Below are 72,089 nucleotides of genomic sequence, written 5' to 3'. Positions count from 1 at the left end.
GGCAGACTAGCTGGAACAGGCTGCTGCAGTGACTTCAGTAACATACTCCCCTCTCAAGTGGGATTGGTGGGGAGCACTTGACCTGGGTGATGCTGAGGACTAAGACCCAATAGGCTAGCCCAAACCAGGTCCCAGTGCCTGGCAGTGCACCATATGCAGTGAAGCCTTCAGCAGGTTGACTGACCTGGAGGGGCAGGTCCAGCATAGGCTGCTCCCGTCTGTGTCTCCCTAGTACACTGCAGTGGGCAGCAACACCTAGCCAGCACAATTCAAACTGTAACCAACAAAGAAAGAAAGTGAGCCTCCTATATACGCTTGTATGGAAGAAACCAAAAGTATGGGAACAGGGAGCAACAAGAAAGGGTCCTCAGTCCCCAATCCTGAGGACACTGATCCACGGAAGGTAAATGCAAAGGAGAATGAGAACAGAAAACATGCAATATCAGGCATGGCACCAATAGACATAAAGCAGTATCTCTGGGACCTGGTAGACAAGTTCAAAAGTGAAGTATTTAACCAAGTAAAGCAAAATATAAGTAGAATAGTTAAAGAAATGCTAAGTACCTCCCAAGAAAAAACAGATGGTGGGATGGAAGAACAGAAAAAGGGGAGAATTGTTTGAGGGAGAAAATAGAGAAAACGTAGAATACATGAAGCAGGTTCAAAGAGATTACCAGGAAACCAAAAATTCTATTGAAAGCTGGCATAACAGCTTGAAAGAAACTAAGGATAGATTATCTGAACTGGAGGACAGATTTGTAACATGGGAGCATGAAAGGAAAAACTTCCTAAAAATAACAAGGAAACAAGCAGTAACAATACAAAGGCTAGAAGATGATAAGAGGATCTATAACTTAAGAATTAAGAATGTAAAGGAAGAATCAGGCATACAAACAAATGAACTGCAAAGGCTAGTCACAAAAATAATCAAGGAGAACTTCCCTAGTATGGGAAAAGGTAAAGATAATCAGATCTATGAGGCATACAGGACCCCAGCCACCTACAACCCAAACAGAACTACACCCAGGCATATAATAATTAAAATTCCAGAAATCCAGTATAAGAACAGAATATTAAAATCTGTCAGAGACAACAAACAGATCACTTAGAAGGGAACACCCATCATAATTATAGCAGACTTTTTGGCACAAATCATCAAATCACCAAGAGGATGGGGTGAAATAATTCAAGCTTTGAAAGACAATAACCTCCAGCCAAGATTGATATATCCTGCACAGCTGTCTGTAGAAATTAATGGAGAAACAAGGTGCTTCCAGGATAAAGAGGAACTAGGGGAATTTGCGACCACCAATTCAACTCTACAGAGAATACTGCAGGACATTCTAAAAGTGAAAAATACCAAGATTCCAGAAATAGAGGTAGAGAGGCCACAATGAATGGAGCAGAAAGGAAATGAAGAAGTCAAACTGACAACTAATGACAGAAAAAGATCTCAACAGAAATGAGGCAGAGAAAGTTGGATGGTATGGACAGCTATTTTGGAGAAAACAAGACATCATAATAGCTAGTGCTGATTTAATATCATCTTGTTTTGAAGTCCCATCAAGCTTTTGTTCTTTTGTCTCCATCGGTCTTAACAGGTGGTATCTTATTGGATTTTATTATATGTGATAATATAAACAAATTTTATAGACCAGGAGATTATACAGAAACCATTGTTCATTTTCTGTTAGTTGGTTCTAAATACCCTGTAATACTGTCATTCTCTTGAATGGTTTTACATTGTCTTGATATCTTTGATGCTACAGTATATGAAGTTATACTCAAAGATTTCAAGGAAAGAGAAACTATGGTAACTACTTTTATGTCAGGATATCTTGTGGTGAAACACTATTATGCTTATATGGTTATGTTCTGAGCTGTGCTGTTTTGTTGTTATGTCCTCATTTATCTCAATCTCCTTTTTTATTATTTATTTTTTTATTTTTATCTTTTTAATTAAGGGAAAAAATAAATAAAAAATAGCAGGATATATTAAAGTAACCCACTTTGATTTCCTATTAACTTGATTTGAAACCCTGTATTGCTCTCACCATCTTTTGACTGATTTTACTCTATTCTATTTTGCTTGATAGTACCAAATTTGAGAGTATAGGCAACAACTGTGAAGACAATAAGATTCACTAGGATGACCATTCTAGTTTGACTATTATCTTCTTTTGCAGTCCTGTAATGTAGCCAATGTTTTGTTGTTATTGGTTTTGTTCTTTACTGTTTTGTTCAATTTTATTATAACTGATGATATAGGCAATTCTTTTTAAGATAGCAAGAGGCACTATGGTAACCATTGTTGATCACCTTGTATTCTGTTTTTACATTATGTACTATGTCCATCCTTTTGATTTGACTGACTCTGTTTTGTTATGTCACATTTGGTTTTATTTGCTTCAAAAAAAGTGTTAAGAACTGTGGGAGTAATAAAACCCAAAATGTGTAATTGTCACTGTAAAAAGAGGAAAAGAAAGAGCTCTGAAGGATATAAGTGCATGTATATTTAAACATATAAGATAGATAGCCATATTACTGAGTTTTTGTTGGATCGTTGAACAGAATTGTTTGCAGTCTGACTGAATGTCCAATTTATATGCTTTAATTTTGTAACTTGAACAACAGTTGCTAAGAGGACAATATGTAATCTATTAACTAGTGATTTCTTACTGTTTATTTTTTTGAAATTCTGTATAACTTGAACCCTTTTTCTGTTTTTTTCTTTTTCTCCTTAAATAAAATTTTTTAAAAAGTAGATGGCCATAATATGTGCCCCACTAAGGGCCCTGTGAATATGGTGGCTAAACTGATTGGCAGCTGAAACCTTCCATATGTTTTTACAATCCTTATATATCCCTGTACAGAACTACAATCTAGAATAAAGCTTCTCTGGACTCATGCTTCAGGGTCAGAGCCATGGCAATGGCTAATATAATCCCCACAAGCCCTGGATTGTACTTTCATGTCAGCATTGGTGGCCACAAAGTTGGCTGCATAAAGATAGAAATGTTTAAAGATGTCATGCTGAAGACAGCCAAGAACTTCAGGAGTTCTGCACTGGAGAATTCACAAAAGGTGGAACTCCAATGGGGTATAAGGAAAGTACCTTCCACAGGGGCATAAAGGATTTCATGATTCGGGGTGAAGATTTTGTTAAAGGAGATGGTACTGGAGTTGCCAGTATTTACCAGAACCCATTTGCACACTAAAACCTGAGACTCAGACCCTCAGCTCCTGGGCTACTTTCCATGGCAAACAGTGGTCCCAGTAAAAATGGTTGACAGCTCTTTATCACCAGCTCCAAGTGGGACTGCTGGATGGGAAGCATGAAGTGTGGGAAAATCCTTGATGGTCTTCCAGTGATGAGGAAGACTGAGGATTTTCCTACAGGCTCCAGCAGTAAGGACCAACTACCTGTGATTTCAGTGTGGGGAAATGTGTCCATAATACAAGGCTGAGTCATAACTCGAAACAGTCACGTCAATCCTTGTCCTGGGGAAGTGTGCTCTTGTCAGCCTGAAATGCAAACAGAACAAATTCCCCAGGTGGCCTTTCCACATTCCAGAGACCAACTACACCAAGACTTTCTAATAAACTGTCATTTTAGAATATTGGAATTGTTCGTTATGTGCACTGTCCAATATGATTACTGCTGGCTCCCTGTGACATTTCAGCACTGCATATGGTTTGGGGAGGCTGAAGGAGAAATGTATGACTGAGGAACGTGATGTTTACTATGTTTAAATTTTAATTTGAAGAGTTCCTTGAGGCTGCTCTACCAGAGAGTGAGCTGTAAACTCAGGTTTCATCCAATTCAGTCTCCTAATGCTGACTTGCTCAAGATACTGTACTTCATAGCTAATACTTAGGGTCACCACAGTGAAAGCAGTTATTTCTCTCTCTCTCTCTCTCTGTCTCTCTGTGTCTCTCTCTCTGTCTCTCTGTCTCTCTCTCTCTCTCTCTCTCTCTCTCTCTCTCTCTCTCTCTCTCTCTCTCTCTTTTGGTACCTGGGTTTCAACTCACTATCTTGTGCTTACCAGGCAGGTACTTATGCCACTGAGCTAAATCCCCAAAAGGCTGCAGTGATGTTTTATGCAAAAAAAAAAATAAATAAAAATTCCCTTACATAGATTAAGTCACTTGCATACACTCAATCAAGAACAGTTACTGGTAGGTGTTTAATGGTCCTGGGACATCTACCAGGAGTGGTGATATCACTTAATCTAACAGAACCTTGACCTCACCCTCTGATGGTACATATTTGACAGCACCTAGACAGTCACCTTGTACACAGAACTAAAGAACTGATTGGCCCATTAGTCCTCCTATAGCTTCTCTAGTAATGCTCACTGCCAGTGTGGCTGTCTCCTCTGCTGTCCTCGCTCCCATCATCCACACAGCTCACTTTATAGGTAATTGGAGAAAAACAAATGACAGACCAGGCTTAAAAGATAAAGCATGCAATATACACCAAGCATCAAACACAAATGAGTCATCTAGGGGCCATGGTCCTTTAGATGGGAGATATCAAATTAAAAGTGTAGTGACAGTAAGGCCTTCAGTGTCACTGTGTGGTTACTGGATTTTACATAACTCCCCTATCCCATCTATAATTGGTCTGGCCACCTCTGAAAACATACTAAATACTGACCTCACAGTCCCATTTATGCATTCTTTGTCTTTTTGTTTTTCGTCTTTTGTTTCATTCTGGGCCACACCCCCCCATGCAGGTAGCTGAGGGTCTTGGGCAGGGCCCTGGCACAATTCCAGTTTGGGCAAGCTCTTTCCAAAATTCCCTCATGGGAACACAAGGCCTCATGCCACAACCACTGTACTGGTGTCTCTTTCCTAGTCTCTTCTGCGGACCACAGTGCCCTGCAAGCTCCTTACAGCTGTGCCTTCTGCATTCAGCACAAAGACAACAACACAGTGTGTCAATTTAATGTTTTTGGAGACTGGGTCTCCCTGTATGGCTCAGGCTGGCCTTGAACTCACAGCAGTAATTTTGTCTTTCTATCTTGGACAAGAGAATTGTGTATGAGTGCCGCCACACAAGCTTTGAAAATGTTTCCAGAAGTACATCCTTCGTGAGTAAAAATACACTCATTTATGGAAAACAATATTTTTGACAGTGGAGATGCATTGTTCGGGGTACATTTCCTTTCTCTAGTAATGCTAGAAAAACGAGTAGCCTGTAGGATGGTGGTTTGTAGCTATGAAAGGAAATACCTGGACCTAGGAACTGAGCTAGGCCTGAGGAGGCTGAAGCCGCTGCCCCTCTTCTTGCGGCCTCCCAGGGTGATGCTTCCTGCTATGCCACTCAGGTCACCTTTTCCTGGAGGAGGGTGGTGCTCAGAGACCCAAGCTGTGGGGCTGCACTAGAAGGATACTGAGGTGAAGCCTCTAAAGGGGGATTTTCACCTCAGCCTGCTCCTAGAGTGCTCTGGTACATGTAGTCCACTAGGGTGCGCAGCGCCCTCTGGAATTGTAGTCCAGTAATTGGGAGCCCAGTGGCCTGGGACTTAGAGTGGGAGGGGATACACCTGGCTACTTTGGGCTAAGAAGAAATTCAGTAGGATTTTGAAATGCAGTAAATAAGTGACTCATCTCATGCGGAGGAAAAGCCAGAGTAATAACTAAGTTCTCATCACTGAGGATGGCAATCAAAAGACTACAGAATATATAAATACTAAAAGTACAGTAAATAGACGGCCAATCAAATTTTCTCTATGTAGCCAAAGTATCCATTCACAAATGAAGGAGAAGTCAAGACACTGCTAGTGAAACAAACCTTGAGGGATTTCATTATCAGCTTACTTGCCTGCCTTGGAATATGTTACAGAAGGAACTCTGCAGGATTAAATGAATCACATTAAACAGTGACTGTGAAGCACTAAAGAAATAACACTGGGTCATTTCTTTTGTTTTCCACCCTATAATATCCCATGTGCAGCTGAGAAGAGTATATATTCTGAAGTGGTTGGAACACTCTGTAAGCATCCACTAAGTCCATTTGCTCACAGGGTTTGAAATACTTCATTCCAAGCTTGTCTTGACCTGAAGGTTTGTGCTAAAAAATCTGCTCTGATTCTAATGGGCTCTCCTTAATAGGGGTAGAAGGCTGGTGCTGAGGACTGATAACAGGGCCTTGCACATGTTGAACATTGCCCAGGTCTTATTCATAGGCTTTTTATGGACAGTATTTAAATCAGAGCAGAAAAGGTAAAATTATAAATATAGACTTCCGGGAGAACATGGCGGACAGATAACAGCAACTACCGGAGGCTCTCTGAAAGACTCGGCTCAGAAGCCAGGAATGGTGCGGACTAAGGAGACATAAGCAGGTGGAGATATGCTCTGCTGACTCAGGAACGAACTGGGCTGAGAGAAACCAACTTGGAAAGCAGTCCTGGTGCTAAAACAGGAACAGAAAAGCCTCGGTGTGGAGGCTGGAACCGCGCCATTGTAAGCCGCGATTGGGGTTTCCCGCTGCGCGGCGGCTGGCTGCCTTTACAGTGGCTCAGCAAGGAGAGAGACACGCAGAAGCTCTGAGAACAGCAATCTGCGAACGGCAGGGAGGCGTGCACTGACTTGTGGTGAGGTGAGTGAGAGAAACTGACACTCTACCACAGTTTGACTCCAGCGGAGGACTTTCTGGGCCCGAGCAGTCCTGCGGGAGCAGGGCGTGGTGGCGACTCCAGCCACACAACCCCCTCTTGGGCGGGATTGGTGAAAAGTGCCTGGCCTGCGTGACGCTGCCGGCGGACCTGGTAGGCTGTCCCAACCCAGATCCCAGAGCCTGACGGTGGCCCAGAGGGGCGACTCCCGCATAGGCTGCCTGGTCCGTAACTCCCTGGTGCGCAGCGGTGAGCGGGAACACCTAATTGGCGCAATTCGATCAGGCTGTGGCTGACTGGGAGAGAAGCTGGGCCTCTTATATAAGCTTGCATATATAAGGAACAGAGAAGAAGAGGCAGCATGGGAAGAGGCAGCAACAAGAAAGGCTCCTCGGCCCCCAATTCTGAGAAACAGGCAATAGCAGACACCGCACCAATATACATAAGGCACCATATAGAGAGCCTCATAGACCAATTCAGGAATGAAGTTATCAACGACCTGAAGCTAGAAGTATGCAGAATAGTTAGAGAAATGCTAAGTACCACCCAAGAAAAAACAGGCGGTGGAATGGAAGAACAGAAAAAAAGGGGAGAATTGTTTGATGGAGAAAACAGAGAAACCATAGAATACGTGAAGCAGGTTCAAAGGGACTACCAAGATACCAAGAAGTCTATAGAAGACTGGCATAACAGCTTGAAAGAAACTAAGGACAGACTATCTGAACTGGAGGGCAGACTTGTAATATGGGAGAATGAAATGAAAAACTTCTTAAAAATAACAAAGAAACAAACAGCAATAATACAAAGACAAGAAGATGATAAGAGGATCCATAACTTAAGGATTAAGAACATAAAAGAAGAAGTAGGGACACAAACAAGTGAACTACAAAAGCTACTCACAGAAATAATCCAGGAGAATTTTCCTAATTTAGCAAAAGGTAAAGATACTCAGATGTATGAGGCATACAGGACCCCAGCTACCTACAACCCAAACAGACCAACACCCAGGCATATAATAATAAAAATTCCAGAAATTCAATACAAGAACAGAATATTAAAAGCTGTCAGAGACAAGAAACAGACCACTTACAAGGGAACACCCATCAGAATTACAGCAGATTTCTCGGCACAAACCATCAAATCACGAAGAGCATGGGGGGAAATAATTCAAGCTTTGAAAGATAATAATCTCCAGCCAAGATTGAGATATCCTGCACAACTGTCCCTGGAAATTGATGGAAAAACAAGGTGCTTCCAGGATAAAGAGGAACTGGGGGAATTTGCAACCACCAATTCAACTCTACAGAGAGTATTGCAGGATATTCTAAAAAAAGAAAAATACAAAGAATCCAGAAATAATGGCAGGGAGGCCACAACGAATGGAGCAGAGAACAAAATGAAGAAGACAAACTGACAGCTACTGACAGAAAAAGAGCTCAACAGAAATGAGGCAGAGAAGATTGGATGATAGGAATAGCTATTTTGGAGAAAATGACATCTTAATAGGTAATACTGATTTAGTATCATCTTGTTTTGAAGTCTCATCTAGCTTTTGTCCTTCTGTCTCCAATGGTCTAAATAGGTTGTATCTTACTGGATTTTATTATGTACGATAGTATAAGCAAAAACCTTGTAAAGACAAGGAGATTATACAGAAACCATTATTCATTTTCTGTTAGTCAATTCTAAATACTCTGTAATGCTGTCATTCTCTTGAATGGTTTTACATCGTTTTGATATACTTAATGCTACAGTATACGAAGTTGTACTCAAGGATTTCAAAAAAAGACAATATAGTAACTACTTTTAGGTTAGAATTATCTGGTGGTGAAACACTATTCTGCTTAAATGGTTATGTTTTGATCTGCGCTGTTTCGTTGTTATGCCCTCTTTTATCTCAATCTCCACTCCATTATTTACTTTTTTATCTTTATCCTTTTAATTAAAGGAAAAAAATAGCAGGATATATTATAGTAACCCACTTTGACTTTTCATTACTTTGATTTGGGGCCCTGTATTGCTCTCACCATCTGGTTTTTGGCTGATGTTCCCCTGTTCTGTTTTGCTGGATAGTATCAGGTTCGAAAGTTTGGGCATCAGCTGTGAGGATAGTGAGATTCATTATGACGCCCATTCTTGTTGACTTTTATCTACTTTTGAAGACCTACAATGTCTCCAATGTTTTGGTTTTGTTGGTTTTATTCTTTACTGTTTTGTTCAATTGTATTATAACTAACGATATAGGCAATTCTATTAGAGATAGCGGGAGGCATTATAGTAACCATTGTTGATCTCCTTGTATTATGTTTTTACATTATCTATTATGTCCACCCTTTTGACTTGACCGATTCTGTTCTGTTATGTCACATTTGGTTTTACTCTCTTCCAAAAAAGTAATAAGAACCGTGGGAGCAATGAAACCCAAAATGTGTAATAGTCATGGTACAAAAGAGAGGAAAAGAAAGTGCTCCAAACTATATAACTGCATGTATATTTAAGTGTATAAGATAGAAAATGATATCACAGAGTTTTATTGGATCAATGAACAGAACTGTTTGCAGTATCGTTGATGGAATGTCCACTTTACAAGCTTTAATTTTGTGACTTGAACAATTATTTCTAAGATGACAATATGTAATCCATTAACTAGTGATTTCCTACTGTTCATTTTTTTTTCTGTAAATCTGTATAACTTGTAAAAAAAAATTATAAATATAAAACTATATACAAAGGAAACTGCCAATAATGTGATCTCTCTAGTACTATACAATGGAACTTTTTTCAATAATGGTAACATTCTGTATCTATAATGTCCAGTACATAGCCTCTAGCCAAATATGGGTATTGTATATTTGTACTATGTTATGATAGAAAATGACTTTCAAATATTTAATTCTAATTATTTTAATTTAAATAGATGTAGTTTATGGCTGCTATTTTAGATGGCACAACTATGCATTTCTTCCCTTTTGGTGCTAGGACTCAAACTCAGGGCTTTTATATGCTAGGCAAGTGTTCTATGATCCTGAGTCTCACAATTCTGCATTTCTGAAACTATGTAGCGATTGAACTGTAAAACAATGGACCTAAATTTTTTAAAATTTCTTTTTGAAGGAACTGGGGCGGGGTGATTAAGTGGCACAGCACATATTTAGCAAGTGTGAGGCCCTTCCTGGGTTTAATCCCCCCCCCCCTCTGTGACAGAAAGAAAAAGATTAGGGAGAGGGAGAGAGGGAAGGAAGAAAAAAGGGAGGGAAGAAAGGAAGGAAAAAAGTATTTTAATGACTGGAAAAAAATCCTATATTTTGTTCAGTAGGTTATGTTTATTTCAGTAAAACTGCTCCAAATTTAAAGGAAAAGATTTATGCTATCTTCAAATAACTTTCATCTTTATATTTTAGAGGAAAAAATAGACTTATTTTACCATAGAATTTTTAATGTGTAATAGTGCTTATGAAAAAAATAGCCTTGGATTTTGAACTCTGAGTGTTAAACAACGTCAAGTTGTATGAGTATTGTTTAGTACTTAGGCATCAATCTGCTTTAGTTTGCTCAGTTGGGAAGACATGCTTTAATTTTGTTTACTAGTATACTACTGACTAAAACCTTAACAGAACATAGAAAAAAAGTGAATGTATTTTATAAACAATTTTAATAGTCATGATCATTGGGAACCTCATTTGCTAACAATTATTTACCCTTTGTTATCTAGTGTTTCAGAAGCAAAAAATGAGCCACTTTAAAAGAATTTTATGTAAGCATTTCACATAGTACATAAGACAGAAGGGCCAGAGATATAGCTCAGTGGCACAGTGCTTGCCTTGACAAGAGTCAAATCCTGAGTTTGATTCCCAGTACCAATAAATAAATAAATAAATAAATAAATAAATGAAAATAAATGAAAGAAAAAGAAAAAAAAAAAAAGAAGCCTACTATCTCAGTTTAGAGCAAACATAAAAATAAATTATATTGGGCCTGGGGATACAGCTAAGTGGTAACCTGAGTTCAATCTCCAGCACCAAAAATAGATAAATATAAAAATTTAAATTTTATTATAAAACATTAATAGAGGTCCACCAGTAAGGGCGTCATAATGAATCCCACTATCTTCGCAGCTATTGCCTAGACTTTCGAACCTGGTACTATCGGGCGAAGCAGAGTAGAGGAATATCGGTCAAAGCAGGATGGTGAGAGCAATACAGGGCTTCAAATCAAGTTAATAGAGTATCAAAGTGGGTTACTCTGTAATGTCTCCAATGTTTTGGTTTTGTTGGTTTCGTTCTTTACTGTTTTGTTCAATTTTATTATAACTGACGATATGGGCAATTCTATTTGAGATAGTGGGAGGCATTATGGTAACCATTGTTGACCACCCTGAATTATGTTTTTACATTATCTATTATGTCCACCCTTTTGATTTAACCGATTCTGTTGTTAAGTCACATTTGGTTTTACTCTCTTCCAAAAAAAGCAATAAGAACTGTGGGAGCAATAAAACCCAAAATGTGTAATAGTCATTGTACAAAAGAGAGGAAAAGTGGAAAGTGCTCTAAATGGTATAACTGCATGTAAATTTAAGTGTATATGATAAACAATGATATTACTGAGTTTTGTTGGATCATTGAACAGAACTGTTTGTAGTCTCATTGTTTGAATGTCCACTTTCTATGCTTTAATCTTGTAACTTGAACAAATATTTCTAAGATGACAATATGTAATCCATTAACTAGTGATTTCCTACTGTTTATTTTTTTCTGAAACACTGTATAACTTGTACCCTTTTCCTGCTTTTTTTCCTTTTTCTCCTTAAATAAAAAAATAATAAAAAGAACATTAAAAAAAAAAAAAAAAAAAAAAAAAAAAAAAAAACAGAAATAACACTGGGCAAGGTTACAACTGAAGAAAATATAAAAAGTCAGCACTATAGAGTTTTTGGTTTGCTTTTGCTCATTTGTATCCCTATACAATTAAAAACAAATACATAAAGTTGTACTTCTCTGTTAATGTGTGTAACATATTCAGGGGTAATATGGATCAATAGCAATATACTGATACACCAACGGAAATGGTTAAGAACAGCTGAATTTGTAAACAATAAACACAAATTATTATTTTTTTATTTAAAGAGAAGTAAACAAAAAATACCTGGAGATAAAAAGGGTAGAAATAATACAGAATTACAGAAAAATAAATGATAAGAAATCACCAGTTGATAAGTTACATATTGTCATCTTAGAAATAGCTGTTCAGGTTACAATATTAAAGTATGTAAAATGACATTCAAATAGTGACACTTCCAACAGTCCTGCTCAATGATCTAACAAAACTCAGTAATATGGTTATCAGTCCTACACACTTGTTTTATATCTTAAAGAGGGTAAGATTAAACATATCAAAACAGAGCAAAACAGTTTAAAATAAACAATTTAAAGAAATACAGATTTCAAAGCAAGTCCACTGGAGATCTTTACTTTCTATCTAATTGTCTCTAGTTTCTTCCAAATAGTTGTCCCCATCTTCACACACATTAAATACATACTGCATATTATAGAACTAATCAGATCATTACAGGATGATGAAGGCTTTTTAGGTCTTCAAGATCTGACATTGGGGAAGACAATAATAACTACCATCGCATCTCTCATTCTCTTTGTAGTAGCTTCCTTATCTTTACATATGCTGATATTGAACTTAAGAGACTAGACTAATATCACTCTGATCAGTGAATAATAGTATTGCTAGATTTTATATCATAATGCTACAAAATTAGCATTGGGTTTCTTAGTGTCTCTTCTTCTTCAGAGTATCTGTTCATTTCATATTGCATTATATAACTTATTCCTGTAAGTAGTTTTTTAAAAGAATCTTCTCATGTGTGAATTTCTACATGTATATCTATCCTCTCTGTATTATAGGGGAAAACAAATAATAACAAGACAGCAAAACAAATTCCTAGAAAAACATGCAGTGAAAAAGATACATAAGGCCACAATATTAGGTGATCTACTATAGTTACTATGCTTTCTCTTGTTATTTTCCAGAGTCTTGTCCACATCATCAGGCTTAATACAGTTTAACATAGTATTACTTAGCTATTTTTATAATAACACAACTTTGAAAACATTGTGGGACTTGAGAGCTGTTAATAATTAATACTGGTATGGATATGTTTTACATCATGTCATCCTGAGAGTAGTTGCCTCTACTTTTAGGGTTGATACTATCAAGCATATCAAATTCAAATAAAATCAGCCAAGGCAAAACCACATTCTTATGAATTGGATTCAAATAAGATCATTCATAGTAAGACAATATAAGTAGTACAGGATTTCAGCTCAAGTTAATAGGAAATTAAGGATAGTTACCATGGTATAACCTGCTATGTTTGGGTCAGATGTCTGTGACCTCAAATCCAATACGGGTGGACAGACCGGAACAAATTAAATTCAAACTAAACAGGGCGATAAGACTACTGTGACTTTTAAATCCTGATACACTACTAACATTGACCTCTGCCTCTTTTTGTAGCGTATCAAAGCTATCTATACTAAAGCCTATAGCTTACCGTCTCTGCCTCATGTCTGCTATTCCACTTTACTGCTATAATTTGTCCACGTTACTCCCTCTTTCCACTGTCTGCCCCATTCATTGAGGCCTCTCTGCCACTGTTGCTGGAATCCTGGAATCCCTTCCTCTCTTTCTCTGTAATGTCCTTCAGCACTCTCTGTAGGGTTGGGTTGGTGGCCACGAACTCCCACAGTTCCTCCTTGTCTTGGAAGCATCTTATTTCTCCATTAATTTTGAGAGAGAGTTTTAATGGGTATATGAGTCTTGGTTGCATATTATTTTCTTTCAGGACTTGGAATATTTCTCCCTACTCCCTTCTTGACTTAAGAGTTTGTGTTGATAAGTCTGCTGTTATTTTGATAATTTTCCCGTTGTAGGTAATCTGCTATTTTTCTCTGGCTGCTTTTAATATTCTGTTCTTTTGGTGGATTTCTGGAATCTTGATTATTATATGTCTAGGCATAGATCTGTTTTGGTTGTAGGTAGCTGGTGTTCTGTATGCCTCTTTTATCTGGATATCATTTCTGTTTGCTATACATGGGAAATTTTGCTTTAATATATCTGTGAATATTCTTTGTATTTCATTTTTGTTGCTCCTGCTTCCTCACTCACGTCCTTTATTCTTAAGTTATGTATCCTTTTGTCATCTTATAGCCTTTGAATTGTCTCTTTCTGGTTCCTTGTTATTTTTAAGAGGTCTTTTCTTTCACGATCATATATGTTAAATCTCTCTTCAAGTTTCAAAAGGCTGACTTTAGTTTCTGTCAAGGCATTTTGCCAGTGTTCAATGGAGTTTTTAGTTTCCTGGTAATCTCTCTGGATCTGTTTCATGTATTCTAAGTTATGTTTGAACTCTTCTTCAGAAGTATCTCTTTCTTTTCTGATTTCCTCAGTTCTTCCATCTGTGTTCTCTTGGGCAGGGCTTGTCATTTCTTTAATTAATCTCTTTATATCTTGCCTCACTTGGATCAGGAGTACAGCTTTAAATTCATCTATGAGGTCATGGAGGTATTATTTTGTTTTGGCTGATGCTGTGTCCAGTATTGGATGGTTAGTGTGCTTGTTCTCTTCAGTGTTTACTTCTCCTGGACTTATTTTTCTCATGTTGGGTAGCTGGAGATTTTTTAAAATTTCTATCTCTTGTCATGTTTCTGGTTTCTTTCAGACTGGAGTGTTCTGGGGATCTGTGGCCCTCTCCGTATCTGTGGCCCACTTCTGAAAGTGCCCACTTCTGAAAGGCCTTTCAGAAGTGCCTTGACTTGAGTTTTTGCTGTCCTCCCCAATTTGCTGTTATCTGGGGTAGGCAGGGATGCAGGGACAGTGCGGGCTAGCCTCCAGCCCCTGTGCCAATCAGTCTGCAAATTAGACTGTATTTCGTGGGTGTCACAGAATCGTGACTATTTTGTATCTGCTTTTTGGGTCCCAACCAGAGGCTTGGTTCAGCCCCAGCAGGTCCTGACAGTTCTCTTTGTGCCAGAAGCAGCTGGCTAATGTCACTGTGGCACAGGGCTCTGCCCAAATTCTAGCTGTCCTCTTGCAGACCTCTCTGTGCCAGGAGCGACTGCGGGTCTGCCTAATTCCAAGATGTCCTCCACTAGTTCTCTCTATGTTACTGATGCCGATATGGCATCAGGCTCTGCCCACTTTGAAGATGTCCTCCACCAGATCTCTCTATGCCAAGGGGCAACTGTCTGATGTCACTGAGCCGCGTGCTCTGCCCAACTCCAAGATGTCTTCCACCAGACTCTCTGTGTTATTGATGTCGCTGTGGTGGCTGGCTCTGCCCAACTTCAAGATGTCTCTCAGCCAGCCACAGCAGCCACAGGACCCAGTCCCCAGTACTCACCAGGACTCAGTGCAGGTCTTCCTTTTTAGTCTACTGCACACTATGCTGCTTGCCTTCACTGTGTTCCTGACACAGTGCGGAATGGTCAGAATACTGCGCGGTGTCCAGCTCCGGAACTCCGGAGCTTCTCACAATCTCCTCCGGTGCAGCTGGGTAGCCCTGGCTACTTCATGGGGTCCTGGGTGTCAATTTTCAGTAGTCACCAAAAGCCAATATAGCTATTACTCTTGGGTCCACTGGTCAGTTTGTCCCATTAAAGGCAAGGGATTTGCAGACTACCATTATCAGCCATCACAGTCTCAGCACGACCTTAAATCCTCCAGCCATGTTGTCTTGGTTAAAAAGAATTATTATCCATTCATCTGGCCCTCTCCATGTTGTCATATTCTAGCATCTAATATGATTTCTCTGGAGAGACTCTCCACCCAATCCCTTAGCAAGCCACCATTTTTGAAACTCCTAAAATACAAATTATTAGAATCCAGCTCACACAACAGTAATCACAGGACACAAAGAATAGGATCTGAAGTGCAAGTGTAGCCATGTGAAAATGAAACTGCAAAAACAATCCCACTTCAAATAGCATCAAAAAGAATGAAATTAGGCAAGTAAGGAATCCAAGGATATACACAGTGAAAACTAAAACACTGCTGAAAGAAGTTAATGAAAATGCCCATAAAGATTTTTGGAGTTAAAATGAAGAAATTAAAGAAGATTGAACCCATGAAACAATTTTATATTGTTCATGGAATGGGATAAAGTATTCCTTGCGTTGCACAGAATCCAAAGTGATCTACACATTGAATACAACGCCCATCAACATCCAAACACTATTTTTTGAAGAAATGGAAGCATGATTCCTAAACTCCTTATGGAACCTCAGAGCACCCCTGTGTTGGTTACTTTTCTCTTATTGTTGAAACAAAATAACCAGTGCCCAAAATGAAGGCAGGAAAGGTTTACACAATTAGGGGAAGTTTCAGCCCATATGTGGCTGGCTCCAAGGCAGGCTGGCATGGCAGAGGGCAACAGTTTGTGGCAGTGGAAAACAGCAAAAGTGGCAGGGCAAAGAGCAGGAAGCATGGAGAGATGATTCTTTCTGTCCCTTATACTGTATGTAGGCTAGGCATACATGGAAATGTACTGGAATCCTGGAGAGTTAATTCTAATCTACAGAGTCCAGTGCAGCTCACAGTGAGAACAAAGACACTAAAACATATTTATAGTTAATGGAATCTAAGAAATCCTGAGTCCAGTTGAAATCTGGGTTCAGGGAACAAAGGTGACTGCCAAAATCCTAATGTAAACTTTATTAATTCGTGAAGGGAGTGGCTAAGGTTGAGTGAGGGTGAGAAAGGTGGGCATCGTTTCAGTACTGTGAGCTGAGCTAGCCAGGGGGCCAGAAAACACCTCTGCAGTATGCAGACAAGAGGCCATGGAGAGAGACCAGTCTGCATAACACAATCGAGGTAGCAATGAATGTTTAGGAGGCTGCTGTTTAATTTTCTGATATGTAAACTTTCGTGCTCTGGGAGGTCATTGCGTCTTATCTTGAGACTCAACCCAGATCACAGGCCTCCAGTGTTGGCTCTGCCATTCTGCTGGACTCAATCATAGAAGTAGACACTGAGATGGTAACACAGTTGACTGTCCCTTGGCTTCTAAGATTACACACAATACCTCACCTAGAGCTATTAACATTGCTTACAGCCAATTGAAGGGAAAAGTAAAGAGCTAAGTCATCTCTGTACACAACAGCATATAGAGAAAGGGTCAGATTTAGCCAGGGGGAGGTAATTGCTCTGTATTCCAAGAGAGCCATCCAGGTGGTCAACCAGGTGTTTAAATGAGGAACAGGCCACCTCCACATTGATGGTGTCACAAGAGTTTAATAGAGCTGAAAACTTCCTAGTACTATACTACTCCTGTGTTAGGGTAGTGATTACTATTCAGCACAGAAACAAGTTGGACACTGGGTATGACCCACATCTACAACCCTAGCATTTTGAAGTAGTGTCTCACAATAAGAGATTAAAAATTACTGGAGGTATAGAAACACGAGAAGGCTGTGAGATCAATTCATAATAGAAATGAAATGAGAGGATTGGGGGTTTAGTTTAGAGGTGCAAGCATCTCCCTGTCAAGCACAAGGTCATGACTTCTATCTCCAGTACCAAAACAACAACAAACAAACAAAAATGAAATCAGAAGACAGAAGAGGAAGAGGGAAACGTGGGAGGAGGGAAAGGTGCAGTAGGAGGATGAGCTATAGGGAAAGGATCAGGGACAGAGAAGAAGAGGAGGAAGAAAGGGAGGTCCTGTAAGAGTTTGTACCTTAGGAGAACAGACAACCTTCCAGCAGAGGTGTGAGTAGGCTATACTGTCTAGGTTTGTATAACTCGATTCTAGGGTTTCATGGAACAAAGGAGTCTTCTAACAACGCTCTTCTCACACTCTGTGCTTCACAGGATGCAACCCATGATTGTATAGGGCCAAATGATTTTCAGGAAATTTGGTAAAATCATTCTACTGGGAAAGGAAAACCTTGTGAGAAAACTTTGTTGAGAAATAGGATTCCACATGCACAGGTATAATCAGTGAACCTTAGAAAACAGCATGCTGAAAATGGATCAAGGCCCTGACTCTATGAATTCAAACTATAAAACTGTTAGCAAAAAACATGGGACAAAATCTACACTAGGATTGGCTATGTTGTGCTGGCTACGACATAAACAGTACAAAGCAAGAAAGACAAATTGGACTTCATAGTATTAAAACCTACGGTGCCTCCAATGTCACTATGGTCTACAGCCATATCATACTGAATGTGCTTGATCTCATCTGAAGTCACTATCAACAGAGGAAACAGGCTGTTATGGTTTGTCTATGGATGCCCCCCAAGTCTCACGTGGTAATGAGGATCAGTCTTTGGAGAGCTGGCTGAATCATTAGTGATTGGTTCACTGTCCTGGGTTATGGGTATGAAAGCTATACTTACTCTAGGGTGGGTAGCTCCTACAATAGAAGGGAGGAGAAGAAGCTAACCCAACCCTCGCTCTTGCTATTTTATGCCACCATGAACTTGTTGTACATCTGCTATGCCACCCTGACTTGGTGCCACAGCATTATGGACTGAAACTACCACATACTGTGAGCTAAAGAAACTTTTCCTCTTTAACACTGGGTATGATGTTTTTGTCTCAGCAGTGAGAGAAAAGGTAACTAAGTTATACACAGCTGACAGGAGAGAATTTGGGACATTGCTATGAGAATGCCTGGCTATGAGGCTCAGGACATGTGGGGAATGGCTTGTAGGAAGAAATTTGAAAGGGTCAGAAATCTTGTTTGAAAAAGAGCTGAAACATCTTTTTTTTTAAATTTTATTTAAGAGGAAAAAGAGAAAAACACAGAACAAAACAAAGTGGTGTAAGGTTACACATAATACAGAACTACAAAAAAAACATAACAGTAAGAAATCACCTATTAATAGATTACATATTATCATCTTGGAAATAGTTGCTCACATCACAGTATCAAAGAATACAAAGTAGACATTCAAACAGAGACTGCAAACAGCTGTGTTCAATGATCCAAAAACATTAATATAGTCAGCTATTTAACACCGCTAAACACACTTGCTGTTATATCCGTTAGAGCTCTTTTTTTTTCCTCCCTCTCTTTTTTACAACAAAATTTACACATTTTGGATTTTATTACGCCTTAGTTCTTATTACTTTTTGGGGGGGAGAGAATAAAGTCAAATATGGCAAAACAAAGCTGTCAGTCAAAACCAAGGATAAACATAGCACATGATGTAGAACAGAGTACAAGGTTATTAACAATGGTTATCAACGTTGTCTCTTGTTTCCTTAAAAAGAATTGTCTATCTCATTAGATATTATAAAGTTGGACAAAACAGTAGAGAACAAGACCAATAAAACTTAGGCATTGTAAACATTACAGGACTTCCAAAGGAGACAATAGTCAAACCAGAATGGGCATCTTAGTGAATCTTATTGCCTTCAAAGTAGTTGCCTATACACTCAAACTTGATACTATCGCACAGAATGGAACAGAGTCTAATCAGTCAAAACAAGATCGTGGGAGTATTACAGGACTTCAAAACAAGTTAATAGGAAATCAAAAAGAGTTACTATTATATATCCTAATTTTTTAAATTTTTCCCTTAATTAAAATAAACATAAGAAATAACTAAATAATTTTTTTAAAGAATAGTAGTTACCATGGTGTCTGTCTTTTTCCTTGAAATATTTGGATAAAACTTCCTATACTATAGCTTCAAATATTTCCATATCAAGAAGCCCAGAATAAAGTCTTTCTAATTAATAAGTGAAAATTTTATAAGGCTTCAAGGCTACATAATGGGGAATCATGATTGCCACATATTTTTATATATTTGAATCATTACTTACATTAGGGAAACTATTTGGTATTCATACATGCGAGATTGATTTATTTCACTTATGAGTATGGTCTCAAGCTGCGCCCATTTATTGATAAATATCTCAATGTGATCCTTCTTTATAGCTGAATAATACTCCATTGTATAGAAATACCACAACTTTTTTATCCATTCCTCAGTTGATGGACACTTGGGTTGTTTCCAAGATCTGGCGATTACAAATTGTGCTGCTATAAACATAGGTGCACATATATCACTGTGGTATGATGCTTTCAGTTCTTCTGGGAATATGCCTAGAAGTGGAATAGCTGGAATAAATGGGATTTCCAATCCCAACTTTTTGAGAAATCTCCAGACAGACCTCCACAAAGGCTGTACCAGTCTACACTCCCACCAACAGTGCAGGAGAGTTCCTTTTTCCCCACAGCCTCTCCAGCATTTGTTGTTGTTGGTTTTCTTGATCCTGGCCATTCTTTCAGGAGTGAGATGGTATCTCAGTGTGGTTTTAATTTGCATTTCTCTAATGACCAATGATGATGAGCATTTTTTCATGTATTTATTTTCCATTTGCATTTCTTCATCTGAGAATTGCGTATTCATCTCAGATGCCCATTTTTGGATTGGATCTTTGAATTTTGGAGGTCTGAGTTTTTTTAATTCTTTATATGTTTTAGACAAGAGTTTCTTGTCTGAGAGAGAGTTCACTAAAATCTTTTCCCAGTTTGTGGGTTTTCTTTTCACTATGCTGGAGATTTCTTTTGACATGCAGAAACTTTTTAATAAGAAGTGGTCCCAGTTATTGATTCTGGGAAGTATTTCCTGTGCGGTTTGAGTCCTGTTCATGAATTCTCTACCTACTCCTATGTCTCCAAGGTTTCTACCCAATTTGTCTTCCAATAGATTTAGTGTTTCTGTTTTAATATTCAGATCTTTGACCCATTTAGATTTTAATTTAGTACATGGTGATAGACATGGGTCTAGCTTTAGTTTTCGGCAAATGGAGAGCCAGTTTTTCCAGCACCATTTATTAAAGAGACTGTCGTTCTTCCAGTGAACCTGCTTGGCTCCTTTATCAAAGATAAGGTGGTTGAGTGTGTTTGTAGTTAAGCTGTTCTGTAAGGAAATTTTGGGCAAAGCTCCAAAGACAAGAAGGATGATAGAAATCCTGCTGGTAAAGACTAGGCTCAGAAAGTTTCTGCTGGGAAGAATTACATTGGTTGTTTGATTCCAGACCATGTGTGTTATGGCTTGGGAAAAAGTCTGTCTGCATTTTGCTCATGTCCAGAGACTTTGCCTGAGACTGACACTATGAGGACATGACTAATTAATGTGGCAGAATAAATTTCAAGGGAGTCTAAGTTTGAGGTGGTAGTGTGGCTACACTGGGGCTTTTAGCCAGATTTATGTTGAGCATAAGAAACAAAGAATCCAGCAGAATGATAGAAAATGCTGTGAGTTTTGTCTAACGGAAGCGCCACTAGAGCTGTGAACTGCAAAGATACAGTAGAGATCTCGAATGCTGAGAAGAAACAGCAGAATATAAAAGATGGCCTGAGGGCATGATAGAAAGCAGAAAGTCCCACCCTTTGCAGCCTCAAAACTGTAAAACATAAAGACTTTGTTTTCAGAGGAAACCCATGGAACAGTTCTCTAGAGAATTTTTCCCTCAGAATAGTGCTTAGCTATCTAGGCACTCAAACCCTACAGCCAAGAGTGAAGGAAGCCTGACTACTGCTTCAGCTGTGCACAGATATGATGAACAAAGAAACATGTGCACAGATTAACAGTCCAGACAAACAAATGTCTTACAAAATCAGAGTTCATTCAAATATACTTTTGACCAAATTAAATTATACTAACTTTTTACAATTTTAGAAGTTATAACAATAAATAGATTCATCAGATTGTTTTGTAGATTGATTAACAGCAATCTCTTGCATGACTAATTTGGAAGGAATAAAACTTCTTGTATATAACATATATTAATGTTTTTTATTTTGTCCAAAGAATACTAATAAGTTTGGTATCCCTTTCTTTCATGTAGCTTTTTGCTCAGTTACCTGTTTACACTCAGTCACTTCCTCTGATCTTTGATTCCTAGTATTGATTACAATGTCCCACGCATTCTGGGTCCATTCCTTTAATGGGCCCCAGGTGGGGTCTAGCTCCATCCTTGTCTATCAGCTGTGGTGTGGTCTATCAGTCCTCACTGTCATATGACTGAGCACCTGTTGCTTGAGAGATGGAATCAACTACTTCTCTAAGTCTGGGTCCGTGATATAATCAGACAGCATGCTTTGCTATTGACACAGACCATTCAGCATTGTCTGGAACATCACAAACATAGCCTTGACCCAAGAATAGCACTGAGCTGTGTACCTCCCACTTTCCAGTATGATGATCTTTCCAAAAAATCCTTCTTAGTTTTGTTTTACCTGATTGAATTGTGTTTCTGCCATTGTATTTTCATCTTTTGTAGGATTTAAAAAGTTAGTAGTATATACTACCAAGTGAAACTTACTAGGAGATATAAATTGTGTAAGAAATTGCCGCTTTTCTTTTTGTCATAGAAATTGAGCATATTGTGAGCATGTTTAACAATGTGTAGTGTATTGAATAGCATTTGAACATTGGGAGTCATATAAGCAGGAAATTGACTATGTGTATAAGGCTGGACATGGCCATCCCAAGGACAAGAAGCACCCAAGGCAATCCATGTAAAGAAGCGGCTTCATCCCAGAGAACACTTAGCCCCAAGACCTTCTCAACAGTGAGTTGCTAGGAAAACAGAATGTCATACAACATGAAGATGCTAAAAGTATAAATGCCCCTAAGTGAAGGCACAGTTTCTTTCCTCCCATCACGAAAGTAAGGGCTTCATCTTTTCTTTATTTTCTCATCCTCTCATGGTCCTTCACCCCATGAACATCAACAACTCTGCAGGTCACAGAATGTGAGGAAGTAAAAGTGACAGTGGCTAGCAATGTGTTTATTGCAGCATATCCCCTAAGTCAGGAGCCTTGGAAATTGGGAATGAGAATGTAAAGGACTAATTAAACAGGAAACATGAGGTGACTGTGTGACACACTGGAGGCTGTGAGATACATGAAAAAGATATTCCTGGTTGGTATGAATGGTGGTAGTTTTAATGTGGCACATCAAAACTGGATGTGCCAAAAGTGGATGAAAGATCCTCTGAAGACTGTGTTACACATTGCAATTTTGTCTTTTGTGCAGAAAAATCCCACATCCTGTATTTGGGAGCCTGGGTCTCCTGGTCTTTGCTCCTTTCTCCAGTTGAAGCTCCTGCCTCACATCCAGGGATGTGGGTGAGCTCCCCTTCTAGCAGTGGCTCGTCATCTTGAAGAGAGAACTGTTTTCCCTTGGAACCACATTTTGGCACCAACAGTTGGGTGGTGTTAAATGGAGAGGGTTAGTGCCTGCCTCACGGCTAGCTCTGGGCTCCATCTCCACCGTCCCTCACCCCAGGGGATATGGCAGCTGCTGCCTCCGAGACCATGGCTCCCACCTTTATTTTTAAGGTCTGGAATTTATAAAAGATTTATAACAGCACAGAAAATCACATAGCAGTTATACGCATATCAGTAATAAAATCTGTGCAGCATCACTGTATTGAAAACTAAAATAATTTCTATGAGGAAGAAAAAAGCCCCAAATAAATATAGGGTCATATCGATTGTGAATTTGAAGCAAGTACCCTAAAGTACACAGCAATTTTAAAAAACAGCAGACTGTGAGAATTTACATTACCAGATATCAAGACTCACTACAATGCCATAGGGAGACAGTGATATGCTGGTGGCAGCTTATTACCAGCTTGTGAAAGCCAAAGGTTGGATTTTTAGAAGTTTTACAGGTTGCTTGTTATGGAATTGGTTATTTGAAATTGTTCACTGTGATAGTATTTTTTTATTTTTATCTTTATTTTATTTTGAAGGTAGTAAAATACAACAGAACAAAACAGACCATAGCCAATTGAGTCAATGCAGTGAAATTGCTTCAAAACTTCACAGAGGATCCTGGGATAACAGTATAGGGCCCACAATGCATCTCATTGTCTTCACAATAGTTGTCCAGTCTAATAGGTACAACAAAATCAAGCAAAAACAGAACATTGTAAACTCCATCAAAATAGAATATTGAAGAGAGCAAAACAATCAGAACAAAGCAAAACAGTGAAAACAATATTGCCTTCCGATTTCAACACACCATTGACACCAATGGACAGATCAACCAGACAGAAAATCAACAAAGAAATAAAAGAACTGAATCATACGTGTGAACAAATGGAATTAATAGATATATACAGAGTATTCGACCCAGCAGCATCAGAATACACATTCTTCTCAGCAGTACATGGATCATTCTCTAAAATAGACCATATATTAATTCACAGAACATATTTAAATAAATGCAAAAGAGTTGAAATTATCCCTGCATGTTATCAGATCATAGCACTATGAAATTAGAAATTAATGATAAAAGATACTGCAAAAATCCCACAAACACATGGAAACTGAATAACACACTCTTGAGTAATCAGTGGGTCACAGAAGAAATTAAAAAAGAAATTAAACAATTCCTACAAACAAATGAAAACACAAATACAACTTACCGGAATCTGTGGGATGCAATGAAAGCTGTCCTCAGAGGAAAATTTATTGCACTGAGTACCCACATCAGGAAAACAGAACGAATACAAATAAATAACCTGATGTTACACCTCCACCATCTAGAAGAAGAGCAAGTCAAGCCCAAAGCCAAAAGAAGAGAGGAAGTTATAAAAATCAGAGCAGAAATCAACACAATAGAGACTAAGAAAACAATCCAAAAAATCAATGAATCAAAGAGTTGGTTCTTAAATAATAAATAAAATTGATAAGCCCCTAGCCAACCTCATTTTAAAAAGGGAAGAAAAAGCTCAAATTTATGCAATCAGGAATGAAAAAGGTGAAATCATTACAGACCCAATAGAAATTCAGAAGATCATCAACACCTATTTCAAAAAGCTCTACTCTCAAAGGTTTGATAACACAGAAGAAATAGACAGATTCCTAGAAGCATATGAAGTAACAAGGCTAGATCAACAACATGTAAAACTGCTGAATAACCCAATTTCTATTAATGAAATCAAAAACATAATTAAATCCTTACCTACAAAGAAGAGCCCAGGCCCAGACGGATTCACTGCAGAATTCTACAAGAAATACAAAGAAGATCTAATGCCGACACTCTTCAAACTCTTCATGAAATTGAAAGGGAAGCAATCCTTCCCAAGTCATTCCTGGAAGCAAATATTACTCTAGTACCAAAACCTGAGAAAGATCCAACTGAAAAAGAGAACTACAGACCAATCTCCCTAATGAACACCAATGCAAAGATCCTCAATAAAATATTGGCAAATAGGATGCAGCAAGTCATCAAGAAGATCATACACCATGACCAAGTGGGATTCATCCCAGGCATGCAAGGATGGTTCAAGATACGTAAATCAATAAATGTAATCCACCATATCAATAGAGCCAAAAGTAAGAATCACATGATCACTTCTATAGATGCAGAAAAAGCTTTTGACAAGGTACAACATTCATTTATGATAAGAACCTTGCAGAAAATTGGAATAGATGGTCTTTACCTCAACATAATAAAGGCCATCTATGACAAACCAACAGCCGGTATCATACTAAATGGCCAAAAATTGAAGACCTTTACTTTAAAATCAGGCACAAGACAAGGATGTCCCCTGTCACCGCTCCTATTTAATATGGTACTGGAAATTTTAGCCAGAGCAATTAGACAAGAGAGAGAAATAAAAGGTGTAAATATAGGAAAAGAAGAAGTTAAATTATCACTATTTGCAGATGATATGATACTCTATAGAGAAGACCCCCAAAACTCCATTGAAAGATTCCTAGATATAATAAATAAATTCAGCAATGTAGCTGGATACAAAATCAATACTCAAAAATCAATAGCATTCTTATACACTAACAACAAAATCACAGAGAGAGAAATAAGAGAAGTCACACCCTTCACACGAGCAACCAAAAAAAATGAAATATTTAGGAATTAGTTTCACCAAAGAAGTGAAAGACCTATACAGGGAAAATTATTATACACTGAAAAATGAAATTGAAGATAATCTCAAAAAAATGGAAAGACATCCCTTGCTCATGGATAGGAAGAATAAATATTGTGAAAATGGCCATTCTCCCAAAACTGTTATACAGATTCAATGCAATCCCAATAAAAATAACATCAACATATCTCATAGATCTCGAGAAATCACTCCTAAAATTCATCTGGAGTGAGAAGAGACCTAGAATAGCAAAGACAGTCCTAAGCAGCAAAGGCAAGGCAGGAGGCATCACAATCCCTGACTTGAAGTTATACTACAAAGCATCTGTAGTTAAATCAACATGGTACTGGAATCAAAACAGAGCCAAAGATCAACGGAATAGATTAGAAGATACAACCACAGCTACAAATACACTCAACCACCTTATCTTTGATAAGGGGGCCAAATATGTTCACTGGAAGAATGACAGTCTCTTTAATAAATGGTGTTGGAAAAACTGGCTCTCCATATGCCAAAAACTAAAACTAGACCCATGCCTATCACCATATACTAAAATAAAATCTAAATGGATCAAAGATCTAAATATTAAAACAGAAACACTAAATTTATTGGAAGGCAAATTGGGTAAAAACCTTGAAGACATAAGGATAGGTAGAAAATTCATGAAAAGGACTCACACCGCACGGGATATACTTCCCAGAGTCAATAACTGGGATCATATCTTATTAACAAGTTTCTGCACATCAAAAGAAATCCTTAACATAGTGAAAAGAAAACCTACAAACTGGGAAAAAATTTTAGTGAACTGCCCCTCAGACAAAGGACTTCTTTCTAAAACATATAAGAATTAAAAAAAACTCAAAGACCCCACCCAAAAATGGGCATCTGAGATGCATAAACAATTTTCAGATGAAGAAATACAAACGGCAAGTAAATATATGAAAAAATATTCATCATCATTAGTCATTAGAGAAATGCAAATTAAAACCACACTGAGATTCCATCTCACTCCTGAAAGAATGGCCAAGATCAAGAAAACCAACAACAACAAATGCTGGAGAGGCTGTGGGGAAAAAGGAACTCTCCTGCACTGTTGGTGGGAGTGTAGACTAGTGCAGCCATTGTGGAAGTCAGTCTGGAGATTTCTCAGAAAGCTAGGACTGTAAGCCCCATTTGACCCAGCTATTCCACTTCTAGGCATATTCCCAGAAGAGCTGAAAGCATCATACCACAGTGATATATGTGCACCCATGTTTATAGCACCACAATTTGTAATAGCCAGATCCTGGAAACAATCTAAGTGTCCATCAACTGAGGAATGGATAAAAAAGTTGTGGTATTTTTATACAATGGAGTACTACTCAGCTATAAAGAATGATCACATTGAGACATTTATAAATAAATGGACGCAGCTTGAGACCATACTCATAAGTGAAATAAATCAAACTCACATGTATAAATACCGAATTGTTTCCCTAGTATAAGTAATGATAAGAATACATAAAAGTACATGGTAATCAGGGTTCCCAGTCACACTGGTTTGAAGCCATATAATGTTTTCACTCATTAATTGGAATGGTTTTAATCTGGGTTGTTTTATATTATTGTCTGCGAATAGCTATTTTGAAGAAAATAAGACAGTGTAATAGCTAGTGCTGATTTGATATCATCCTGTTTTGAAGCCCCATCAAGCTGTTGTTCATCTGTTTCCATTGGTTTTAACATGTTGTATCTTATTATATTTTAGTGTGTGCAATAGTATAAGCAAAAATTTTTATAGGCAAAGAGATCACATAGAAACCGAAGTTCGGTTTCTGTTAGCTGGTTCTAAATACCCTGCAATACTTTCATTTTCTTGAATGGTTTCACACTGTCTTGATGGGTTTGATACTATAGTATACAAAGTCAGACTCAAATGTTTCTTGGAAAGAGACACTATGGTTACTACTATTAATGTTAGGCTGTCTAGTGGTGAATTATAATGATGTTTAAATTGTTCAGTTCTGACCTGTGTTGTGCTATTGATATGCTCTTTTTTTATCTTCCACCCCCCCTTTTTTAATTTAATTTATATCTTAGTATCTTTTAATTAAGTGAAAACTAAATTTAAAATAGCAGGATATATTATAGTACCATTTTTGTTTTTCTATTTCCTATTTGCCTGATTTGAACCCTTGTATTGTTCTCCACATCTTGTTCTGATTGATTTTATTATATTCTGTTTTGATTAATAGTATCAAATTTGAGGGTATAGGCAACCGCTATGAAGGCAACCAAATACTCTATGATGCCCATTATGGTTTGACTATTATCTTCTTTGGAAGTCCTGCAAGGTCTCCAATGTGGGTTTTACTGGTCTTTTTCTGTACTGTTTTGTTCAATTCTTTTATACCAGCTGACATAGGCACCTCTTTGTAGGATAACAAGAGGCATAATGGTAACCATTGTTGATCACCTAGTAATCTCTTTTAGCATTATATACTATGTCCATCCTCCTGTTCTAACTGACTCTGTTTTGCTTTGTCACACTGTGGTTTTTTTTGTTGTTGTTGTTCTGTTTTGTTTTGTCTTGTTTCTTGTCTCATATATATTTTTTTCTTTTCCTCTTTAAAGAAAAATTTATAAGAATTGTGGGAGTAATGGAACCCAAAATGAGTGACTGTTAGTGTAAAATAGGGAGGAAAGAAAGTGATCTAAAGGATACAACTGCAAGAGTATTAAAGAGTGTAGGATAGAAAACCATATTACTGAGTTTTTGTTGGATCATTGAACAGAACTGTCTACAATCTCACTGTATTAATGTTCACTTTGTATGCTTTAATTTTGTAATCTGGACAGCTGTTTCTGAGATGACAATATGTAATCTATTTACTAGTGAATTCTTACTGTATATTTTTTCTCTTGAAATTCTGTATTACTTGTAGTCTTTTACTGTCTTGCTTTGTCTTGTTTTATTTTTCTCTTTAAATTAAAAAAAACCAAAAACAATATTGCCTTCAAAGAGAACAAAAAGGGAAATCCCCCATATTTGCTCTACTGCATGTGGTCATCCTACAAAGAGATGGCCTCTGGTCCTCAGCTGCTAACTGGAAGCAGGGTGGGAATTGGATGTTTGGTTTTCACCCCAAGGCTCACTGGGCTCATGGGAGATGCTGACTGGCTCTCTTCCCTGCTCAGCCATGGCAGCTACTTGTCAGGAAGGAGGATGGGTTGCTTTCTTGCTCAGCGCCCTAATATCCAACATGGCAGATTCTCTGGAGATGCTGACTGTTTCTCCAAGAGTATTGTTCAAATTAGCAAACCACAAATCAGGACCACAATGCCTCCCATGGAGGAGCCTGCCATGCCCAGCAGGGCACCTCTCCAAGTCGTGGCATCCCTACTGTTATCCAACTGTCGCAGGCTTATATGCGGAGATTTCTGGCATAGCCTGGTCTTCCACATCAGTTTAGAATCTACACCCCGTGGCCCAATGATACCCTCATCTGCACTCTGGACAGATAGTACGAGGTTGTGCTGAAAGGAGAGATACTGGCTGTGCTGCCCTTGTAGCTGCAGCAGAACACTTTCAGGACAAATGTCCCGCGCATGCGCAGGTGGAACAGGTGACCTTGTTTTTTCTCTTTCTTCTAGGCTGGGATGGATAACCTGAGTGAAAGCTGTTGCCAAGGCAGCCCTTGTACATAAAGGGGACCAATGTAGCATTCATCTGCATTCTTAAGAGCAACTGTTGAACAAATCACTTACCTAATTAGTGTAATCCCAAATACTGAGTGTTGTAACCCAAGGATTTTAATCCCTTTTTCTGTCTTCCTCATAATCCAAAAAAGTTATATTGATAATCCCATTGAGACATTACCTCAACCTGTCACCCACCATGCTAGGAGGGAAAGGTGGCACAGAAGGAGGTGGGCTCCTCAGTCATGCACTGCTCCAGTGGCTTCTTTCCCAGGCAAAGTTGTGCAGGATGGACACACAGAAGCACCACTCCCCAACTCAGGAGGGTCATAGTGTGGTGGTCCTCTTCCTGAGGTATGAAGTAGCCAGAGAAAATAATTTGGGAAGAAAAAAATTATTTATTAAAGTACAGGCCTGGTGATGCAGCCTCCAGTAGCCAATATGGAAGACTGCGTGCCTAACAGCTAAAGGGCAGGGTTTTTATCCTGTAAAACCGCACACAGCTGCTGGTCTCACAATGCAGAGGGGTGGGGTTTGCAGTGCACTACAGAACAGGAATGCAGCGGTTACATTTCTTGGGAAGAACAAGGTTCAGGTGGGCTAACAAGCAAGTTTAGATTAGGAAGACATCGTGTTCTGCACTTAGGTTACAACATTCCCCACTGATTTTATGTCTTCTTCTTCAAATCTTTGGGGAAGACTTGAGAACTAATCTTGATGGTGAAGCAGTAACATTTCATAACCTTGGTGGCATAACACCATCAGCCTCGCATCTTGTACTTGCTGCCTGATAGACGTAGTTAGCCTGTTGACTATACAGGGGCCTATTAAAACCAAGAGTAGCAATCCTAGCAACAGTCCAAGCAAGGGCAGAAGACAAGGCAGGATTCCATTCCAGACACTCCAAAGGGGGTTTTCAAATAGCTCTCCCCTTTTTTTTTTAACTAGATTTTCAGGAGGTCTAGCCCTCTTCTATTTTGAAGGTCCACTTCAGCTAACGAATCTACCTGATCTTGAATGTCCTGAATGGTACTAAACAATGCCTGTACATCTTTAATGATCTCGTTGGAAGTTGAACAGAGACCCCCCCACTCCTGCTGCCCCCATACCCAGGGCTTCTGATATTCCCAGACCTACCAATAAAGGAATAAATTGAACTGCTCTTTTTGAGTGGCCTGTAATGTAATTCAGGCTAGGAATAGGGACAGGCTCAAGCCCAGGTAAAACCTCTATGTCAGGCAACAGGACAGCTGTTCTTTGCTTACAGGAGGTCCAAACTCGCTGTGTGAGGTCGGTAACAGCGCCATTAAAGTCCCCAGTAGTGGGACAGAAGGGGCAAAAGCAAGCAAGCTAAAGCAGCACATGCCTGATACAATTTAACTCAGTCAATTTTAACTTCAAGGGGTTACCAGTCTGCTGCACAGTCCACTGGTCCTGGGAAAGTTGGTCTCCTTGGGTGTCCAGAACCTTCACATGAGAGTGGGGGATCCAAGGTGTTTTTCCAGTCACCTTCACTGCAGTGGGAGAGCTGAGTAACATGGTGGACTGTCCCTCCCAGCGAGGCTCGAGGGTCTCTCATTGGTGATGCTTGACTAGGACCAGAGTACTGGGTTCCACCAGTGGGCTGGACTCAGAGTGAGATTCTACTGGAGGATGCTTTGGCCTGAATAACCGATATATAGAGGTCAAGATGGGCTGAAGAGCCTGAAGAAACTTAATGAGTTCTTGGTTAGTCAATTCTGCCAATTTTTCCTCAGAGAGTTTTGGAATGAGAGGAGGGGGCCTCCTGTACATTGCTTCAAAAGGGGATATACCAGAAATGTAAGAAGTACATTTGGTCTGCAGGAGGGCAAAAGCAAAGAGACTTATCCAATTATTGCAGGTTTCTAAAGACAGCTTTGTAATCGTATTTTTTAATGTCTGATTCATCCTCTCTACTTGCCCTGAGCTCTGAGGTCGGTACGTGCAATGAAGTTTCCAATCAATCTGTAAGGCCTGGGTTAGTTTTTGAGTTATCTGGGCTATGAAAGCCGGGCCATTGTCAGACCCCATAGATAAGGGTAGGCCAAAATGAGGAATGATCTCATATAACAACTTTTAAACGACTGTGAGAGCTGATTCTGACCTGGTGGGAAATGCCTCCACCCACCCAGTGAAGGTGTTGACCATCGCTAGCAGGTATTTGTGTCCCTGGAGACCCAGCTTCTTCATTTCAGTAAAGTCTATTTCCTGGTGTGCCCTTGGGGAAGTTCCCCAAAAACAAGTAGTTTCCATGTGAAGTTAACTATTTGACATTGAGGACATCTTGAACTGGCAGCCACTGTCAATTTGGACAGCTGGGGTGTAAAGAATCATTCCCAAAAGAGCTCGGCTAGTTTTGATCCTGCCAAATGAGTGGATTGATGAGCTTGCTGAATGAGCTCCTGTCTGAGGACTTCGAGCAGCAAGATTCTCTTATCTGGTAACTGATACCAGCCTCCTGGAATGTCGGGCTTCTCCTGGATTTGGGCAGCCAAGTGGAGGTCCTTTTGTGTATACACAGGTTCTGATAACGTTGGAGGGATCACCAAGAGGGTAGGAGTGGTTTCCTCTATGTCCCCTTCTTCAAACCCCACTGATTTTATGGCAGCTTCTTTGGCTGCTATATCAGCCAACTTGTTTCTCCTGGTAACACAATCATCTCCTTTTTGGTGGGCCTTGCAATGTATGATGGCTACTTTCTCAGGTAACCAAATTGCTGCCAGCAGGTCTAATATTTGAGGGGCATTTTTTATTTTATCTCCTGCTGAGGTCAATAGTCCTCTCTCCTGATAAATTGCCCCATGTACATGAGCAGTAGCAAAAGCGTATCTGCTATCAGTGTAGATGTTAATCCGATTACCTTTAGTCAGTTTCAAGGCTTTTGTCAAAGCGATGAGTTCAGCTCACTGAGCAGAAGTGCAGAGTCCAGCCTCTGTGCTCACAAACTTTGGGTCTCAGAGGTCACAGCCACCCCTGCAACTCATTTACCTTGGTACATGTAGCTACTACCATCTGAGAAGAATGATGGTTCCCCTTCTAGAGGTTTGTCGGTCAGGTCGGATCGAAGGCTCTGGTAGCTGTCAATTAAGGTGGAGCATTCATGGCATGGGGCTGACAGATCCTCATCGGGCAGCCATGTGGCTGGATTCAGGGCTGCTGACTTGAAAACAACAGAGTCAGGATATAAAAGCAGTGCTTGGTAATGCATTATCCTTACATTCAATAGCCACTGATCTGGAGGGGCCAGGATAAGAGTGTCAAGCAAGTGAGAGGTTATCACAGTTACCTTCTGGCTAAAAGCAAGCTAGCTTTCCTTTATCAACATAGCCACTGCAGCAATGATCCTTAAGCATGGTGGCCAACCAGTGGCCACCGAGTCTAGCCTCTTAGATAGACTATTGGTCTCTGCCAAGGCCCCAGTTCCTGGGTTATTACCCACTTTGTAATCCCTCTCAGCTCCACATACAAGAAAAATGGCTCCTTTATGTTAGGGAGTCCTAGTGCGGGGGCATCCGCTAAGGGCCTGCCTAGTTGTTGGAAGGCTGTCTCTTGCATGCCTGTCCATTCCAGTGGGCCCTGTGTTTGCCTTTTTAAAGAGTCATATAGTGGCTGGGCTATCTCAGCAAAGTTTAATATCCAGAGCCTACAATATCCAACTGCACCAAGAAACTCACGGACTTGCTTTTTGGTTTTTGGTGCCAGTATCTGTAGGATGGCTTGAACCATCCTACAGATTTGAAAGGGTCCTTTTTCCACCTTGTAATTGATATCCCAGGTAAGTCACTATCTGCTGGCATATCTGTGCCTTTTTTGCTGAAACCTTGTATCCCAAATCAGTTAAAGTTTTTAACGGGGCCTTGGTTGCTTCCTTGCAATCCTCAAAGGTTTTAACAGCCACTAGTAAGTCATCAACATATTGCAAAAGTATGACCTCTGAGTGATATTCTCAATACCCCATCAGGTACCTAGCTAAGGCCTCATCAAATAAAGTGTGGAGCATTTTTAAAACCTTGTGGTAAACGTGTCCATGTCAACTGTTCTCCAACCCAGTCTCTGGATCAGTCCATTCAAAACCAAAAATGGATTGACTTACCAGAGTCACTGGGAGGGTGTAGAAAGCATCTTTTAGGACCAAGACTGAGTACCAGATGTACTCTGGGCTCAAAAGGCTCAGCAGGGTGTAGGGATTAGGAAGTAGGATGCAGAGTAACCACTCACCTGTTGACTTCCCAGAGGTTTTGCACTGGCCAGTAACCTTGCATCCCCAGCTTCTGGACTGGGAGCAATGGTGTATTCCAGGGAGAGATGCAAGGTACAAGAATCTTATTATCGGGGGCTGGGGATTTAGCTCAGCAGCATAAGCGCCTGCCTTGTAAGTAGGCAGTCGTGAGTTTGATCCCTGGTACCGATAAAAAAGAAAAAGACAAAAAAAAATTTGTACAAGAATCTTATTATCTTTTAATCTAGTGATATGTTTTGAAATTCCTTGACAAGCCTGTAAACTTATTGGATATTTGTCTGGTCCGAGGGTCACCTGGGGTTTAAAAGAAAACTGTCAGCACCCTCAGAGCGACCAAAGGCACATGTGATCTCTCAGGCCTAAATGTCCTGCAAAGGAAAAATTAGAATAAAAGACACGAGACAAAACAGGACTACACAAAGACACAAAACAAAAACAAAACCACCAGTACTGGTAAAATAAAAACAACCTTTCTCTGGAAAAATAAATGAATTTAGGCTGGAGGCTTCCCTTCAAATTCCAATATCAAATTGGAGGGCAGCCCTGCTGGGGTCCAAGATCCAAGTGAGTCAAGAGACTCTAAAACAAATGGTCTAAGATTCCCAACAAGGATACAAGCTCCCAAGGATGAGGGCATCCCCTCCTAAACAAAATTAAGACTTCATGGTATCACTTTAAATGAAATGGGAGCCTCCAGTAGTTACTCTTAGTGAATCAGTCCTCAGGAATTGAGGCAGTGGGCTGTTATTCCATCCTGGATAAGCCCCCAAATGTGGTGGTCCACTTCCTGAGGCATGAAGGACCCAGAGAAAATAATTCGGAAAGAAAAAAATATTTATTAAAGCACAGGACTGGTGACGCAGCCTCCAGTAGACAATATGGAAGACTGCGTGCCTAACAGCTAAAGGGCAGGGTTTTTAATCCTGTAAAACTGCAAATAGCTGTTGGTCTCACAATGCAGGGGGTTGGGTTTGCAGCACACTACAGAACAGGAATGCGGTGGTTACATTTCTTGGGAAGAACAAGGTTCAGGTGGGCTAAAAAGCAAGTTTAGATTAGGAAAACATCCTATTCTGCTCTTAGGTTACAATACATAGGGTGCCCCAATAGTGCCTGGAATGGGGAGCTCGAGTCAGGACCAGAAAGTACTAACCTGTGCCCTTGTATCATCCACTCCCTCCTGGCTGCTGATCAGACACAAACTTTGTCTCCAATAATGTGCAACAGCTCCTTTTCTGGCTTCATAGTCAGAGGACATGGATTTCCATTTTCCTTTGAACATATTACCATACACAATAAGCCCTGTCCACCATGGGTGCCCCCACAGTTCTACACTATTGTCATCTGTGGCCCATTGAACTTTACCTTGGGAATTCAGTCCAAAGCCCAGCAGGTCATTGCTCGGCACTGTGGGCTGACCTGAGGTGTCCTTGCTGTGGTTCACCACAGCCTTCCGCAAAGCCACCAACCTGTTGACCATGACCACTGGTGTCCAGGCAAATTGCAGGCTGAACACATTCCCACACTGATTTTGTCACTGTGGATGGGGGCACAGGACTCTTGTGAAGCTGGGACTCCTTCCATTATGGATGCTTTAGTCTCACTCCCAAGACACGGAGACACAGTTCAAACAGTGCAAACAATAGGTCTACCACCTTCTCTTTTCTGTTTGCTGTTTTCTTCTCCTTTTTCTTTATGGGAGTGATGTGGTCACTCATGCCCTCATTCTTGCTACATCAGCACCCAACACCAACTACTGTCCAACAGCTAGCATCTTCAGGCTCCTGCCACATTTCTGAAGTTCAGAACGACCAGTTTACACCTGGATCTGACAACCCAGCTATGGCCTAAGTAGAGGGCAGAAACTGTCAGTGAAATGTGGACACAAGGTCTTATCCTCTCTCATCATTCAGATGAGGAAACTCAGCTTCACAGAGGGAAACAGAGAGCACTACGACCCCATGGAAGACAAAGGATTTGATGCTAGAGATAGAACTTCTTTCAACATCAATTTCTAGATTCCAGTGATGCTTAAGACTCCCTTACCCTGCTCCCAAGCCCCAAGATTCTGATGTCATCCATAAAATTGGATGCCAGGCCCGCTACCTTATCCTGCCCAACTTCCTGTAGTTTGTCCTCCCACTCCTCTCCCAATGGAAAGTCCACAGTTTTCTTCCCTGTTGCAGTCCTCTACAATACATATCCTCTGCTTCCCCCTTCAGATAAAACCATGTGATTGTCTAACATGTGATATTGTACCCCACTGTCTATTACTATAGAGGGGTCCCTGACCTCTGCCGCTCTCCACCACCAGCTTCCCCACCTTGTAGCAGGAGTACACCATGTTTTTGAAGTCCACCTGCAGCAGGTTACCAAGTCCAGGCACTGGAACAGTGCCTAGTGAGTAGTGAGCAGCCCAGCATTGGCACCTGTGCATCAAGTCCACCAGGAACAGGAAGATAGCCACAGCCATGGCCACAGAGAATAGTGCATCCCCAGTCAGCAGCCCCATGGCTGCCCACCAACCAATGGGTTGCTCTGAGCAAAAGAAGCTTTCACCACTCTGGGAAGCTTAGGCAGAGAGCATACTCTACCTCTCCCTGCATATTGGAACTGGCCACCTGTCCTCTTATAAAGCAGCTAATCCTGTCCTTTGTCCTCTGGTGTGGGACAATCTGTGTGAACACTGTGCAATCAGGGAGTGCAGGGAGGGGCCAGGGCAGAAAATTTCCAATGGCCCTGCACCTCTGCCTCTTCCTGGTGATACTCAGGGCAGGGGAGAGTCCTGGGAAGAAAGTTCCATGGAACCAAACACACTGCTTATGCAGGTTTCAGCCCTGGAGCATGGTGGATCACTGCTCCAAGAAGCACAGTGAACAGCAAGTGGAGGTCAGGAAGCTGACAGACCAAACCGGCAGGACTTTGGCGATGTGCGAGGGTTTGTCAGACAGTAGTAGGTCTGTCTTGCATGCTTCAGGGATAATTTTGCAGTCCAACAAGGATTAACTGGTGTCCAAGGGTTCTCAAAACCACTTCTAGCAGGTTCAGTTGCTTTCCACCCTCTCTGACCAGGCCACAAACAGGTCACATGTGCCTATTCTCCAAGCAAAGCACACAAGCACCCTCACATACAGCGTACCTCATCTAACCACCCTGGAGGAGAGAAACTAAGACTTTGTTCCCAGGCCACAGATGCCTGAAGAATCTCAGCACAAAGCAGTGCTCACGTCAAGCCTCCCCCATGAGGAGCCCAGGCTTCTTCCTGTCAGGAGATGAGAGAGCTTGTACAGCTAGCCACTGCAGTTCTGGTTTCATTTCCCCTTTGATTGAAGCAACTCCTTCCTTGGAAAGATGTAAGATTCTTTGTTCTCCCTTCAGCTCACTTTTCACTGGACCTTCCACAGACAAGCCTATGCTTCTCTTTCAAGCCTCTTGTTTCAAATCCTCATCTACAGATTCCTCTGAGAAGCCCAGACAACTTGAAAATGATTTAAGCAATAACAGTGCAAAACCCAGGATGGCCCAGTGGGGCTGTGTGACAGCAGGTACTCGGACTGGACAAGGGGAGGCGAGTGGGTGGAGCAGACAGACTTTGAGGGCCTGACAGAGGTCCTAGACACCAAGGACCAGACAGCTCCCATCCCAACACTCACCTTTTGGAAACTATTTCTGCACTGCCATGATGCTTAAACATATGAAAACTGCATGGGGGGACCGATGAGTTTGTAACTGACTCAGGGGTAGTGAAGATGCAACACCAAGAGACACAGAATTAGGTTAAAGGTGGGGGCCATGGTGCTGTCCTTTCCCTTTGACAAAAAGCCCCGTGGGACTGGCACTTCCTGACTTCACTCACGTAGACATGGTCACAGGCGATTAGAGTAAACCAGCATTCATATGTTGCCCACCATGCATGGTGCCTACCCGAGTGAACAGCCGGACACTGTGCATCAGTCTTCCTGGGAGCACTGCAGCACAGGCTTACCCACCCTGTCTAACGGTCACTTAAGAGACCAGTTAGCTTTCATCTTCCTATCTGGTCTCTCACATAAGAACCGATCATCACAGGACCCACACTAACAGGACCAAAGGAAAAAGCCATATGAGCATCTCCACTGCTGCAGAAACAGCATGTAATATCATTTTGTACATATTCATGAGAATTAGCATATAAAAGCCCTGGGTTCAATCCCCACAACCAGAGAAAAATAATTACCCCTCAGCCAGTGGACCCTGTCATAACTCAACCTCCCCAGATAGTATCTATTCACATACTGAAAGCTTAATAAAAGACGAAAGTTTAAAGCTCTCAGGACTGAGTGTACCGAGTCGTATCTCTTTTCTGCAATAAAGTCCAAAGTCATGTCAAACTACTGTGGGAGCCATGGGTTCAAAGCTCACTAATCAAAACAGGGTGACACAGTTGTGAAGTAGGATGTACACAGCAACAGAGAAAGGCTTAGGAAACACACCCTGGAAATGACATACCACAGATCTACCTTTCAGTCAATGACCAGCACTTATGGGGAGTACTTTATGACTATAATGGATCTAAAAATTCTTATGCCCGGTAGGGTGACCTCATATTATCATGTTATGAACCCCTAAAACACTGAGCACAGTAACAAGCTTTACTGGTTGGTAGACTAAGAGCAGTAGGCTCCTCCATCGAACCTCTGGGCAGAGCAGGTTACACCACCTACGTGTGTAGAAGTTCATGCTTCGGCATGAGAAGGAATTGTGTTCTGCAAACATCCTCCCAACACTCATCATTTGACCAAAAAAGGCCCCATGATTTTCAGTGCATGGGGACAGAACAGTCTCTCAATAAATGGTGCTGGGAAACACATGCATCCCTGGGGACAGGAATGAAGTGCAGCGCTCAGCTGCCACCACACACACAGACTGTCCTTAAACAGATCAGAGAGCGAGATGCATGAGCACAAAGCAAACGTTTCCCCGAGCTGGGTTTGGCAGTGATACTTTGGATGGAAATCAGTGGAACAGTCAAGAAAGAGAAAGCAGATTAGACTTCACGAAAATTACAGGTATTGTCCACCGAATATCACCATCAACAGAAGGAAAAGGGAAGCCCATACCATTGAGAAAAACAACTACTAGTCGTAAATGTGACAAAACATTAATAGCAGAAATACTGCACAACGACCAAAATGACATCATTCAATTTAAAAATTAGCAAAGAGTTGAATTGTCATTTCTCGAAGGAAACTATACAGTAGGCCCCATGAGCACAGGAAAGGATGCTCATATGTTGCTTATTATTAGAATAGGGCAAATGAAAGCACACTGAGATGCACCCTCACACGCATCCTGATGGCCTTTGTGAGAGAACCACGGAAAACTCGGGTAGGCAGACGTGCAGGCTGGGGCTCTCCATGAGACCCTCAAATGGTAAAGGTACCATATGAGATAAAACAGGGGGCTTCTCCTGAAACTAAAGAGAATTCTCCTCTACTCAGAAGCTGCCCTTCTCAGCTCACACCCACAAGAAGCGCAGTGCAGAGTCTGCACACCCAGGACCACTGCAGCAGGTTTCACTGTGGTACAGGAATGGAGGCACCATGAGTGTGCATCTACAGAGGGCTGGAGGAAGAAAACTGGGACAGCAGTCAGCCCTCGGAGGTGGGAGCACCCCCAAGACCCCAGCTAGCTGGTTCCCATATGGGTAGATACAACCAATTGTAAATACACTACGGTGTCTCCTACACATATGCATCAGGAAGAAGGTGATGTATAACCCAGGCCCAGGAGGACAGTGATAGTGTGCCACGCTGAGTGTGTGTGGATGGAGTCTCTTCTCCCTTCAAACCAGCACTGTGACACGGAAACAGATGCTCACACAACCAAGTAACTGATGGTCTATAGCCAACCCAGCAGGAAGATACTGGACAGGAATTTCATGGTCTTACTGAACATCATGGAAGTAGATTAGTAAGTTTAATTGTGCTCCTCAGTGTGTTTCACAATTGAAAATTCACAAATTATTATTTCTGAAATTTTCACATAAGATTTTCAGACAATACATTGTCACTTTTAAATGAGCCCAGGAAAAGGAAACACGGTTACTAGAAGATAGCTACACTGTCACCCAATGGAAAATAAGTGGGCCTTAAAACTGGTGGAACAGAATGTTAAAAGCTGTCAGAGACAAGAAACAGATTACTTACATGGGAAAGCCCATCAGAATCATGGCAGACTTCTCAACACAGACCATCAAATCGAGAAGAACATGGAGCGAAGTATTCCAAGCCCTGAAAGAAAATAACCTCCAGCACACATTGATATACCCTGAAAAACTGTCTCTAGAAATTAATAGAGAAACAAGATGCTTCCAAGATTTAGAGGAACTGGGGGAATTCACAACCACCAATCCAACTCTACAGAGAATACTGCAGGACATTCTGAAGAGAGATAAAAGTACCAGGATTTCAGGAACAGTGGCAGAGAGGTCTCAATGAGTGGGGCAGAAAGCAAAATGAAAAAGACAAACAGACAACTAATGATGGAAAAAGAGAATAACAGAAATGAGGCAGAGAAGGTTGAATATAATTTCTAATATAGAGGCCTGGACACTCCAACTTAAGGAAAAAAAAGAGAAAATCACATGCAGAGTGGATCAAGAGGTAGGGTCCACTGAGGTGCTCTTTATAGGAAAGATAATTTACCTGAAGAAGGATATATGGCCTAAAAATCAAGTATGAGAAAACAGTACTCTATGTGATAGGGAACCAGAGAGGAATAGGGGCTACGGAATCAGTATTTATGGATAGGTTGCAAAGACAGGCTTTACTAGGTAAGGAAATACAACTAAAAATCAAGTCTAGGAGTGAGAAGGTTCAAACCACTTAGCTAAATAGCAGGTTTCCCCTCCCCCCAATATAAAACCAAGTGTGTTGGGGAGATCCAAAAATGCACAGTACACCCTGGGAGAGTGAAAGGGGAGGAATAGTCTTTAAAAAGACAGCAGAAGATATTGCTAATAGTGTATCAGGAATTAAAACCCATATTACTTGCACCACTCTGCTTAGATAGAACTTATTCCATCCCAGTTTATATACAAGCACTAGAACTGAGGGCACAGACAGCTATCCCAAGCACAGTAATCATCTTTAATTTCCTATTAACTTAATCTGGATCCCTGTATATCTTATACTGTTATATCATGACTGATCTTAGTTAAATATGACTTGTTTCATTGCTGCTTGTCATTGACAGATTTTATTCAAAACTGTTAAGGTTGATAGTATCAAGTCTGAGAGTATAAGCAATTATACTGAAAATGATAATGATTCAGTACAGTACCCATCCTGGTTTGATTACTACCTGTTTCTGTAGTTCTACACTATCTACAAAGTTGTATTTCTATTAATATTATTATGTGCTGATATATTCAATTACACTATATCTGTTGCTACAGCCAATTCTACTGATAACAAGAAAACACAGTAACAATGGTACAACTCCTTATACAAGAGTTTTATATGTCTTTTTAGTTTTATGTGTCTACAGGAATATGTTTTTTATCATCCTGCTTTGTTCTATTTCTCCCTGTAATACAGAAAGGATAGAAATACATGCTAAGACTCATGCTTGTGTAAAACCTATAAACAGTTTATGAGAACTGATCTTATGACACATGATGAAATGAACAAATACTCTGAAGGAAAAAAAGGCACTACATTACCCAGTGCTGATTCCAGAGTGTCATGATGTGAAATCCAGCAATACTATTATACTTTGTTCAGAGTGATTTTAGTCTGCTTTGTTTTTTTTAATCTCAACATAAGTGAAGATATGGATAAATGCATATATGTTTTATTGTATAGGATTGATAACCATATTACTAAGTTTTTATTAGATGGTTGAACACAACTATTTGCAGTCTCACTGTTTGAATTCCCATTTATATGTTCCACTTTTGCATCTTGAACAATTATTTGTAAGAGGACAATATGTAAATAATAACTTTATTACTGTTTATTTTTTTCTTTGAAAGTATGTATTCTACCTGTTTTCTATTTTGTTTTGTATTTCTTTAAATAAAGATTGTTTTAAAAGGTGGAATGGGGGAGGAGCTAAAGATGGCGGATAGATAAGCAGCAGAATACAGAGGCTCCCTGAGACAGTCAACTCAGATGCTGGAATAAAACATTGTGGGGAGGTCCAGACAGAGGGAGATGGATCCTCTCAACTCAGGAAGAAATTAAAAGGGAAAAAAAACAGTCAAACATGCAGTCCTGGAGCTACCATTTAAGCAGCTAAGATTAATGGCTATGGTGCTCTCACCAGAGTGCCCGAACTTGAGTGGCCACAACTCGAGGAGTAGCCAGAATTCCTGCCTTTGGGATTGAGCTGTTCAATCTCCCACTGCTTAGATCGAGCTGCCCAAACTCCCACTGCTTTGACCAAGCTGCCTGAACTACCGCTGCTGCAACTCTTTGGAACCGTGGTTGCACTGAAGTTGGAAGCCAGTGAACCCAACAGAGAACAGAGCGGGTAAGAGACCTGCATTGACCTGCGATGAATGCTGGGAATAAGACCCTCCCACGAGAAAGGGGGGACCAACTGGACAATATGTTGGAATTGGGCGGGACTAGCAGGAAAAGTAACAGCAGTGACTTCAGTCAGTTGTTCGCCTCCCAGACCAGATTGGTGGGATCTGCTTGGCCTGGGTCACATCCCTGGCCAGGAAACAATAAGCTGTCCCAAACCAATTCCAAACACAGCACATCCTAATGCAGTGAAGGCCCCCACATGTATACTGACTCAGAGGGAAGTGGCCAGCATGCCACCGCTGTTTTCACCTCAGTGACCAATAGCAAACTGGAGAAGACAGAAATCCCTAGCCAGCGTGCTTCAGAAGAACCATAACCAACAAGGAAAGGGGCTGGGACCTCATCTATACACCAGTTTTTAAGAAACCAAAAACATGAGAAAGAAACAAGAAAAAGTCCCCAGCCCCCAGCCCTGATAACATTGATCCAGGAGAGATAAATACAAAACAGATTGAGGACAGCAAACATGCAATATCAGACACAGCATCAGTGGAAATAAAGAGATATCTTTAGGACCTCATTGACACACTCAAAAGTGAAATATTTAATCAAGTAAAGCAAGATAGAAGCAGATTAATAACAGAAATGCTAAGTGCCTCTCAAAAAGATACACATGGAAGAATGGAGGAATACCAAAAAAAATGAGAGAAACATTCAATGAAGAAATAAAGAAAACCTAGAATACATGAAGCAGGTTCAAAGAGATTACCAAGAAACAAAAAACTCCATTGAAAGCTGGCAAAACTGCTTGAAAGAAACTAAAGATAGACTATCAAAACTTGAAGACAGCTTTGCAATGTGTGATCATGAAAGGAAAAATTTCTTAACAATATCAAGGAAACAGGCAGTAACAATACAAAGCCTACAAGACAACAACAGGATCTATAACTTAAGAATAAAGAATGAGAATAAAGAATCAGGAGTAATAACAAAGGAAATACAAAGGCTATTCACAGAAATAATAAAGGAAAACTTTTCAAGCATAGGAAAAGGAAATGATATTCAGATATATGAGGCATACAATACTCCAGCCAACTACAACCAAAACAGAGCTATACCCAGACATATAATAATCAAGATCCCAGAAATTCAATATAAGAACACAATATTAAAAGCCATCAGTGAAAAGAAATAGATCACCTATAAAGGAAAACCCATCAAAATCACAGCAGACGTCTCGACACAGACCATTAAATCAAGAAGAGCTTGGGGCAAAATATTCCAAGCCCAGAAAGAAAATAACCTCCAACCCAGATTGATGTACCCTGGAAAACTGTCTCTAGAAATTAATGGAGAAACAAGATGTTTCCAAGACAAAGAGGAACTGGGGGAATTCTTGACCACCAATCCAACTCTACAGAGAATACTGTAGGACATTCTAGAGAGAGAAAGAAGCACCAGGATTTCAGAAACAGTGGCAAAGAGGCCTCAATGAATGGAGCAGAAAGTGCCATGAAGGAGAAAAGCAGATAACTAATGGCAGGAAAATAGCACAACAGAAATGAGGCAGAGAAGGTTGGCTACAATCTCTAATGTAGATGGCCCTGGTACACTAAAAAAAAAGAAAAGAAAAGAAAAAAAGAAACACAGGTAGAGTAGATCAGGAGGTAGGGTCCACCAAGATGCTCTATATAGAAAATATAATTAACCTGTGAAAGAGTTTACAGACTGAAAGTCAAATATGAAGAAACAATGCTCTATGTGACAGGAAACCAGAGAGTAATAGGGGTAACTCAAACAGTACCTGCAGATAGGTTGGAAAGACAGGTATTGTAGGTAAAGGAATGTAACATGAGATCAACCCCAGGAGGGAGAAGGTTTGGAACCACTTAGGTAAATAGCAGGTTGGCCCCCCAAATCTGAAAACTGAGGGAGTTGGTGGGACCCAAAAATGGACAGTACACCCTGTGGGATTGAAAGGAGAACACAAGAAGGCAGAGGACTCTTGTTAATAGTGTATCAGGATTTAAAACCCACATTAGTCACACCGCTTTGTTTAGATAGATTATATTGTGTCCCAATCTGTCTAATTCCACTAGATCTGAGGGCACAGACAGCTATCCCGGAAATCACAGGATATAGTATGGTAATCATCCTTAATTTCCTATAAACTTAATCTGGAGCCCTGTATGACTTATATGGTTACCATGACTGATCTCAGTTAAATCTGGTTTGTTAGACTGCTGTTGGGTATCGACAGATTTTATTCAAAACTGTTATGATTGATAGCATCAAGTCTGAGAGTATAGGCAACTACACTGAAGATGACAAGATCCACTGCAATACGCATTCTGGTTTCATTATTACCTGTTTTTGAAGTTTTACACTATCTACAACGTTTTGTTTTTATTAATATTGTTATGTACTGCTGTATGCAATTATACTATGCCTGATCATGAAATTCTATTCTATTGAAGATAACAAGAGACAACAGAGTAACCACTGTAGAACACCTTGTACTGTGGTTTTATATGACTTTTCATTTCAGTGTTTATAGGAATATATTTTGTTTTTTCTTCCTTTGTTTTATTTCTCCCTCTAATATAATATAGAAAGCACAGAAATACATACACAGACTCATGCATACATAGAACCTATAAACAGCTTATGAGAATTGATCATATAATGAATGATGAAATGAACAACTACTTTGAAGAAAAAGAGACACTACAGTACCCAGTGCTGATCCCGTAGTGTCATGATGTGTAATCCAGGAATACTATTATTCTTTGTTCAGAGTGATTTTAGCCTGCTCTGGTTTGCTTAATCTTAACATACATGAAGGTATGGATAACTGCATGCATATATAAGTGTATAGGATTGATAATCATAGTACTAGTTGTTGTTTGATGGTTGAACAGAACTGTTTGCAGTCTCGCTCTTTGAATGTCCACTTTGCATGCTTCACTGTTGTAACTTGAACAAGTATTTGTAAGAGGATTATATGTAATTATCAATTAATAATTTCTTACTGTTTATATTTTCTTTGAAATTATGTATTATTTCTACCCTTTTTCTGTTTTGTTTATTCTTTCTTTAAATGAAAAAAATAAAATCATAAAAAAATGCTGGAAGTACCTCTATCTCCTGAAAGAGGTAGGAGACCTGGACATTCCCTCAAGGGGAATAAGTCAGTCAAACAGACACACAGACAGGATTCCACTTGCACCACACCTCAGCACAGGTGCTGGGTCTCTGGGAGATGCTGAGGTCCCACGTGGCCTCACACCTCCCAGAACACTTGGCTCACAGACCCTGATCCCTACTCACAGCCCACTCTCACCTTATGCACCTCAGTCAGGAAAGCATCAGTCAGATCTCGGGGAGGCTGGTCTGGGTCCCAGCTTGTGTTGTGCTCAGCCAACAGCTCATTATTCAAGGCCATGAAGGACCTCTGTGCAGGCAGGACTTTGGCAGCCACCCATGGGATGCCCAGGAGCAGCGGCATTGAGTTCACTATCTGTGACAGCACAGAGGGAGCCTGGGTGCTTCCTGTGCTCCAGACTCACAGGTGTCATCTCACACCCAGCCTCCTCCATGGTGACCCAAGGCCTGGCACTGCACACCTTTGCCCCGATGCCTCCACTGTGCCAGCATCAAAGCTCTCTTCTGCTGCCGAGCTGTCACAGAAACCTCCTACCACAGAAATCTCATGAGCTTGGGTCGCTTCCAGCGTGGACACAGGCTCTAATCCTCTCTGCATCTCTGAACCTCAGCCACCTCTCCCATTATTGCTTTCTGATTTGCCACCACCAGACCTTTCTTCCTGCAGTGATCCTCCCTGATGCTTTCTTTCCATCCCTGCTGCAGGTAAATTATCTTCTTAGAGCCCTTCTGCAGGACGCTGTCACTGCACAGGGCTCAACACTGCACCTGAAGCAACAAGCCATTGTCCTCCCCCACAGTATCCTCTAGAAACTGTAATATCTTGATAACTGTCGAGTCATCATACTGAAATCGTCCTGCATAGATGAGAGATGCGATCACGTTACAGACTGCTTTGCTCAGCAGGGTGCTGGGGTGCAAGGGTTGTCCTGGAAATAGAAATGCATTCCCCCTACTGTTGCCACTTCTTGTGACTTCTGTACCAGTAGATTCTTCTTGTCCCTCAACCTATGACCTACCAGCATGGTTGGCGAAAGCAGCACAGAGATGGGAGGCCTCCTCGGTCACCCACTGCTCTAGGGACTTCTTCCCCAGGCCAAAGTTGCGCAGAGTAGACACACAGAAGCACCGCTGCTCATGCCAGGCGGGCCCATAGGGGTGCCCCAATAACCCCTAGAAAGCAGAGCTCAAGTTAGGACAAGAAAGTACTAACCTGTGCCTTGCAACCTTCCCTCACTCCTGGCTGCTGATCCAAAACAAACTTTGTCTCCAACACTGTGCAACAGCTTGTTTTCTGACTTCATAGCCAGAGGATAGGGACCTCCATTGTCCTTGAACATATTACCATGCACAATAAGCCCGGTCCACTGTGGGTCACTGCGCTCAGGGTTCTACCCTGATGTCACCTGTGACCTATAGACTTTTACCTTGGGCTTTCGGTCCAAAGCCTAGTAGTGCATTGGTGAACATTGTAGGCCGATCTGAGGTGTCCTCACTTTGGTTCACCAGAGCCTCCCGCCAGCCACCAGCCCATTGACCACAACTGGAGGTCCAGGCAAACTGGAGTCCAGGCAAACTGCAGGCTGAACACATTTCCAAACCGATGTTGCAGCTGCAGGTGGAGGGACAGCGAGCCTGTGAAGTTGGGATTCCTGCCATAATGCATGTCTCAGCCTCGCTGTCAAGACATGGAAACCCAGTAAAAGCAGTGCAAACACCAGGTCTACTGCCTTCTCTCTTCTGTTTGCTGCTTTCTTCTCCTTTTTCTTTATGGGAGTGATGAGGGCGCTCTTGGCCTCATTCTTGCTACACCAGCACTCCAGGCCAACCACTGCCCAACACCTAGCATCTACAGGCTCCTGCCACATTTCTTAACTTCAGAACAACCACCTTACACCCGATCTGACAGCCCAGCTAGGGCCCCAGCAGAGTGCAGAAAGTGTCGGTGAAATATGGACACAGGGTCTTATCCTCTCTCGTTCCTCAGATGAGGAAGCTCAGGTTCACAGATGGAAGCAGAGAGGACCAGGACCCCATGGTGGACAAGGATTTGATGCTAGAGACAGAACTTCTTTCAACATTGATTTCTAGATTCCAGTGCTGCTTAGGACTCCATTGCACTGCTCCACAGCCCCAAGCCTCTGCTGTCACCAGAATGGTCTTAGGTCCTATAAAACATCTGTTCCATTAAATTGGATGTCAGTTATGCTACTCCATTGTGCCCAATTTCCTGTGCTTTTTCCTCCCACTCCTCTCCCTATGGAAAGTCCAGTGTTCTCTGCCTTGGTGGCCTCCTCCCCAAGACAGAGCCTCTAATTCCCTCCTCAGATAAAACCATGTCCTCGTCCACCATGTGGCTTTGTATCCCACTGTCTATTAGTATGGTGGGGTGGTCACCTGACCTTTGCTGCTCTCCGCCCCCAGCTCCCTTACCTTGTAGAAGGAGTACGCCCTGTTCTTGAAGTCCACCTGCAGCAGGTTACCAAGTCCAGGAACTGGAACAGGGCCTGGTGGGTAGTGAGCAGCCCAGCATTGGCGCCGGTGCATCAGGTCCACCAGGAGCAAGAAGACGGCCATGGCCATGACCAAAGAGAGCAGTGCATCCCCGGTCAGCAGACCCATGGCTGCCCAGCAACAACCGAGTTGCTCTGAACAAAAGGAGCTTTCACCACTCTGGGCAGCTAGAGGAAGACCGCACACTCTACCTCACCCTGCATATTAGCAGAGGCTGGCTGTGCTTCTATAAAGCAGCTAAGGTTGCCCTTTGTGCTCTGGTGTGGGACAATCTGTGTACACACTGTGAAACAGGGAGTGCAGGGAGGGGCCAGTTCACCAGGTTTCCACAAGCCCTGCCCCTGTGCCTTTTCCCGGTGATACACAGGGCAGGGAAGGTTCCTGGAATGTTCCATGGAACCAGACACTGTCCTGGCCTGTGGGTCAATCCAGATCCGTGGGGCAGCTTCCTGGAGAAGGAACGGGGATTAACACAGACAGGGCCGGAGACAGAGAGACAGACACAAGTTGAGAGAATCCAATCAAGTCTCGTTTACTGAGGAAGTGGTCCAGCATTTATAGGGCAAGGGCAGGCCAATGGGACAGGAAGAGGCTGAGGGGTGATCTCTGATGGGTCATTGTCATGTCCATGTATGTGACGTGAGCAGGAGAGGATTATGGTTAATGTAGGCAGATGCATTACGTGCCCATAGGAGTGAGAGGCAAGGAGACAGCAGTGGGGGGGGGGGGTCATGCCATTCCCTACATCTCCTCCCTTTCTATATTTTTTATTCAGGAGTAAGGAAGGCCCTGTGAGGACAGCGCCTGTCTTAGGTCAAGGACCTCATTACATGAACCCAACCAGGCCTTACCCGTCATGGGCTTGCAGCACAGCAGTTGGTCCTGTGCCTGTCTTAGGTGGCCAGTGTTGTGGCACGTATGTCCTAGTTTCCCATCTCTGGCTGCCTGTCCATTGCCTCAGGGTGGTTAGACCACATCGTCATATGGGCCACTCGTGGGAATTCTTTCCCGGTAGGTTTGTTAATTTGCCATCTCCAGCTGGTGATAGTGTACCTGAATGGGCTTTGTCATAAACACGTCTATCTGGTTATTAATGAGCACCATAATCCTCTGAAAAAATACAAGGACCCACAGAGAGGAGAAGCAACAAGGCAGCTAGGGGGCCCAGGAGGGACGCTAGGTAGGGGAAGAGCACTCCCCAGAGCATGGAGAAGGGGTTAGAGGCCATTTGTGATGGGAGGTCCAAATCCACCATTGGTCAAGGGTGGTCCAAGGAGGTTCTCAAGAAGGCACCACATAATCCATCGGTTTGGCATTTTCTATAAGGAAGCACAAGAAGTTGCTTCAGAGTATATGTTTACTCCTGGGCCTTTTGGGGGTTATTATTATTTGGCTTATTAATTTGCCTAATGAAGTATTTGGGAAGCCATCCAGCCTCTTTGTCTTGGAGGGAATATATGCACACTGAACCACATCCCCATATGAGAATGGGGTCAGGGCAATGCCATGAATTAGTGAGGGGGTCTCTCCATAGTACAGAAGCAAATTGCTTTTGTGTTTCAGTATGCCAAAAACACATGGCTGCTGACTGCCCAGAAGCATCCAAATTTTAAAAATTAAGGATGAATAAGACATGAGATAGAATATTTTTGGGTGTCCCCCTCTTTATGCACATTAAATACACACTGCATATTATAGAACTAATAAAGCCACCACAGGATGATGAAGGCTCCTCGGGTTTTGAAGATCTGACATTGGGAAAGACAATAACAGCCAACGTGGTATCTCTCATTTTTTTCTCAGCAGCTGTCCCCATCCTTACATATGCTGAAATTAAACTCAAGAGACAAGACCAATATCATGCTGATCAGTTAAATGAGTCAAAGTAATTGACATTGGAATCTCTATCTCTGGAGTCTTTTTTGTAAAATGACCAGTCTCTCTACAGGTAAAACAGTTTTGTTTATGCTTTTGAGATAAGAACTCTTTAACTGTAAACCCTTGCAAGGCAGCAGTCATAGTAAGGCCTTGCTGACAAGCAGTTCCAGTGTCACAGCAAAGCTGTATAATGTCCTGTTAGGTCTGTTCTATTTTTATGAGGTCTGATAGTGGCCTGGCAGGTGGTGTTGGCATTTTTAAAAGCTAGCTATTTAATAAAATCAGTGCCTACATTAGCGTGGCCAAATATTCTGTTAGCAGCAGTAATCAAATGATCAACAAATTCTGAAAAGGGTTCATCTGGGCCTTGCTTAATGCTAGTGAGAGAGGAGCTCATGTGATCTTTTGCAGGCAGCTTTCTCCATGCTTGAGTAGCTGCTGTTTGAATTTGAGTTAAAAGTGCTGAATTAAACTCCTTTTGAGCTTCTCTGCATGCATAGGCATCTTCCACTATTAACATATTAAGGTCCCATCAATTGGCAGCTTGCATATTGCACCTGGCGGTCTCTTTGAAATTTTTTGTATATTCTGATTTTTACAAAAGATTATCCCCACCCAACAAAGTCACTCAGGCCAATCTTTGTCAATCTGTAGGTGTGAGCCAGCCATCAGCCAGAGAATTTAAAACAGCAAGCGTGAAAGCAGCTGTAAGGCCATATTGGGCAACTGCTGTCTTTAATTCTTTTAAAGCTGCCACTGTGAATGGAGTATAGGTCCTAATGACTTGTGGAGCTAGTGGCACAGCGCCCACACTGTCTTGTGGCTGTGCGGTGCCATCTTGGGGAGGTATGTTTGTTTCCATCACCAGAAACACCATTTTGGGGAGGGGGCCACCCTGATGTAGCAGAAGTGAGGCAAGCACCATTTTAGATAGAGAGTTGTGGCAGGCCTCGGGTGGTAGGGGCTCAGATGGTGGCAGGCCGCCATCTTGAGGCTTTTTTAACATATCATTTGACTCACTGGAGGGGCAAGAAGGTTTAGATTCATCTCCTGAAGGGAGTGATGTTGGCAAAGCAGAAGCATGTAAAAGGCAGCTTCACCTGGGGTGATTGTTTTATCAAATTGAGGGTCTCAGTAGCACTGTGTAAGTAGCTCCGAGATTAGGTTCCAGTAGGCAAAGGCTGTAACTGGGACCTTTGCAGGTCCAAAGACCCGAGAGTAATCCTTTAATGCATCTCCTACTATTTCCCATCTTTTTGCATCAATAGACCCCTCTAAAGGAAACCAAGGGCAAACCTTATGAATAAATTGAAAATACTGCAATAAATCTTTTTCTTTAGCCTTTGTCCCTCTTGTCTTAAAAGCTTTACTTAAACCTGACACAAATTACTTAGTGCCTGACCCATGCTGGAAAAAAGGGGAAAGGATCGCCATCCACTTACCGTGACTCGAGTGGTGCGGCAGGCTCCCGCATAGCGTTGGTCGCAAAACTTTTAGTTTCACTTTACGTGCATGTCTCAGGATGGCTCCCTCGTTGAGCCCTTCGTGCTAGGAGCCCCACATTGGGCGCCACTTGACCTGGCCCGCGGGTCAATCTGGATCTGTTGGGCAGTTTCCTGGAGAAGGAACAGGGATTAACGCAGATAGGGCCAGAGACAGAGAGACAGAGACAAGTCGAGAGAATCTGATCAAGCCTCATTTATTGAGGAAGTGGTCACAGCTTTTATAGGGCAAGGGCAGACCAGTGGAACAGGTAGAGGCTATGGGGTGATCTCTGATGGGTCATTGTCATGTCCATGTATGTGACGTGAGCAGGAGAGGATTATGGTTAATGTAGGCGTATCATGTGTCAATATGAGGGAGAGGTGGAGACAGCAGTGGGGCGGTCGTGCCACTCCCTACAAGACACACTGCTTATGCAGGTTTCAGCCCTGGAGCATGGTGGATCACTCCTCCAAGAAGCACAGTGAAAAGCAAGTGGAGGTCAGGGAGCTGATAGACCAAACCAGCAGGACTTTGGCGATGTGCGAGGGTTTGTCAGATGGCAGTAGTACTGTCACACAGCCTCCGTGGAGAATTTTGCAGTCCAATATGTATTAACTGGTGTCCAAGGATTCTCAAAACCACTTCTAGCAGGTTCAGTTGTTTTCTGTCCTCTCTGAGAAGACCACACACAAACAAGTCACCATGTGCCTATTCTGCAAGTGAAGCACACAAGCACACTCAACCTGATCACTCGAGGAGACAGAAACTAAGACCTGGCCCCACACTACCCATGAAGAATCTCAGCACTAAGCAGTGCTCATGCCAGGCCTTCTCCTTCTTCCTGTCAGAAGTTGAGAGAGCCTGTGCAGCTCAGCCATGGCAGTTCAAGTTTTTTTCCCTTTCATACAAATAACTATTCTTAGAAAGATATAAGGTGTGTGTGTGGGAGGGGGGTTATTTTTTGAGACACACTGTTACTATGTAGTTCAGGCTGGCCATGAGCTCACTTTGTAGCCCAGGCTCATCTCCAAATTTCCAAGATTGTCTTGCCTTAGCCTCCTGAGGGCTGGAATTATACTCATGTGCCACCACACTCCACTGAATGTAAGACTTGAAGTCTTACTTCAGCTCACATTTTATTTGACCTTCCACGGAGACACCTGTGCTATTCTTTCAAACGTCTTGTTTCAAAGCTTCATCTTCAGAGAAGACCAGTCAACTTGAAAATAATCTAACAAATAACAATTCAAAACCCATGAGGGTCTAGGGGTGAATATGTGTCACAGCAGGTACATAGTAGGTCCTGTGGTTAGAGAAGGGCAGCAGAGTGTGTAAGCAGTGACTTTCATGGCCTGACAAGTGATTGGGCAGGGAACAACAGTCACTCATAGTCTCTGGCCACACCTGCAGCTCCTGACTGCTCAGACAGTGTTTTGGTATAGTTTCTCTCTGCATCCAAGCAGCACATGAAGCATGAACTGCACCAGTGGATGAGAACCAGAGTGCCCCTCACTCTCCGAGGCAGCAGTTCCTCAGCCCACCTTGCCTATTAAATTTCCTGCATCCTACCCAGTAGCATGATTGACAAGGGACATGAGAGATTTTTCTCTTTCCCTTGTACCTTGACCTTGACACAGGTTCTTATCCTCTCTTGATCCTCAGATGAGGAAACTCAGGTTCACAGTTGTTTGCAGAAAGCACCACAACCCCATGGCAGCCAAAGGATTTGATGCTAGAGATCGAACTTCTTTCCATATCAATTTCCTGATTCCAGTGCTGCTTAGGACTCCCTTGCCCTCCTCATCCAGCCCTAAACCCATCCCTCTGATGTGGCCAGAATGGTCTTAGGTCCTGTGAAAGTTCTATTCCATCAAATTGGATGCCAGCTCCACTACCCCATCCTGCCCAGCTTCCTGTGCTTTGTCCTCCAATTCCCCTCTCTAGGGAAAGTCAGTGTTCTCTGCCCTGGTGGAGCCCTCCACAGGACAGAGCCTATATACCATCCTCGGATAACACACTGTCTTTTTCCAGCATGTGGCTTCGAGCAGCACTATTACTACAGGGGTCTCCTGACCTTTGCTGCTTTCCACCACCAGCTCCCCACCTTATAGCAGGAGCACGCCATGTTCTCGAAGTCCACCTGCAATAGGTTACCAAGTTGAGGCACTGGAACAGGACCTGGTGGGTAGCAAGCAGCCCAGCGTTGGTGACTGTGCATCAGTTCCACAAGGAGCAGGAAGAAAGCCATGGCCACGGCCACAAAGAACAGTACATCCCCGGTCAGCAGCCCCATGGCTGCCCAGCAACCACCACATTGCTCTGAGCTAAAGGAGTTTTCACCACTCTGGGTAGCTGGAGGCAGAGAGCACACGCTACCTCACTGCATATTGGCACAGGCCGGCTGTCCTCTTATAAAGCAGCTAAGGCTGCCCTTTGTCCGCTGTTGTAGGGGAATCTGTGTGCACACTGTGCAACCAGAGAGGGCAGGGAAGGGCCAGGGCAGAAGAGTCCCACGGGCCCTGCCCCTCTGCCTCTTCCTGGTGATACTCAGGGCAGGGAAGGGTCCTGGGAAGAAAGTTCCATGGAATGAGACACACTGCTTATGCAGGTTTCAGCCCTGGAGCACGGTGGATCACTGCTCCAAGAAGCACAGTGAACAGCAAGTGGAGGTCAGGAAGCTGACAGACCAAACCAGCAGGACTTTGGTGATGTGCGAGTGTTTGTCAGATGGCAGTAGGACTGTCATGCAGGCTTCGTGGAGAGTTTTGCATCCAACAGGATTAACTGGTATCTAAGGATTTTCAAAACCACTTCTACCAGGTTCAGTTGTTTTCTGTCCTCTCTGACCAGACCACAGACAAACAAGTCACCATGTGCCTATTCTGCAAGTGAAGCACACAAGCACACTCAACCTGACCACTCAAGGAGACAGAAACCAAGTCCCCACACTACCCATGAAGAATATCTGCTCTAAGCAGTGCTCATGCCAGGCCTCCCCATGAGGAGTCCAGGCTTCTGCCAGTCAGAAGATGAGAGAGCTTGTGCAACACAGCCATGGCAGTTCCGGTTTCTTTTCCCCTTTGATTAATGAACTCCATGCTGGGAAAGATGTTAGATTCTATATTTTTTTTCTGGGTTTTTGAGTCAGGGTCCTGCCATGTAGTTTAGGCTGGCCTTGAGCTCACTTTGTAACCCCGAATGGTCTCAAAATTGCAAAGGATTCTCTTGTCTTAGCCCCCAAGTGCTGAAATTACACAGATGTAAGATTCTTTACTGCTTCCTTCAGCTCATATTTCATTGGACCTTTGGTGGAGGGCCTCTCGTTTCAAACCCTAAGCGGTAGCTTCCTCTCAGAGCCCCAGTCAACTTGAAAATAATTAAAGAAATAACAATTCAAAACCCATGACGGCCAAATTAGTCTGTGTGACAGCTCCTAATCCAGCGAGAGAAGGTCAAAGAGACCTTTAGGGTCTGACAAGAGATTCCGTATTGGTTTCCAGGCCTAGAACGACAGACATTCATAGTCTCAGGGCATATGAGGATATGCTTAGGGGCACTGTGTCTGGCCAGAGCTGCAGCTCCTGGAATCCCCAGACAGTGTTTTGGTGCAGTTTCTCCCCACATCCAACCAGCACGTAAAGTATGCACTGCACCAGTGGACGAGCTCCAGAGTGCCCCTCACTCTCCTAGGCAGCGGTTCCTCAGCCCACCATCCCTATTTAAATTTGGTGCACCTCAGTCAGCAGTGTGATTGACTAGGGTCAAACAGGCTTTTGTCTTCCCCTACCACAAACCACTGCAGCACTGACTTTTCCCAAACATTCGTGAGTCCTTGTGTTTCCCAATTGGAACTCCTGGGCTGCTTCTAATCAAATATCCCTCAGCCAGAGCAGAGACACAGGACAGTCCACTCACTTCTTTCTTTATGGAGAAAAATTCAGTGGGAAAAACTATTGTTGAGTCACAGTGAAAAGCACAGAGTACAGGGTCAGGAGCCCAACTTTCCATCCTTCTCCCCTTTCACCCTTGCTCTTTCAGGGCAGCTGGGAGCACAGCCTGCTCTGCGTGCTATGGCAGCACTGGGCAAGTCACACAGACGTTACCCACCTAACACAGGGACAGCTGTGCCTGGTACTACAACTCTGGTTCATAGGAGAGAAGCCACTCAGCAGTACAGAGCACAAAGGCCCACAGTGGAAGGAAACCTCTCTTCCCGAGAGCAGATGTCTGCTCTTCACCATGCTCCCATCTTCCTGATGCCCTCTGAGTTAGAATTCTGCTCCCATCCCACCTAGATATCATTGCCCTCTGTTATACCTATTCTTGCTGCCACACGTTCTCCTTGAGGAAAAAACTCACAAAGAGGAACAGATCCGGATTCACTAGAATTAACATGTGCTGAACACGTTATGTGCCAAGCACATTGAACTTTTACAGAACTTCCATAACATCCCCATTTGGTGATAATGCACAGTGCTGGATCCCCCAGGGACAGACCAACATGGGGCTCTCAGATCTCACAGAGCAGAAGCCTAAATAGGGGACAATGAACATTTCTGGAAAAATGACCCAGTATTCCTAAAACACATCAAATTTCTTCAGTGAGGAGAACCTGAATGCTGTGGTGCCTCTTTGATCCCTGTTGCAGGCCCCTCCTGTTCCACTTTCCCCAAAGACGAGGGGAGAGGCTTCAGCACTCACATCTGATTCGGTCCTTATGGGGCCTGGGTGTTGCTCTTCACCTATAACACAGGTGATGACACCCTGGCAAGGCAACTCCCCTTTCACCTGGCTTCAGGGACAGAGACAGCTCCAGCTTGGTTTCTCAATTCCAAGTCCTAGAGCCACCATGATCCCCACAGTACTCCCTCATAACTCAGAGTAGGGACCATCAGCTGTGGTGCCACCTAGACCTGTTTCTCCCTCCTGGAGGAGACAGAGCTCTGCCACAGGCCCCTGGCTCACTCACTCTCAGCTCTGCAGCACTGTATTACACTGCAGCATCCACAACCATTTTTATACTTCAGATCTAGAATGTTCCCAACAGTCTCAAGTATTCACAGCCTGGGTTTTTGGAAGGGGCCTGGATCATGGGGTGCTATCAGTGGAGTAGGGCACAGAAGAATCTATTGTAAAATGTGGTGAAGCCTGGTGGGAAGTGTGGAAAAACTGGATTGTGACCTAGCACACTCCATGTGTCCCTCCATGGCTCCTCTCCTATCTCTTGTTTTTACCCTGCCGTTATTCAAGCAGCCTTTCTCTGCCAACCCTTCTACCAAGCCTTCCCTGCATGGCAGACCAGCTGTGGACTCACTTTTCTAAACATTATTAGGTAAAGAAACATGCTGTTATGGTTCATTCATCAGCTCCCCCTCCCCCACCAAGCCACATGCATTCATGGACACGGCCAAATCTCACCACTCTGTTCCCCTCCAGTATAGACATCACATCACACACAGAATGGGAGATTCAAACTGGGCAAGTTTATTGTGTGAAGTCAGGACACAGAACACAAAGAAAACTCACTTGCATCACTACCAAGGTGATCTGGCTTTCAGGACCATTCCATTCACTCCCTCTCAAAACAATTTATTCTGAAGACTGTAAAGACACAGTCTATGTCTCTGTGCTTACAGAGAAGCTAGTACCATGGGTAACTGTTTTTTAAATCCTCCTAATAACATATACAAAGCTCTCCCCCACCCTGCAGAAAAACCTAGGAGCTTCAGGATAGAGCTGAAAGCCCAGAGACTTTCAAACACCCAGGTTGCTGTTATTTCTGAATCAAGAAGCAGGAAGTATTCTAAGACTCTATTTGCTGATATGCACGTGCACTTGACTAGGTTACAGGGATATTCTGATGGCCCCCACGTGACTTTGAAATTGACAAGAAAGAAAAAGTCCGATGGACTCTTGGGTGGGCAGAAATGTGACAAGAGTGCGGGCTTCAGCAGTACATACACTAAAACAGAAGTGTGACCAATTACAGTAGACCGATAATTGCATGTCCCACTGGTGTCTGTGGGCAGTCGCTGTCAGACTCCTTGTGGGTTCACTGTCAAATTCCTATATACTTCAATTGAACCTAATTAAACGGGTGGTGGGGCAGGGGTCGTCTGAGTTGGCCAGAAAGAGACAGCCCTTTCCTCTCCCCAGCCAAGCTTGGGTGGGCTCTAGACCAGGAAGATGCCCCTTGAGCGGCCTCATCAGCCAGCCCTGCCTGTCCCATCACATCCACAACGCGGGTCTAAATGCTTCCAACACCAGCCCTGCGCAGGCCTCCTCCACACTCCGGGATGGCGGTCCTCAGTCCTGGTGAGTCCGCAGTTGTCTGGCCACAGGGCCCCAGCCACTCACCCTGCCCTCCCTGCACCGCTGAGCCTCCCTGGGCCCCCTGCCACCTCTACTGCCACTAGGAGCCCAGAGTGTGGGCAGGGGGAGCCCCTTCATGGCCAGAGGAAATAACTAGGGCAGCAGGGACAGCTCCCATGGCTTCAGAAACAGTTGGGTCCCAGGAATTCCACGGCCAGTTGAGTTAGGGAAGCCTCCTTCGTGCTCCCTGTCTGAGAAAACATCGCCCTGCAGAGTGTTAAGGGAAACAGGCCCCACCAGGCTGTTGGGGGCGTTTTTACCTCGAGGGACTAGTGGACCTGGAGGGGACCAGAGACTGAAGTCCAGGGCTCTTGGAGGAGGGGGCTCCAGAGGGGATGACTTGGAGCCCCACCCTGCCCCACGGCGGTCCTGGGACATGTAGTCCTCGTGAAGTGCGCAGAGGCCTCTGGGACTTGTGGTCCGTCCATCTTCCACCAGTCTCTGGTGGGGATAATGGGTAGAACGGGCTCAGAGACACTAGGTCCAAGGAGGACACTACAGTGAGAAATTTAAAAGTGGTAAAGAGAAGAGACTCATCACATGTAAGGAGAGCTCCGTATGTTTCCTTACTCATTTCTAGCTAGGTTTTCATTAGAGACCATGCAGATCAAAAGACAATGAGATAAAACGAGTGTCTTTGATTGGCTGGTGGGTAGTCATCTAGCCTGCACCCCGGCAGCCCCCATGTCAGTTTAAGGTGTTTATCAGGGAAGGCGGGTTGCAATCCTGTTGCAACTGTTTTGCAGCCCAAACAAGCACAAAAATATTCTCCCGGGGAATTACAATATGATCTGCCCCCTGTTGCTGCGGGACAAAGGTAAAATTGACTTTGTCTGGGACACTGGAGCCCTGGAAAGAACCAACAGGGTGTGGGCGCAAACCATGGACTTCCTGATCCTACCCAAGTCCAAACCATCTCTTGATCGTTCTATCGGACACTGGAGCCCTGGAAAGAACCAACAGGGTGTGGGCGCAAACCATGGACTTCCTGATCCTACCCAAGTCCAAACCATCTCTTGATCGTTCTATCGGATAAGCTCCCATTACCAGGGTTGATAGGGTGGTACGGAGAGGGAGCGTGGCAGAGCCATTTTTTTTGTGTCTTTTTTTGTTTTTATCGGTACCAGGGATCGAACTCATGACTGCCTGCTTGCAAGGCAGGCACTTATGCTGCTGAGCTAAATCCCCAGCCCCTATTTTTTTCACCAGAGTCAGTATGGAGACAGCGCCATTTTGAGTCCCTCCTGGTCTCCAGACAAAGGGAGTGGCGGCACTTCACCATCTTGAAAGGGCTCCAGGATATCAGACAAAGGGAGTGGCAGCACATCGCCATCTTGAAAGGGTTTCAGGATATCAAGGACCACAGAGCCAGGAGGCTGGGTGCCTTAGATAAGTCCAGTGGTGGCAGAGTACAATTGCGGGAGGCAGCTAATGCAGCCTCACCCTGGGAGAGCATCTCCACGATCTGGGGATCTGCGTGACGTTGTGCCAGCAGCTCAGAGATTAAAGTCCAATATGAAAAGGCAGTTACCAGAATCGTTTTTGGGCCAAAAACCCCATAATAGTCTTGAAGAGCATCTCCTACTCTTTTACATCTGTTTGAATCAATGGTGCCCTCTAGGGGGAACTATGGACACACTGAATGTATAAACTGAAACTACTGTATCAAATCTTTTGTCTTAACCTTAATCCCTCTAAACCTGAATGCCTCCCTGAGGCCATTCATGAACAATTCCTGCTCACTAAGTGCTTGCCCATGCTAATCCTGTTCACCTACGGTGATTCAGGTGAGACGTAAGGTGGCCATCTGCACAGATCACAGGAACGAAGTCCTAAAACAGGCACACGGGCCGGCACTTTACCCTCATGGATGGTCCCACGTCCCGCGTCGTTATCCCTCGTGCCAGGTCTGTCCCACGTTTGGGCGCCACTTGATCCGTCCCACAGATCAGTCCGTGGGCCTCGCCAAGAGAGGGGATGGAGATGAAGGGCTGGGCAAGAGAAAAGAGAGATGGAGACAGGTTGAGATTCCAATAGAGTCTTGTTTATTCAGGAAGTGCACATGGCTTATATAGAGTCAAAGGGGGCGTGGCCTTATAGGATGGGCCAGCTTGAATCTTCTCATATGCTGTGGGACTACCAGACTAGCAGGAAGTCATATGTAGGCACATAGGTAAGTGGACGTGATGTCAACAAGAGGGGATTATGGGAGAAGTAGGCTGAAGCGGGAAGTTGCTCATGACATACGCACTGTAGGCAAGGAGAGGATCATGGGAAATGCAGACTGACACACAAAATGCCCTCAGGTGGGAGGGGCAGGGCAGCAGCAGCCATTCTGAGCCACTCCCTACACTTTCCATTCTCAAACGCTTTTCACTTTGAGTGAACTTTTTAAGCTAACGATTTCCAGTCCAAGGATTTTAAGTCCCTGCATTTATCCATTTAACCTGGTACAGTTCATTAATCCTAGAAGGAGTCAGTTACCAGTGTTGGCAACTGTCAGAAAGTGTCAGTGGTATGAGTTTCTTTTTAGAGCTAACATTTACTAGGGCATTGTGTTATAACTTTTGTAGCTACACTTTTATGCAGGATGTCTAAGACCAAGTCAAGATGAGATCTGTATTAACTGCACTTAATCTCTTGTTATCTATCAAGGACCACTAAGCCTCCTCAGGAATTGTCTTGTCCTCTTACTACTTTTGTCACTGTTAACTGTCTGGATGAGTCACAGCCCTCCTTTGACCAAGTTGTGTTTCAAGAAAGCTCAAGAGATTTTTTTTCTCCTTGTGACTTTACTTAGGCATACTATGCACCTTTGGTCACATTTATCCATGGTCCCACAATCTCCTTGATCAAAAGATCAGGGATTCACCCAGTATAGGATGTCACAACAGAGGCTCTCTTATGTCCTAGATCCTCATTGACCTCAGAGGGCCAGAGCCAAAATATTGGCTATTCTCTTGGCCCATCTCTCACTGTCTAGCTTTGTTCTCCAAACCTCAGTTGTTGAAAACCCAGAAGAAAAGATCAATAATAGCATGGTATAATAGAGGCAGTAAGCTTAGGTTATTATGTTATCAAAATACCAGGCAACTTAGATCATCAAATAGCATGATTACTTCTTACTGACCATGGCTATTTTAACATTTGAATCCCAATAGAATGTTAACAGTCACATATTTTACACAGAAAAAATCAAAACTATAAGGCCAGGACCTTAGCCAGCGTTATAAGCACCTGCCTTGCAAGCCCACGGTCATGAGTTTGATCCCCACTACATAATAATGCAGCATCATGATGACACACCCCTGAATTTCCATTTTGACATAAAATATCCCTTTTAGTCAACCATCCCTATCTAATACATAAGAAGTTTTACCTAATTTGTTGACCTACAGTGGGTTGTACATCACATAACTTTTTGTTAAAGTCAGAGGCCTGAGGCTGAAGTGAAACTCTATCAGTATGAACAATCCCTGCATTACATTTTGCGAGACCTATACATATGGTGGAATGAATACATTTCATATACCATAGTGTTATTAACAATCGATATAGCCATATAAAAACCATTGTACCAGGTGATCTTTATGTCAAAAACCTTGGCTTCTGGAAAACTTAATCCATTTGATGGTGACAAATGTAAATATATCACAATAATGTATTTTGATAGCAATACTGGGGCATCTTCCTTAATGTTATGGAGATGACTAGGGCCTCCCATCAACAAATGAGACCTGGTTAAAGTCATTCCAGGCAGCTGTTTGCTTATTCATCAAATGGAGTCCTGTCTAATAATATCACCACATCCTAAGGGATTCTTGTGTAATATGCTAGTAATTTTTTATGACACATGAAAACCCATTCATAACATTTATCATTCTTTTTGAATTATGAAAGACTAACATCATAACAAAGAATATATGTTACATTTACATAACTAATTTTAGCAATATTTTGACCAGTTGGCAAGCCAAGTATAGGCAGGCTTTTAAAATCTATAACCCAAATTGTATTGTGAACAAATGATGCAAAATGCAAAAAAAAAAGAGAAAATAATTGTTGAAATCAAACAAAAAACACGAGGGAAAGGAGAAATAGGAGGAGGAGCAACAAAGAAAGGAGCAGGGACAGAGAACAAGAGGAAGAAGGGGAGGTCCTGTAAGAGTTTGTAGTTTAGGAGAACAGACTAACATTCAGCCTACATGAAAGTAGGATATACTATCTAGGCTTGTATAAGTGCACTCCAGTCTTTCATGGAGAAAAGGAATCTTCTAGCAAGTCTCTTCTCACACTGTATACTCTGCAAGATGCACCCATGATTGAATACGGACAAATGATTTTCAGTAAATTTGGCAAAACCATTCTACTGGGAAAGGAAAGCCTTGTGAGAAAAACTTGTTGAGAAATAGAATATCTATATCCACAGGTATGAAGTGTGAACCTTAGAAAACAGCATACTCAAAATGGGTCAAAGCCCTGACAGCATGAATTCAAACTACAAAACTCTTACAAAAAAACATGGGACAAAATCCACACTGAGATTGGCTATGTTGTGCTGGCTAGGATATCAAAAGCACAAGGCAAGAAAGAAAAATTGGACTTCATGAGTATTAAAACCTGTTGTGCCTCCAACATCACTAGGGTCTACAGCCACATCATCCTGAATGCATTCAACCTCATCTGAATTCACTATCAACAGAAGAAACAGGCTGCTATGGTTTGTCTATGGATGCCTCCCAAAGGCTCATACAGTACTGAAGATCAGATATCCGAGATCTGGCTGAATCTTTAGTGATTGATTTACTTCTAGAGCTTGGGTTAGGGATATGAAAGCTCTATGTACCATAGGGTGGGTAGCTCCTACAATATAAAAGAGGAAAAGAAGCTTGCTCCCCCTTGTTGCTGCTGTCTTATGCCACCATGAATTTGTTGCACTTGTGCTATGTCACCCTCATTTGATGTCAGCTCATTGTGGACTGAAACCCTCCCAAACTGTAAGCTAAAGAAACTTCCTCCTTTAAGATCAGGTATCATGTATTATATCTCAACAGCGAGAGAAAAAGTAACTAAGTTATATGGAGTAGACACGAGAGAAGTTGGGTCATTGCTATGAGAATACCTGACCATAAGGTTCAGGAGACTTGGGGAATGGCTTGTGGGAAGAAATTGGAAAGGTTCAGAGATCCTGTCTGAAAAAGAGCTAGAGCATCTTAAGCTGTTCTGTATGGGAGAGTGTGGGCAAAGCTCAAGAGACCAGCAGATGATAGAAATCCTGCTGGTAAAGGCCAGGCTCAGGTTTCTGGTGGGATGGACTTCATTGGTTGTTTGATTCCAGATCATGTGTGTTACAGCTTAGGAAAAAGTTTGTCTGCATTTTGATCATGTCCAGAGACTTTGCCTGAGATTAAGACTAAGGGCAGAGGACTAATTAATGTGACAGAAGAAATTTCAAGGGAGCCTAATGTTGAGGTGGTAGCATGGCCATATTGGGGGCTTTTAGCCAAATTTATGTTGAGCATGAAAAACAAAGAATCCAGCACAATGATTAAAAATTCTGTGAGTTTGGTCCCAAAGGAAGCTCCACTAAAGCTGTGAACTGTAAAGATATAGCAGAGATCTTCTTTGCTGAAAAGAAACAGAATATAGAAGATAGCCTGAGGGCATCATGGAAGCAGCAAGTTCCACCCTTTGCATCCTCAAAACTACAACACATAAAGACTTTGTTTTCAGAAGAAAAGCATGACACAGTTCCCTAGAGAATTTGTCCCTCATAATTGGATTCAGAGTGCTCAGCTATCTAGGCACTCAAATCATATAGCCAAGAGTGAAGAAGGCCTGACTTCTGCTCCAGCTGAGCAGACATATGATGAACAGACAAAGAAACAAGTACACAGGGTGTTTATCTCAGCAACATAAGCACGTGCCTTGCAAGCAGGTGGTCGTGAGTTCAATCCCTGGTACCGATAAAAATGAAAAAGACAAAAAAAAAAAAAGAAGCAACTACACAGCTTGAAAACAAGGACACAGACCAGAAAAACAAACATCTTACAAAATCAGAGTGCACTCAAATATACTTTTGACCAAATTGAATTATAATAACTTTTACAATTTTAGAAGTTATAACAATAAATAGGCTCATCAGATTTTGCTGTAGATCAATTAGCACTGATCTCTTGCAAGAAAAATTTGGAAGGAATAAAATATTTCATATATAACATTACAAATTTTTTATTTTATTTGCTCTAAAGAATACTTGCAACATTGTTTCCCTTTCTTTCATGTAGCTTTAAGTTCAGTTATCTCTATATACTCAGTCACCCCCTCAGTCCTTTGATTCCTAGTTTTGGTTACCATGTCCCAGGCATTCTGGATCAATTTTTTATTGGTCCAAGGTAAGGTCTAGCTCCATCCTTGTGTATCAGTTGTGGTGTGGTCTCTCACATATCACTGTCATATGACTGAGCATCTGTTTCTTGAGGGATGGAATCAACTACTTCTTTAAGTCTGGGTCCATGAAATAACCAGATAGCATGCTCTGGTACCCAAATAGACCACGCAGCATTGTCTGGAAAAGCACAAACATAGCACTGTCCCCAGAATAGCACTGAGCTGTTTTCCTTCCACCAGCCTGTATGAACATCTCTCCAAAGAACCCTTCCTAGGTTTTTTGTTTCACCTGATTGAATTGTCTTTCTGCTGTTATATTTTCATCTTTGATAGAATTTAAAAAGTTGATGGTGAAGCCTACTATTAGGTATGAATTGTGTAAGAAATTCCCCCTTTTGTTTTTGTAATTGATTTCTGAACATACGGTGAGCATGTTTAACAATTTCCAGTGTGTTGAATAGCATGTGAGTGTTGGGAGCCATTAAAGCTGAAAAGTGACTACGTGTGTAAGGCTTCCCAAGAACAACAAGCATCCAGCGCAATCCACGTAAAGAAGCTGCTTCATCCCAGAGAACACCTAGCCCCAAGACCTTCTCAACAGTGGGTTTCCAGGGAAACAGGATGTCATATGACATGAAGATGCTAAAAGTATAAATGCCCCTAAGTGAAGGGGCAGTTTCTTTCCTCTCATCAGGACAGTAAGAGCACCATCTGACCCCAGGTTTGTCTTTTCTTTATTTTCTCATCCTCTCATGGTCCTTCACCCCATGAACACCAACAAGATCTGCAGGTCACAGAATGTGAGGAAGAAAAAGTGACAGTAGCTAGCAATCTGTTTATTGTAGCATTTCTCTCAGTGAAAAGCCTTGGCAATTGGAGATGAGAATGTAAATGACCAATTCAACAGGAAACATGGGGTGACTGTGTGACACACTGGAGGCTGTGAGATACATAAAAAGATCTTCCTGGTTGGTATTAATGGTGGCAGTTTTAATGTGGCACATCACACTGCAAACCTAAGCACTGTGTCAAAAACGGTTAATTAGAGTGGATGAAAGATCCTCTGAGGCCGTATATCAGCTTAAAATTTTGTCTCTTCTGCAGAAGAAAAACTCACATCCTGTATTTCGGAGCCTGGGGCTCCTGGTCTTCACTCCTGCCTCCATTTGAGGCTCCTGCCTCCCACCCAGGGATGTGGGGCAGCTCCCCTGCTAGCAGTGGCTTGACATCTTGAGGAGAGAACTGTTTTCCCTTGGAATCACATTTTGGCACCAACACTTGGTGGTAAGTGGAGAAGGTTAGTGCCTACCCCAGTGCCAGCTCTGGGCACCATCTCCAGTATCCCCTCCACAGAGGATATGGCCACCACTGCCTCTAGAGCAATTACCTCACCTTTTTTTCTTTAGGTTGAATTCATAAAAGAATTTATAAAAGATTTATAATAGCAGAGAAAATCACCTATCACTTATACGTACATGGCAAATAAAGTATGTGCAGCATCAATGTATTGAAAACTAACAAAGTGATAAAAGAAAGCAAAAAAGACCCAAGTAAATATAGTTATACTGATTGTAAATCTGAAGCAAATACTACTAAAGTAAAAAGCAATTTTGAAGAACAACAGAATTTGAGAATTACACTACCAGATATCAAGATTTACTACAAAGACATAGTGAGACAGTGATATGCTGGAGGCAGTTTATTGCCAGCTTGTGAAAGCCAAATGTTGAATTTTCAGAAGTTTTATAGGTTTCTTATTGCTGTACTGGTTATTTGAAACTGTCTACTGTGAGAGTATTTTTTAAACAAAAATCAGCAAACCACAAATCGCGACCACATTACCTCCCAACCCCTAGGAGCCTGCCATGCCCAGCAGGGCCATGTCCTATCAGGGAAGCTCTCTGAATCATGGCACCCATATTGTTATCCAGGCTGTGGATGGCCCTTTAGGGATCTTCCTGGAATAGGCTGGTCTTCCCTATCAGTTTAGAATCTACACCAAATGGCCCATTGATACCCTCATCTGCACTCTGGACAGATAGTATGAGGTTTTGTTGAAGGGACAGTTACTGGCTGGGCTGCCCTTAGAGCTGCAGCACAACACTTTCAGGAAAAATGTCCCTCACAACTACATGTAAAACAGGTAACCTTGATTTTTCTCTTTCCTCTAGGCTGGGGATGGATAACCTGAGTGAAAGCTGTTGCCATGGCAGCCCCTTGTACATAAGAGGAGCCAATGCAGCTTTATATGCATTCTTAAGGCCAACTGTTGAACAAATAACTTACCTGAGTAGTGTAATCCCAAATACTGAGTGTTGTAACCCAAGGATTCTAATCCCTTTTTCTGTCTTTCTTACAATCCAAAAAGTTGTATTTATAATCCCACTGAGACACTATGGGAATTCTGTTGAGTGAATTGCTATCTACCAGTCTCACTGCAAACCACGGGGAGAGTAAAGACACTAACACACACTCAAATTTAAGGGCAGTCAAAGGCCCTAATTCCAATTCCTGTGAGGATGTGTGGACAAAGGCCCTGCTCAAAAGCCTCTCCAGGCATTTATTGTCTTGTGAAGAAGGGGATGGCTGGAGGATGAGTGACAGTGAGGATGGCAGGAACTACGTGGGTAACTTTAGCTGTCGTGCCAGGGAGAGTGAAAAGACCTTTGCAAAATTCAGGGAGAATGACATGGAGAGACATCAATCTGCATATTTCAATTAAGGTAACATTGGAATGGTTTTAGGAGGCTGTTGCTTCAGTTTCTGAGATGTAAAGTTTTGTGTCCTGGACTCATGGCTTCTTGTTTTGAGGCTCCTGCCCATTTGCATCCTGGAGCTGAGTGGCTCTATCATCCCACCACTGTGCTCATCTTTTACAGAGAACACTATGCGGGGAAATAGGAGACTATCTCATGGCTTTAGAGATTACACACCAGGACCTGGGCTAGCGAGGGAAGTCTGTTTTTTACATACCAGTATGTAGAAATAAGCTGTGATATAATCAATGTTCCAGCAATTGCTCTGCATTCAACAGGAGTCACTCAAACTGTCTCCTACCAAGGAGGACGCTATTTTACGAAGGGTAGAAATCTGAGCTTGTGGTTTAACAAAATTCCTGTGAGCCAGAAAGGCAGAGACTGTCGCTTGTGGCTTAGTTAAGGTTATCTGGGTGGGGGTTGTTTTGCCATTTTTTTCTTCTTGGGTATTGATTTTAAAATAATGCTTCAAACCAAATCCTTGGTGGTTGTAAGACCCCTTCTAATCACAATCGACAAAAGAAAGGTAAATATAGGTATCGAGCATATAACAAACAGACCCATTTACATTTGTGATTCTTGAAACTCGCTTTGCCCCATGCTTAACTTCTCGCAAAATCTATGCACTTGTTTCTTTTTAGTCTCTCACAAACTTATTTTTCTAATTTTGGTGGCCCTAGTGAACCCAATTATTTGCCTCAAGTTTCACACCTGATGATGTCAATATCAGGACAATCCTGGGATGACCACTGATGCGGTCAGTCCACTTCTACCTTTGTGTGCAACAGGGAGGAGTGTCCCCGCACCCACTATTTCCTCTCACCCCATTCCACATGCAGGCACCATAAGCAGCATCCAGCAAGCTCTAGATGTTCCTGGGGCTGGGGGAGATGGGGAAAGATGGGAAAATAAACGAGACAAGAACTCAGGTCTGGTGGAGCCTTCTCTCTGGATAGGATGAAGGAAATTCCCAATCACTGTAGCACTTTTGGCTAGCAACTGGCTGCTTGGAATTTCTCAGGGCTGGCTGTTCTCTAGATTGAGGCAGCTTGCCTCTGGCGCTCTTGTTCTTGGGCCCACCTTGCTTCACCTCCACATGTCACCAATGTCCTGCTGCAGACACACCCCACACAGAAGAAGGAAGAAACAGGATCTCTGAACAGAGCTTACAGTGCGAAGGAGGTGAAGTCAGTAGTAAAATGAAATGTAACACATTATTTATATAGACACAATGTATGAAGGATGAAGGGTGATACATAAATCAGGCCCAAGTAAGCAATAATGATAGGCCAACAACCAGTGTATATGAATGCAGTCTCTCAAGTATTGCGGCTTACTGTGCTGCACCCAATTCTCCTTGGTGCATGCTCTCTGCCGATCCACAGCACCAGGACAAGATGAGGCAAATTGAGGGGAAGCCCTGTGATATGGCCTTAGGCTGCTCCTGACTCTCTAACTTTAACCCAGCACTGTGACACGGCAACAGCTGGCCACACAGCCAAACAAGTGATAGATCCACAGGCAACACAGCAATAAAATGCTGGACAGGTATTCATGTTCCTAGTGAACAAGATGGAGGAAAGAGTTATGAGATGCATGGGGCTCCTCAGCCCCATGTGGCTCTCAATATAAAATTCACAAATTGGGCCAGGGATATAGCTCGATAGCACAGCACCTGCCTGTCAGGGGCAAGGTCATGAGTTCAATCCCTGGTACCAAAAATAAATAAATAAAATAAAATGAAATTCACAAATTCTGCATTTCTGAGATTTTCATGAAAGATTTTCAGACTATGCTTTCCCACTCTTAATTGAACCAAGTTAGGAGGTTCACCTGAGATTGGGGGAAATGCTACTAATTCACATAATGGAAAGTTACTCTGCTACCTGCCACAACAAGAAGGAAACCTGAGTATGTCATAAAAGACAAACAGTGTATCATTACACTCTGATGACTTCCCATAGTGGTCAAAGTCAGAAAAACGGAAAATAAAATGGTGATTGCCGGAGGGTGGGGGAGGAAGGAATGCAGGCAATTGCCCAAACGGACAGGGCTTCGGTGTTACCTGATGAAGAGCACTGTGGATGGTCAATGGACTTTCAATACCTTATAATACAGTGGACAATGTATTGGAGGATGAATTAACCCAATGATGTAGAAGGGAGAGCAAGCTAGGTCTATTATAATCACCTGCAGAGAAATGGCATGAAGGCCTCACATTTCACAAAGCATTCAGGAAGTGTCCAGGGTTGAAGTGTAAGGGCTTCTCCCAGACAGTCCCATCCTTCAGCACTGATGACATGTTGGTAAGAAGCGTCATCCCCTGGCAGGAGACACACAGCATGAATGTGGCCTGAGATACAAGACACAAGAACCCTGACACTTAAAATCCACAAGCACACTCTATGAGGCTCGCAGGCTGTGGGGGGGTTACAAAGTCACAAGGAGCCTCTCAATTATCCATTAGGCCCAGAAGCAGGACCATCCATGATCACATGACAACGCCACAGGACAGGGATGCCAACGGCGCCCAGAATCCCACTTTTCCCAATGAGCACAGGATCCTCCAACTCATCACTTGGATCAATTCATCCTCCAACTACACTGGGGATTCAGGGGGTACATGGCAGCACTGTGTGCAGTACCACATACACAGGCTTGGCCTGGAAGCACCAATGGTATCAGGACTCAGGTGACAGAGCACTTCCTGGCCACACCTGGGAGTGGCCATGGTAGGGAAGGAGGGCCCCAGGCTTACATTCGGGATGAGGAAGCCCTGCATCTCAGTGTCAGGAAGTGTCATTGGGACAATGTCTGCAAAGCACTGCACCTCGTTAGTCACAGCATTGGTGAAGGGCATGCGGGCCTGGTCCACCATCTCTGGGCACTGCTCTGCCAATCACTTCATGGATTTCCTGTTGGACACGGCAAAGACAGACGAGTGTCTCTTTGGGTGCGTCAGTCCCAGAGGATGTCCCCTGAATCTCTCCTTCTACCTGTGCTAAACACTGTGTCCAGGTAAGCAGGGTGTCATGCTTACAAGAACCTGAGGAAGCCTTTTCATGGAGCTAGGGATGGCCTTCACCTACTCTTGGGGACCCTGCCACTACCCTTCCTCCCTCATTCTCCCACCAGCCCAAGCTGGGCTCACACTGTACAGCTGGATGCAGGATCATGAGCAGCAGGGTCTAGGCCAGCGTGGTTGAATTGCTCACCATCCCTGCTGTGAACAGTTCAGACACGACCAGACGCAGGTTCTCATCATTGAAGCTGCTCTCGAGGTTCCCCTTGGCCTGGGCCAGAGAAGGTAGGCTTAAGGGGAAGAGGGAAGAAATCCCACAGGACCCAATCCTACATCCACCCACTAAGGTGCCGGGTCCCTTGAGATACCCAGGCCCCATCTCTCCTGCTCTCACCTCACGGGATCCCCAGCACCCAGCCCCCTCGCCTCAATTCTGGCAGCTGCAGCCTCACCTTCTCCAAATCATTCAGCAAGGCGTCAGTCAGGTCTCAGGGTGGCTGTGCTGGGTCCCGAGTTGTCCTGTGTTCTGTCAACAGCTCAGATCCAAGAAGGCTTTCTGTGCAGGCAAGGCCTTCTCAGACACCCCAGGGATACACAGGAGCATAGGGACTGCGTTCAGCACCTGTGACAGCCACAGAGATAGTCTGGGTCCTTGCTGTGTTCAGCGCTTAGCTGGACCAGCTTCAGGTCCCAGGCTCCTCATCGAGGGCTCACGGGCTGCCCTTGTCCCCTGGGAACTGTGTGCTCCATGCTCTCTGCTGGCCTGGGCTGCTGCGAGGAGCATGCAACTATGGAAATCTCAGGAGCGTCAGTAGCTCCCAAGGTAGATACGAAGTAGAGGATCTCCTCTCTGGACTCCTAACCCTGGCCCACCTCTCCATGACTGTTGTCTGATATTTGTCACCTCCAGCATTCTCCTCCTGTGAGGTCCTCCCCCAGATGCCCTGTTCCCATCACCCATCGTGCAAATCTGCCTCTTGCCCAGACTGCCCTGAGCCCTGCATCTAACGGAACCAAGCCAGAGTCCTCCTTCAAAGAGTCCTGCAGCAGGTCCATCATCCTCATGAAGTCCGGGTCCTTGTACTCAAAGCGGCGTGCATTGATGAGGGAGGTGATCACATTGCACATGGCTTTGCTCAGCAGGGCGGTGAGGAGACAGGGCCGTCCTGGGAGCAGGGATGCACCTCATGGTGTCGCCCTTTCTGTCACTCCTGCCTTGTGCTTTCTTGGTGCGTCTTAGTCCATCACCCACCATCCTGGGAGGCAAAGCAGCACACAGGCAGGCGGCTCTCACTGCTCCAGTGACTTCTTACCCAGGCCAAGGTTGTGCAGGGTGGACACAGAGAAGCATAGCTGCTCACAGAAGGCAGGTCTGTAGGGTGCCAGGGCAACTCCTGGGCATGAGGCAGGCACATGAGTGACCCAGTATACTAGCCATGCCCTCTGGCCATACCCTCTCCTCTACTCCTCTGGGTACAGGTTGTTCCCAAACCACCAAGCTAAACCCCAACCACCCTACCCTGGGTGCTTTTCCAGAATTCACCCTAGAGACACAGGAATGTCCCTTGTGTCCATAAAAGCATCACTGTTCCCATTAGGCCCTGGCTTCCCACTGGCCATTGCCCCCAAGTCCTGCTCTGATGCCACTGTGCCCTGATACACTGTGCCTCTGGGATTTGGTTGGAGCCCAGCTGTTCACAGGTGGGCCTCAGTGGCCAATTTGCAGTGTCCTCACCATTGTTAATCAGTGCCTCCCACACAGCCTCCTGTCCGATAACCACGACCACTGGCCTTCAGGCCTGCTGCAGGATGAACATGTCCCAGCAGTGACCTCACAGCTACATGTGGAGGTCAGGGTGCTTGTCAAGACGGGAGCCCCACGATCACACAAAACAAGGAACCTCTTGTGCCTTTTGCTTTTTAGCACTGTGAATGGAACTCCTGGTCCCACACAGGAATCCAAGTCCCACTAAGCCTGAGGATACTGGGCCCTGATGCTGGGGGTCACATCCTCTGATGTTCAGAGCAATCCTTTTAGAGCCAGATGAGAGCAATCATTTTAGAAGCAGACACTGTATTTGGCCCCATCAGCTTTCCAGCTTATAGACAAAGAAATCAAGGTCACGGAATGAGCAGAGAGGCCCAGGACCACACTGCACTAAAAACCATGAATCAGGTCAGTTGCGACCTCTGAGCCCCAATTTCCTGCCTGAGGGCAGCTCAGGGCCCTGGACCCACTGCTCCATCCCAACACCTTTCCCTCTGATGTCATCAGGAGAAACTTGGAGCTTAAACAACTTCTACCCTACACTCACTCCCAGTTCCACTGACTGTCCACTCTATGCCTGTCCTTAGAGAACCCAAAGGGTCCCAGGCCTGTAGTCCCCTCCCACAGGAAACTTCGCCTACCACTTCCTCTTGGAGTCCCAAGTCCCTGGTCAGAATGTGGCTCTGTCCACCACAAGCTCACTATAGCTGAGAGTCCCTGTG

At 42.8% G+C, this 72,089-nt stretch overlaps 1 long non-coding RNA gene and 1 pseudogene across 1 annotated transcript; one reads left to right on the top strand and one right to left on the bottom strand.

The window, feature by feature from the left end:
- The first annotated feature begins 2,925 nt into the window (after window positions 1-2,925).
- Window positions 2,926-3,456, top strand: LOC101788324 (peptidyl-prolyl cis-trans isomerase H-like; annotated as a pseudogene).
- A 19,926-nt stretch (window positions 3,457-23,382) lies between these two features.
- LOC134474862 (uncharacterized) lies at window positions 23,383-46,866 on the bottom strand. The gene is made up of 6 exons (XR_010045751.1): window positions 34,655-46,866; window positions 33,480-33,660; window positions 29,439-32,421; window positions 24,638-24,680; window positions 24,099-24,149; window positions 23,383-23,561 (listed from the first exon to the last, which is right to left on the bottom strand). It is a non-coding gene; the product is annotated as an uncharacterized LOC134474862 (long non-coding RNA).
- Window positions 46,867-72,089: the final 25,223 nt, after the last annotated feature.

The sequence above is a fragment of the Cavia porcellus genome, unplaced genomic scaffold (assembly GCF_034190915.1).
Source record: "Cavia porcellus strain 051 isolate PalLab524CR breed Dunkin Hartley unplaced genomic scaffold, mCavPor4.1 scaffold_40, whole genome shotgun sequence".
Lineage (NCBI taxonomy): Eukaryota > Metazoa > Chordata > Mammalia > Rodentia > Caviidae > Cavia > Cavia porcellus.
The sequence above is the reverse complement of the archived record's forward strand: the minus strand, read 5'-3'. Positions and strand labels throughout refer to the sequence as shown.